Raw genomic sequence first — 72,089 nt, forward strand, 5'->3', positions numbered from 1 at the left:
GTAAATATGAGTATATAGCAAAACGAAAATACAATTTAAACAAGGTAAATGAACAAGAATAATAATGAGATAAATGAGAGAGAGAGATAAAGAGAGAGAGAGAGAGAGGGAGAGAAAGTGAAAGTGAAAAGCAATCTCAGCGTGGCAATTTCAAACAGTTAACTTTGCAAGAGACCCCAAGTCATTGAATGATTTCACAAACATGGAATAGCCTAGACAACCTTAAACAGCAATTTTAGTTGCGATATAAGAAAGTACTTGCTTTGATCTGGCTCTTGTGCGTAGCTGCGCTCAAATTGTCCGGTCTGTGCGGCCTCAGCGTGGTTCTTTCCAGAGCAGATGATGCGCGAGCTCGATGGTTAACGCGAAGGTAAACTTTGCCAAAAGATGACTAGACTTAAGTTCGTTTGGCTCGTGAAGGCAATTGAACGAAGTCAAATATCAGCAGACAATAAAGAAAAACTAGAATGAAACGAAAAGTAAAGAAGAATAACGGAGAACTTCTTGAAGTCCGGTTGCAAAGCTGGGAATCCTCTTTTCTCTCTGGCGGAATGCCCAGAATACAGGTTTCCCTGAGCTTTTAAGTAAATCTAGGTTTACACCTATTTTTTTAGTATGAGCCAATGAAGTGTAAACAAACTAAGGCGGGAAAAATCTTCTTTGTTTGCTGATCTCCGCCCACTGGTCTAATTTATGGCGATGTCAAAGTTAAACATTTTTCTTAAGCAAGATCGTTCCTCTGAAACAATGCATCTTTTTGTAATTTGCTATCAAGATTCGTTACAGTCGTGTTTTTACGATTATACAGACACTAAGAACTATGATTTTACCAGTCCCGTATCCAAAGATACAGAGTTATTCTTAACTAAATGCATATAAAGTTTGCATTAAACACACAGTAACATTCATATATTCCACTATGCCGCATTACATACATTTGGAGTCACAAAAAGGGAGACATTAAAATACATTTTAGAGGTAGTTTAAGTAAAAGAAGGTTCCATGGGCCAGCCAAAAATGCTTGTGCCTGTTTTTGATGTGTCGTGTGCGTCTCGATGAATGTGTTGGCGTCTGTTTCACTGAATGTGCGATCAAGAAGGGGGGGGTGTTTGTCTTCCCTTTTGAAGTTCGATATCGCATCTTCTGGTATAGTCTCCAAAGGTTGTTTATAACTCTCATCCCCCCCAGGACATTGCTGTCATGGCGGCCCCAGGGGTGGTGAGTTATGTTGTAAGAGGGGTTGTAAAACGAAAGTCCTTGTTTTTTTCTTTTAACTCACGTTCTGGTCTTTGAGTGTAGAAGTTCTCAAAAGGGTCAGGATTCATTAACATGGAACAGAGGGTTGAATACCATCCGCTCATTGGTGTTACATTCCCCCTTTGTAGTCGGATGATGCCCCTGTGGTCATTAGTCGGACAACACCCACCACCATGGTCGGATGGGCAGGTGATCCTGACAGTCGGATAGCAGGTGTTTGTTAGGGCTGAGGACTCAACTCGATGAGGTCCTTATCCCGTTCTCTGGTGTGGTACCTTCCCTTCGGGGGTTTCCATCGGAGACCTCCGAATCCTAGTTGTCTTGAATTAGCTGCAGAGATTCGCATCTCGTTGAGTTTCCTGTATAGGACTAAGGCCACGCCAAGGGTCAGGGTGTGGCGACGACCATGGAGATACACAGTGCTGTGTCAGCTGCAGTCCAGGCTTGGACAACAGGTGAGGTGTTCAGGATGGGCAATCGAGACAAGGCTTGGAGGGCTGCGTCGACGGGAGCAATGTCAAATGAGCTGAAGGCCCGCCTTTTTCAATCCACAGTTCCAACTCCGGACCTAGGGTGAAGTTGTAGTTCTTGAAGAAGGATGGGATTTCTAGTTCTGATTGGTACTCTTCACTCGGAGATGGTATAAGGCCAGATCGTCGAGGTGGAGGATGGCCCCTCGTGGGACTTGAATCCACATGCTCTGGTCGAGCAGATTGACACGGGTGGCTGTGTCATGCTGGTCGTAGGTCAGTGTAGCGGTACGTACTGGAGTGTTAACGAGCCATCTATCACCTACAATCTCAGCTTGCGTCTCGGTGACGTGGCTGCGAGGCTGGGCATCGGCAGGGCAACGCGTGTCGCTGATCATGGGTTGCAACCGCAGATTCCATCAGTATTGTCTCTGAGAAATGGTTTGCTGGGGCAGAGGTAGTGAATGTCTTTAGTTAGGGTGCACATGTGCAGGTTTGGGGCTAAGTACAGCTGGGTGTTGCTGTCATGGTACGCCACCACCTCAGGGGTACGTATCTTGATATGAGTGTTATCCTTCCAGAACCCCACATTAACAATGTCTTTGAGTCTGTAGATTCGGCTTGACTCTATGATGGGTAAGTTCAGGAGGAAACTCATCTCCTTCTGCTCAGGATCCACGTAAAGGGGAATAGCACTACCTAGAGAGTAGGCAAGGTGGATTTGCATAGGATCAGTGGGTGTGGTGATGGCGGAAGCCAGCACATCTTGCACCAAGCTTAGGGGTATCAGGTATGGTGGAATTCTTCCCATGGCTAGACTGTCGATGGAAGAACTCACTTCCCGTAGCATGTCAGTCATTAATGCTGTGACCAGCTGCGTTTGGGCAAAGTCATTCTGGAACACAGTGAACAGCTGTTTCATGGAGTTCATGGTCTGGTTCAAAAGCACGCTGTGGGTGTTGAGAATGACCACCGTTCCTTTCAAAGTCTTTCCAATGGTTTGCAAGGATGCACTCTGTGTAGTGAGTTGCTCTTTTAGCTGTGGAAGTTCAGTCTGAATTTCAGCCACATGCCGTCTCACAGTGGCTATATTTACTGCATTGACACTGGACATACCAATGTTGAACAGAGTTCCCACAGCAGCGGCGGCTCCGAGCAGCGCTCCCAGGAAACGTTTGGGGCGGCGGTTGTGTCCACCTAGTTCCGCCTGGGTAACAGTCATCTTCTCAAGTTGGTTGAGCATGTGCTTGACATCGGCCTCGGCGTGCTGGAGGGAATCCTCTGTCCAACGGGCACCGGCCCAGCTGTACTGGGCTACTGCGCGGGGGTAGTGTGCTCTGTAGACGTTGCGGGGGTCGAGTCGAACGTATACTTTCTGGGTGTACGTCCGACAATTCGTGATCAGGAGTCCCGGTTGCTCTCTCAATACAATGCCCGAGGCAGGACCCGGTGTGATAATGTCTGATGACGGCTGGCCTCTGGTTGACTGGAGGCACAGGATGAGAATCCACAGCAGCATCCTGTTACAGGCCAGAGAGAGAGAGAGATGGGGAGGAAAAGGGAAAAGAGAGAGAGGGAACAGGTCAGTGAGGTTTGTCCCGGGTTGGATGGGACAGTCTTTTCGCTTCGATGGCGGCGGTTGGTGTTTAGCTTGCATTGGCCCCTCCCTGTCTTTCTCTGCTAGTGGCCACATGTCTCTTAATCTGGTTACGGTGGACCCATTTGAGAACTGGTTCTCTCGATCCCCGACTTAGCTGGATTTGGTACGCAACTGGGGAGAGTTTGTTCATAATCTCATGAGGTCCCGTCCAGTGTGGCAGGAATTTCTTTGACAGCCGCTGGGGGCCTGTCTGAGTTGGCGGGGTGAAGCGGTAATACAAGACCCTGTCGCCCACATTCAGTTCCTGGTGTGACGCTTTCCGATCATAGTATGCTTTCTGGCCTTCAGCGCTTTTTTGCAGGTGTTGCTGGGCAAAAGCAAACGTTGTTTTCAAGTGTCTATGGAGCTCGTCAAGGTACTGGAATGTGGTGTAAGCAGTGACAAGGTTGGAGTCTCCTGGTTGATACAGCAAGTGTAGTGGCAGGGTCATCTGCCGCCCAGTCATGAGTTCAAAAGGGGACACCCGTGTTGATTCCTGTGGGGTGGCTCTGATGGCCATCAACACAAGGGGTAGTTTCACATCCCAGTCTTTCTGATTAGCAGACACATACTTTTTCAGCATGGCGACCACCGCTCGGTTCGATCTCTCTACCTGGCCGGATGCAATTGGATGGTGGCTGATGTGTAGTTTAGCTTGTACCCCTAGGCATTTCCAGATCTGTTGCATGATCTCGGCCGTGAAGTGGGTACCTCTGTCTGAGTTGACTCTCAGTGGCAATCCGAACCGGGAGAAGATATGGTTCATCAGGAGGTATGCAGTGGTTTGGGCAGTGTCATTGGGTGCTGGCAGACACTCTACCCACTTGGTAAACTGGCACACCACCGTGAGGAAGTACTTGTTGCCTCTTGTTGATCTGGGCAGGGGCCCTACCCAGTCGATTTGGAGGTCTGACCACGGGAACGTGATCCCTCTGCGTTGCAGTGGGGCTCTGTGGTTTGGGTTTGCTGGTGTGAACTGGCAGCACACAAGACATTCTCTGACGTACTCTGCCACATCTTGTTGCATGCCGGGCCAGAATGCCACCTGTCTCAGTGTGTCATACGTGGCTCTGGCACCGTGGTGTCCAGCACATGGTGTGTCGTGGGCGTACATTAGCATTACCCCCTTTTGGCATCGTGGCACCACGAGCCGTGGCGATGTGCTGTCATCAGGTGCAAACCACAGAATGTCGTCTTGTACACGTAGCATGTGTCTGGTGTTATACAGGTGTCGGAGGCACGAGTCATCATTGAGCTCAGCTTCAGTGATAGGGTGGTTGGAGGGGTCAGAGAGGTGGTTAAGAATTGTCTTTATGGCAGTGTCAGAGGCTTGCATATCCGCAATGTCGTTGTTGGAGATCTGCGGAGTTAGCGATAGCGACTGTGAGGCGGGCACTGCCACAGGTGAAGGTCGTTTGCTGCGGGTTAATACTGCAACATCGGGGCTGGGTGTGGGTTCTGGGGGTGACCACACCTCCCGTGTAGTGCGCCTGTTTTGGCGAGGGCGTCGGTTTTATCATTTAAGTCTTTGTCCAGCCCTGGTAGCTTAGAGTGTCCTTTTACCTTCTTCCAGTACACAGTCATATTGTGCATTTCGGTGATGTTATCACATTCTTGGAACAGGTGTTGGTGTTTGACTGGCTTGTTGTTTGCCGTTTTGAAACCATTCTGTTTCCAGCCGGTAAGGTGGCACACAAAACTGAGTCTGGCATAGTTAGAGTCTGTACAGATGAGGATTTCTCTGATGTCATGGGCTGATGCGATCTGCAGAGTTATGAGAATGGCTGCTATTTCTGCATATTGTGATGACTGGGGACCTAACTTGAAGTGTTGTGGGGAACATGGCTGGTCGTTGACCCACAGCACTCCTGCACCTGCCTTGAGGATGCCATCGTGGTTGTAGGAGCATCCATCGACGTAGGCTGTGAGCATGCCCTGACACGCATTCTCTTCAAAGTACCTGTGACAGGTCGGTTGTTGCTGTTGGGGTTCTTGCACGCCCATTTCTTCTGCAGATATGTTATCAGAACAGTTTTGGCATGCGGCCAGGCCATTGCCCAGTGCAGACTTGTGATTCTGTGCATACCGTGCCTCAACATTGCGTCCTTGGAGAGCCATTAACCATGTGGCTATGCGTGAATTGGTGACCACGCCATCTCGGATTCGCTGGCTGTTGAGGAACATTACTGGCTGGTGGCAAGTCTCTATGATAACTTTCTGTGCCCCAATGTAATTGGAGAATCGCTGAATGGCCCATACAGTGCAGAGCAGAGCTTTTTCACAGTCTGAGAACTTACACTCTGGTGGAAGCAGTGTCTTGCTGGCATAGGCAACTACTTACTTGTCTTGATCATGCCGTTGGTACAGGCCAGCACTGAGACATTGGTTGGAGAACCCAGCTTCCAGGTAGAATTCCTTTTGTGGATCGGGGTAAGCAAGACACGGAGCTGTGCATAAATGTCTTTTTAGTTCTTTCATGGCGTGTTCTTGAGCCTCTGACCAGACGAAAGGGCAGTCCTTTTTTAGCAGAGCTGTCAGAGGTCTGGCAATGTCCGAGTAGTTTTCGATGAACTGTCGAGAGTAATTGCATACCCCTAGAAAACTCCGCAGCTCAGAGACGTTGGTGGGAGGCTTGATGTTCTGAATGGCATGAATGCGGTTTGACTGAGGTTCAATGCCTTGGGATCCGATGAGCAGGCCCACGTAGTTAACCTTAGTTCGGCACCACTGTCCTTTGTGGAGGGCGATCTTGGCTCCGGCGGTGGATAGTTGGTTCAAAACATAGTCTATTTCTTTCAGGTGGTCGGCCACCGTTGTGCTCTTCATGAGAACATCGTCTACATAGATCAGGTTGCCTCTCATTCTAGCGTCTGGGCAGGCTTTGTTCAGAAAGATGTTGAATTCAGCTGGTGAGTTGGCGTAGCCGAACGGACACCTGTTGAAGGTGAACTGTCTGTTGCCAAATGTGAATGCCAACTTGTGTTGGTCTTCCGGGTGCACCGGAATGGTCCAGAATCCAGAGGCCACATCAAGTGTAGAGAAGATTGTGGCTCCTCTGATTCGGGGTAGTTCTTGTTCTAGCTGGGTCATGGGCCATCGTGACAGCGGCACCTGTTGATTCAGTTTCCTGTAGTCAATGGTGGGTCGCCATTTGCCGTTAGGTTTGAGGACGGGCCTGATGGGGGCCGAGTAGGTGCTGTTGCATGGACGGATGACCCCCTTTTCAAGCATAGATTCGATGATCTCCTGCACTGGTTCGTGTGAGGCGATGGGAATCTTGTACTGTCTGACAAAAGTGGGAGGAGCATCAGGGTGCGTAGGGATGCGCACCGTGTGGAGGTTGGTGAGACCACAGTCTAGAGAGTCTTTGGCAAAGGATTCTTTGAACTTATACAGAACTTGTCTGAGTCCTTGACGATCTGTATCGCTTTGAAGTGCATTAGCGTCTTGTAGAATTTGCTGCACTTGAGATTCAAAACCTGGGTAAGGCTCCTCCATCGGTGTGTCATCAGTCGGGTTGGCATTGAGAGGTGTAGTAGGTTCATGAGCCTCACCGACGTTCTTGTGGGAGACTGTGTATATTGTGAGGTGTTCGTCCTCGGTCAGCTCCGTTCTGCACACTTGGTCTTTAGGCACCGACATAACAGATGTGATGGCAATGAGTTTGAAGGGTGCAGTGAACAATGTACTGTCTGTACTCCCTTCGGGTATCAGTGCGGGTGGAATGGGACCAATGACAGGTAGTACAAGTTCAAAATCATGAAAGTCATGGCTTACTAGCCATCCCAGCCGGTAGGCCTTGGGAATGTTGATGTCAGTTGCCGTGCAGTTGTTGAACAGGATGTAGACTACACGAGATGACACTTCAGTGAGGGGTATGGCTTCCAGTGTGAGTCCGAGTTCCACACATTCAGGTGAGGGTTGGAAGAAACCCAGCGTGTGGTTTAAGGTTTGACCCCATCGCATGTTGAGCCGAATAGCGACCCCTTTGGTGTAAGCTGGTACCACCGTTTCCTGTTCGTTGACTAAAGTGCAGACTTCTGGGATGGTCTGCCCTGATATGAGGTTGTCATGGTTGATGGAAACGTGTGGCTGCAAAGTCAATGGGGCCCATACAACTTCATTAAAAGTGTCCACATGAGCCTTGAGGCGAATCAAGAGGTCTGCTCCAATGTAAACATCGTGTGGCAGGTCCGGAAGGACCAGGAAATAATGAGTCAGGCACCGATAATTCCATTTCACATGCAAAGCGCAGATTCCTCTAGCAGACACCATTGAGGATGGGTGTGAGTTCAAAGGGAAACGAGTGCGCTTGCTGGCATAAGGGAGGTCAGGTGTCTTCTCAGTGATTGCATTGTACAGTGACAGACTAATGGCTGAGTTGTCTGCCCATATGGCCAGAATACTGTCCGTTGTTGTTATATCATGCAGCTGCAGTTCGGTTTTGACCTTGGGGCAGTAGGTATCAGAGTCTTTAGTGGCCTTGAAGGTACAGAGGATCGAACTTGAGCCTTGGTTTGTTGTTGAGGCTGGATACCTATGGCTGGCTGCTGGGGTTCCCGTGACCTCTGTGACCCGACAGTCTGGCTCTGTGGGAATTCTCGTGACCTCTGTGACCTGACCGTCTGGCACCGGCGACCTGTGTGGTTGGAGGGGAAGAGGTTCTCGCACTTGAGCCCAGACTTTCAGCTGTTTGAAATCTAGTAAAGGCTCAAAGCGATCAAGCAGGTCTTTCCCGATGAGAAATGAATAATTGTTCATTGGTGAGACATAAATAGGATGTACTAGGCTCATAGGTCCGATCGTCAGGTGGATGGGAGCTACATTTCTGAGCTGGATGTCATTTTGGCTGTATGACTGCACATTCAGCTTGCAAGTGTGAAAATTTAGAGTTCGATTCTGTCTCTGAGCTTCAAATTTGAGCTTATCAAATAGTTGAGCCGAAATCAACGTGAGGTCTGAGCCTGTGTCCACAAGGGCTTCGAGTCTCATTTCCTTTTCTAAAGTGATGGTTAGGTAGAGTTTCCGAGCCACTCCCTTCTCGATCAGGTTCCCCAGGAGTTTTGGTGTTGGGGCTTGTGTGTTGATCGATAAGCAGTTAGGGTATGTTTTGTGTGTTTCGTTGTGGGTACAGATAACCAAAACAGCACTTTCTGGCACCTCAGTGTGTGGGATGATGCTTTCTTGGTCAGGAGGTGCAGACGTCAGCTGGACTGAGTGGGTGTTGCTATTGTTTGATGAGGCAACAGCTAGTTCAATAGTTCGTGGTTGACAAACAGTGTTCTGTGTGCTTGGTTCAGTTGTGGAGACGTTGGGAGTGGTGCTGGTTTCAGGCATAAGGTTTAGTCATGCGGTGTCTGGTTTATCCTTCTTGTCCTCCTTGTGAGGTTTCTGTTGAAGGAACTCTCTCAGTATTCTCAGAAGTTCTGCAGCTTCGGATGTGGCTGCACTTTCCTTTTTAGATGTGGACTCAGCCTTGGGTTTCCAAGCATCACGTCGAGAGTGTTCCCCCTCCCGCCTCCCTGGGCTTGGTGTTCTGGAGGCAGGAGGTTGGCTAGTTCTGGGTCGCCGGCCGGCTTCCCAGGTGGCCCCCCCCCCTTTTGGTTATGGGAGGGGCGAGGCCGGTCCCAGGATATTCCAGAGCGGTCGTTCTGGTGCTTCGGACGGGCACCACCACCGCGACCGCGCTGCCCTCTGCTGGCTTGGAACGGTCTTGACTCTCGGTTGATGGGTGTATAACTGGGGTGCTGTTGGGCGCCCTCTAGGGTCAACTCTGAATGGGACTCAGAGACAGAGCAAATAGTTGGGTGCTTTACAGTCTTTTCTGACACAGTCTTTTGTTTGGTGTAGGCCTTATGTGCTAAATCACGTAATTGTTGCGTTGACATGCTACGCGGGCACGCTAACACTCCCAAATGGTGGCTGACAGTAGGATGGAGGTTTCGCAGAAACAAAGTTCGGAAGTTGACGTCTTCCTCCATGCCTGGTTCATTCCTTGCTCCGAAGTAGGCACGTCGCAGTCGGTTGTAGAAATTAGGTGGGGTTTCAAGTCGACCTTGCTTGAGGTCCATTGCGGTTACTAGCCCTTGGTCTGATTCTGGATCAGAGAATTCACGCACCAAAGCTTTTCGCAGTTGCTGGTAGTCCATTTTGACAGTCTCTGGTTGACGGTCTAAGAAACTGCGTACCTCACGACTGGACGTAATTCTGAGCAGGTACAATTTGTCCCAAGTGGTTACGTTGGTGACAGTTTGCAAGTGAAAGTCTATATCTTGTAAATAAGCGTGAATGTCGTGGCCTCCTGCAGGATCTGGGTTGAACGTAGGGATGTTTCTAGCCAGCTTGTCCAGTTCTTTTGGAGTTATGTGTCCGTGGCTGGTGACCCGGACTTTCTGGAAGGGTTTTCCTTCCCCCACTGCTGACAGGGGTTCGTGGAGGCTGGCTGGTGACATTTTGAAAAGCAGGCTTTCACCCCCTTTTCCAGCTCGAAGTTCTTGGCTGACACGCTGGGGTTCACTGGCCAGGGGAAACTCTGTGGAGTGTGTTTCCTCTTTCTGTTCACGTTGCAGGCTATAAGAATGTTTCAGTTCTCTGTGAACCATGTCAAGTTCATCTATTAGAGAGTCTTTACGCTGTGTAAGGTCGTGGATTTCAGCTCGGGCCATTTCCAGGTGATTTTCATAGGCCTTCACTTTAGCATCTCTTTCTTTCAGTTCGATTTCAGCCCTTTCAAGGAGAGCGTCACCTTGTCGGAGCTTTGCCTCGAGTCTCTCTCGGGTTTCTCTCTCCAAATGTTCTCTTTGGTCTGTGTCCAGACGAAGGTTCTCCAGGGAATTTTGAAGTCTTTCCACTTCTTTCTGTAGTTCTGGATTTGTAGCGTTCTCTTTTTCGTGCTGGTCTTGGGTCTCGAGAAGTAGCTTATCTAGACGACTCTGGGTGTGGGCCTGATGCTGTAGGGCTTCCTCCACTCGAAGTCTCAGAGCCGCGGCTTCCTGCTCCAAGTCGTGGTTGCTCCTTTCGCTGATCCTTGCCTGGGCGATGAGGAGGTGAGCTAGGGTCCCTGTGATCCTGGCAAGTTCTTTGTGGGTGTAACTCTGCGTTGGATCGTTCGCCATCAGCTGGTCCATCTCAGTATCCAGTTGTCCCTGGCTCAAGTGCTGCAGGTCACTGGTGTCCTTTGGCAGGAAGGAGGTCGTCATCGTCTCCAGCCATGTCGCTAGCTGATCCCAAGGGACTGTGGGACTGGATGCACGCGACATCTTGGCTCACTGCGGACAAGAGAAGCACAACACACACACAAAGAGGCCAATGCAAGTTCGTTCTCTGGTTAACGAGCTATCGTACGGCTATGCCGTCTATAAGAATTTTGGCTAACTGGTGCAGACAGTTAGACAGGGAGGCGGGTCCAATTAGGGTCGGCCCAAAATAGAGACTTGACAGGGGATAGCCTCGTGGGTCACCTGGTGACACCGGCTGCTCGGTTGTCGCTCTACTACTTAGCTCTCCTTGGGGTCTCTCGGTGAACTGCAAGAAACAGAATCACAACAGCATGCAAAAAGGTGAAGATAGGAAAGAGCACCGTGAAAACAAAACACCAAATAAATTGGTCTGCAATGAAATGGAATGAATAAGAACGCTAGAAGTGTTAGGTAGAGAATAAAAAAAAAATTAAGCCTGCTGTTTTTCACAAGAGTTTCTGCTAGGGGCCTACAGCACGTGCGGCTAGGGGAGTAAGAGACCTAGGAAAAGGGTGTGGCTTACAGAGGAAAATGGACCAAACACTTAACATAAATATCAGGGGGAATATCTAATATTCTGCGCCTTATAATAAGTGGATAGGTTTTATCACTTTTGGTTCACCTGGTGGAATCCAGCGGCACGGTCAGCCTCCCTGGCGCTCCCAAACACTCAACCGCAGTGTCCCTGGCCCTCCGTTACTCTGACGTTGCGCCCTCTCAAACAGCTTGTGACTTTTAACACAACCGGCAACACCAAGATGTCAACCGCCAGACAGCACTACAAAATTGGGCTGTTCCCCAGAACCCTCTCTTTAGAAAAGAAAGTGGGCCCCGATTTAGCCCCCGGTTTAGGTACTGGTCCCAGAGATTGCGTCGTGTGTCGGCTGGACTGATTGATCACCGTTGGAGTGCCAAATTGCTGATGTCTACACTGCGTGCCGCAAACGGACAGAGATAAGAGGGACCGAGTTTCACTCACGGCCAGTGTTGTTAACGCCGGTTGGCCCCCTTGCTCACTGGAAACCTGAGATGACTGTCCAATCACCAAGGGAGTTCTACAATCAAATACACAAAGGATGAACAAAGGAACTTAAAGTGAATTAAGGTTTGGTTTGTTTAATCATCAACTGAGTAAATATATATGTAGAAATAAGAGGTAACAGCTTTACCTAATAATGATAAAACAAAAACAAAAGCTTATGATAATGATGGTAATTATCAAAATAACCTAAGCCAAAAGAGAGAAGAAAGATAAACAACAAAAAGGGCTATATAGAAAAAAAAAAAAGTTGAATAAAAACTAAAATAAAAAAAAAATAAAAATAAAAATAATAATAATAATAATAATAATAATACAAAATAATAATAAAAAAAATTAAAGAAAAAAAATAATAATAATAATAATAAAAAAAAATAATAATAATAATAACAAAATAAATAACAAAAGACAGGAATGAGCACGGGAGAAGAAGAAGCTGGTTTTCACCACAAAGGGGGCGTATTCACTCTCTGTGGCTTAACCTGGTGGGCAGAAAACTTAATTCAAATTAAAAATTCAAAACTGGTTTAAATCTAAATTTAAAATAAGCAGGTGAGAAGAATTAATTGGAAAAATCGGAAAAAAATGCCCTATAATACCCAACGATAACAGTAATGTATCATTAATAATTATGAAATTAATCAGAAAGGGTAAAAGTAGATGAAGCAATTCAAATCAGAACCGAAAAGAAAGAGATCAGAGAGATGCAAGCTGTGAACTGACTTAACAGGTTACTGCCACTAGATGGCTTACTTCCTTCTAAATGGGTTAATCAGTGGTTGGGCTTAGACACTTAATTTGCACTATTAAACAATTAAATTCTAATTCAAATCATGTTTGAACCAAATTCAAAGTAAATGTGAACAAAAACAGGCAAAAATTGTCTAATGCTGAAATAATATTCGCACGAGCAAAGCTGTTAATGCAAATAATTATTGATAATTTAGACAGCTAATTCAATAAATCACAGAGAGAAATAGAGGTTAGTAATTCGAGAGCCTTATCTGAAACGGCCACGAGATGGCACTCATGCAAGCCGGAATCAGAAGACAGGGCAACTTGAAACTTCTAAAATTCCCTCTGGTGTTTAGATAGCGGAATGACAGTCAGTTTCACTATGATCTAATCTCTGTGCGCTCATCAGCGCTGATTCTCTGCATCAAAATCGCAACTCACAAACAGACAAAGGTTTTATGACCCTTGAGGTGCTAAATTAAACAGCGCGTGAGGCCGGAGCTTTTCTCTAACCAACACACGACTTTTAATAACAGGTTTTGTCCATCTGTTGACCTCCCATAAACATTTAACAAAATAGCACTTATAATTTAAATGTTTTAGGTTTAAAATCGGGTAGCTAAGCCAATTTAGACCAGGAGTTTTTATCATTTAAATTTTGAATATCACTGTGGCTCACCACGAAATTCAATAACGATACTTAATATGCAAGGCCTTTTTAACTGAATCAGAGGAACATCGCTCAGGTTCAGATTTACATATTACAATTAATAAAAGATTTCTTCATCTTTTAATTATTCATATGAAAATGTTGGTCTTCTCTTGACAGGAGACTTTTAACATTTACTGCAGTTTACTTTTATTAAAATAACAGTGACTATAGGTATTTTTAGAAACTGTTAGGCTGCTGTGCTGAACAGTTGCCTTTGTGCCAAATGAGTTCGCTCGAAGCGCGACTTAACTCACAATTCAAAAATGCGCATACATAATATTAACATCCAAAAATGCTCGTGAAAATGAAAATGAATATTGCTCACAAAAACAAAGTTTGAACACTGCCCAAATTACACTCCACCATTATAATGTAGCAACAATCACTTTCTGGGGAATAATTAACTCAAATGAAGTGAATATTCATGAGTCTATGAATATAACGTGCTTATTGCTTACAAATATTAAATTACCCAAAGAGGGAATATTTAATCATTTAAAGGTAACCTTTACTAGAATTAATTTAAGTTACTCTAGACAATCTGTTCGTCCAGCGAACTGGAAGCTAGACTTCCTTATCAAAATTCAATAAAAATACCCTTCTTACAAACTCCAAGAAATATTAATCTTCTGATCAGGAAAAAACAATATTTTCTGTGTCTGTACTACTAAGATTACTGAAAATTAATTCATATAAAACAAAGCTCGTAGCGTAGATCACACGATTCAGGGACTTCGATCTCAATGAGCAATAAAACAATTCAATTCAAGCAAATTATAGGATTTAATAAAAACAGACTAAAGAGTACATAACTACAATTCACACGGAGTAAATATGAGTATATAGCAAAACGAAAATACAATTTAAACGAGGTAAATGAGCAAGAATAATAATGAGATAAATGAGAGAGAGAGATAAAGAGAGAGAGAGAGAGAGAGGGAGAGAAAGTGAAAGTGAAAAGCAATCTCAGCGTGGCAATTTCAAACAGTTAACTTTGCAAGAGACCCCAAGTCATTGGATGATTTCACAAACATGGAATAGCCTAGACAACCTTAAACAGCAATTTTAGTTGCGATATAAGAAAGTACTTGCTTTGATCTGGCTCTTGTGCGTAGCTGCGCTCAAATTGTCCGGTCTGTGCGGCCTCAGCGTGGTTCTTTCCAGAGCAGATGATGCGCGAGCTCGATGGTTAACGCGAAGGTAAACTTTGCCAAAAGATGACTAGACTTAAATTCGTTTGGCTCGTGAGGGCAATTGAACGAAGTCAAATATCAGCAGACAATAAAGAAAAACTAGAATGAAACGAAAAGTAAAGAAGAATAACGGAGAACTTCTTGAAGTCCGGTTGCAAAGCTGGGAATCCTCTTTTCTCTCTGGCGGAATGCCCAGAATACAGGTTTCCCTGAGCTTTTAAGTAACTCTAGGTTTACACCTATTTTTTTAGTATGAGCCAATGAAGTGTAAACAAACTAAGGCGGGAAAAATCTTCTTTGTTTGCTGATCTCCGCCCACTGGTCTAATTTATGGCGATGTCAAAGTTAAACATTTTTCTTAAGCAAGATCGTTCCTCTGAAACAATGCATCTTTTTGTAATTTGCTATCAAGATTCGTTACAGTCGTGTTTTTACGATTATACCGACACTAAGAACTATGATTTTACCAGTCCCGTATCCAAAGGTACAGAGTTATTCTTAACGAAATGCATATAAAGTTTGCATTAAACACACAGTAACATTCATATATTCCACTATGCTGCATACATACATTTGAGCACAAAAAGGGAGACATTAAAATACATTTAGAGGTAGTTTTAGTAAAAGAAGGTCCATGGGCCAGCAAAAATGCTTGTGCCTGTTTTTGAGTGTGTGTGCGTCTCATGAATGTGTGTGCGTCTGTTTCACTGGAATGTGCGATCAAGAAGGGGGGGTGTTTGTCTTCCCTTTTGAAGTTCGATATCGCATCTCTGGATAGTCTCCAAGGTGTTATAACTCTCATCCTCGCCAGGACATTGCCGTCATGGCGGCGCCCAGGGTGGTGAGTTATGTTGTAAGAGGGTTGTAAAACGAAAGTCCTTGTTTTTTCTTTAACTCACGTTCTGGTCTTTGAGTGTAGAATGTGTCAAAAGGGTCAGGATTCATTAACATGGAACAGATGGTTGAATACCATCCGCTCATTGGTGTTACAGTTTTTAGGGGGACATATTACATTGGTGGATCCACTTCGTAACAGACAGTAAAGACACAAACCTGCAGTGTTTATTGAGATACGTGAAGTGATATGAATCAAAATTTTGAGTAGTTTTCTTCTCCAAGAAATTGTATTAACAGAAAAATCTAGGTCAAGTTAAGATAGAAGTGGCTTGATTTCTAGGTCTGTTGTATCTACTAGTGATTTGTGGGTTGTTTTTAGGCGGAAATATTATGGATGTGGATCCACTTTGTGATTGTGGATTTAATGTTCTACCTTGGCATCATAGTGTTTCTTTGAGTTCCCTCTAAGGTCTCAAGTTGTTTGAATTCTAATTCTGTTGCAACTTCTGGAATTTATAAAAATGTTTTTAGGCGGAAATATTACAGATGTGGATCCACTTTGTAATTGTGTACAAAGACGCAAACGTGCTTAAATGGACAAAGTCCATCAAAGGCATTTAATGTTCTACCTTGGCATCATAGTGTTTCCTTGAGTTCCCTCTAAGGTCTCAAGTGGTTTGAATTCTAAATCTGTTGCAACTTCTGTCATTTTTTAAAAATGTTTTAGGGGGAAATATTACATTGCTGGATCCACTTTGTAACAGACAATAAAGACACAAACCTGCAGTGTTTATTGTGATACGTGAAGTGATATGAATCAAAATTTTGAGTAGTTTTCTTCTCCAAGAAATTGTATTAACAGAAAAATCTAGGTCAAGTTAAGATAGAAGTGGCTTGATTTTTAGGTCTGTTGTATCTACTAGTGATTTGTGGGTTGTTTTTAGGCGGAAATATTATGGATGTGGATCCACTTTGTGATTGTGGATTTAATGTTCTACCTTGGCATCGTAATGTTTCTTTGAGTGCCCTCTAGGTAGTCAATTGGCTTGAATTCTAAACCTGTTTTAGCTACTGGCGTTTTTATTTTTTTAGCAGTAAATATTATGGATTTGGATCCACTTTGTAATTGAGTGCAAAGATGCAAACGTGCTTAAATAGACAGTCCATCAAAGGCGTTTAAAGTTCTACCTTGGCATCATAGTGTTTCTTTGAGTTCCCTCTAAGGTCTCAAGTTGTTTGAATTCTAATTCTGTTGCAACTTCTGGAATTCATAAAAATGTTTTTAGGCGGAAATATTACAGATGTGGATCCACTTTGTAATTTTGTACAAAGACGCAAACGTGCTTAAATGGACAAAGTCCATCAAAGGCATTTAATGTTCTACCTTGGCATCATAGTGTTTCTTTGAGTTCCCTCTAAGGTCTCAAGTGGTTTGAATTCTAAAACGGTTGCAACTTCTGGCATTTTTTAAAAATGTTTTTAGGGGCAAATATTACATTGGTGGATCCACTTTGTAACAGACAGTAAAGACACAAACTTGCAGTGTTTATTGTGATGCTTGAAGTGATATGAGTCAAAATTTTGAGTAGTTTTCTTCTCCAAGAAATTGTATTAACAGAAAAATCTAGGTCAAGTTAACATAGAAGTGGCTTGATTTCTAGGTCTGTTGTATCTACTAGCGATTTGTGGGTTGTTTTTTAGGCGGAAAGTATTACAGATGTGGATCCACTTTGTAATTTTGTATAAAGACGCAAACATGCTTAAATGGACAAAGTCCATCAAAGGCATTTAATGTTCTACCTTGGCATCATAGTGTTTTTTTGAGTGCCCTTTAGGGTATCAATTGGCTTGAATTCTAAACCTGTTTTAGCTACTGCCGTTTTTATTTTTTTAGCAGTAAATATTATGGATGTGGATCCACTTTGTAATTGAGTGCAAAGACGCAAACGTGCTTAAATGGACAGTCCATCAAAGGCATTTAAAGTTCTACCTTGGCATCAAATCTGTTGCAACTTCTGGCATTTTTTAAAAATGTTTTTAGGGGGAAATATTACATTTGTGGAATCACTTTGTAACAGACAGTAAAGACACAATCTTGCAGTGTTTATTGTGATGCATGAAGTGATATGATTAAAAATTTTGAGTAGTTTTCCTCTCCAAGATATTGTATTAATATAAAAATCTAGATCAAGTTAAAATATGCTTAAATGAACAAAGTCCATCAAAGGCAGCTGCTGGCATTTTTATTTTCTTAGGGGGAAATATTACAGATGTGGATCCACTTCGTAATTGAGTGCAAATATGCAAACGTGCTTAAATGGATAGTCCATCAAAGGCATTTAAAGTTCTACCTTGGCATCATAGTGTTTCTTTGAGTTCCCTCTAGGGTCTCAATTGTCTTGAATTTTAAATCTGTTTTAGCTGCTGGCATTTTTATTTTTTTAGGGGGAAATATTACGGATGTGGATCCACTTTGTAATTGAGTGCAAAGATGCAAACGTGCTTAAATGGACAGTCCATCAAAGGCATTTAAAGTTCTACCTTGGCATCATAGTGTTTCTTTGAGTTCCCTCTAAGGTCTCAAGTGGTTTGAATTCTAAATCTGTTGCAACTTCTGGCATTTTTTAAAAATGTTTTTAGGTGGAAATATTTCATTGCTGGATCCACTTTGTAACAGACAGTAAAGACACAAACCTGCAGTGTTTATTGTGATACGTGAAGTGATATGAATCAAAATTTTGAGTAGTTTTCTTCTCCAAGAAATTGTATTAACAGAAAAATCTAGGTCAAGTTAAGATAGAAGTGGCTTGATTTCTAGGTCTGTTGTATCTGCTAGTGATTTGTGGGTTGTTTTTAGGCGGAAATATTATGGATGTGGATCCACTTTGTAATTGTGTATAAAGACGCAAACTTGCTTAAATGGACAAAGTCCATCAAAGGCATTTAAAGTTCTACCTTGGCATCATAGTGTTTCTTTGAGTGCGCTCTAGGGTCTCAAGTGGTTTGAATTCTAAATCTGTTGCAACTTCTGGCATTTTTTAATGCTTTTAGGAGGAAAAATTATAGATGTGGATCCACTTTGTAATTGAGTGCAAAGAAGCAAACGTGCTTAAATGGACAGGCCATCAAAGGCATTTAAAGTTCTACCTTGGCATCATAGTGTTTCTTTGAGTGCCTTCTAGGGTCTCAATTGTCTTGAATTTTAAATCTGATTTAGCTGCTGGCATTTTTTTTTTTTTTAGGGGGAAATATTACGGATGTGGATCCACTTTGTAATTGAGTGGAAAGATGCAAATGTGCTTAAATGGACAGTCCATCAAAGGCATTTAAAGTTCTACCTTGGCATCATAGTGTTTCCTTGAGTTCCCTCTAAGGTCTCAAGTGGTTTGAATTCTAAATCTGTTGCAACTTCTGTCATTTTTTAAAAATGTTTTAGGGGGAAATATTACATTGCTGGATCCACTTTGTAACAGACAGTAAAGACACAAACCTGCAGTGTTTATTGTGATACGTGAAGTGATATGAATCAAAATTTTGAGTAGTTTTCTTCTCCAAGAAATTGTATTAACAGAAAAATCTAGGTCAAGTTAAGATAGAAGTGGCTTGATTTCTAGGTCTGTTGTATCTACTAGTGATTTGTGGGTTGTTTTTAGGCGGAAATATTACGGATGTGGATCCACTTTGTGATTGTGGATTTAATGTTCTACCTTGGCATCGTAATGTTTCTTTGAGTGCCCTCTAGGTAGTCAATTGGCTTGAATTCTAAACCTGTTTTAGCTACTGGCGTTTTTATTTTTTTAGCAGTAAATATTATGGATTTGGATCCACTTTGTAATTGAGTGCAAAGATGCAAACGTGCTTAAATAGACAGTCCATCAAAGGCATTTAAAGTTCAACCTTGGCATCATAGTGTTTCTTTGAGTTCCCTCTAAGGTCTCAAGTTGTTTGAATTCTAATTCTGTTGCAACTTCTGGAATTCATAAAAATGTTTTTAGGCGGAAATATTACAGATGTGGATCCACTTTGTAATTTTGTACAAAGACGCAAACGTGCTTAAATGGACAAAGTCCATCAAAGGCATTTAATGTTCTACCTTGGCATCATAGTGTTTCTTTGAGTTCCCTCTAAGGTCTCAAGTGGTTTGAATTCTAAATCGGTTGCAACTTCTGGCATTTTTTAAAAATGTTTTTAGGGACAAATATTACATTGGTGGATCCACTTTGTAACAGACAGTAAAGACACAAACTTGCAGTGTTTATTGTGATGCTTGAAGTGATATGAGTCAAAATTTTGAGTAGTTTTCTTCTCCAAGAAATTGTATTAATAGAAAAATCTAGATCAAGTTAACATAGAAGTGGCTTGATTTCTAGGTCTGTTGTATCTACTAGCGATTTGTGGGTTGTTTTTAGGCGGAAAATATTGCAGATGTGGATCCACTTTGTAATTTTGTATAAAGACGCAAACATGCTTAAATGGACAAAGTCCATCAAAGGCATTTAATGTTCTACCTTGGCATCATAGTGTTTCTTTGAGTGCCCTTTAGGGTATCAATTGGCTTGAATTCTAAACCTGTTTTAGCTACTGCCGTTTTTATTTTTTTAGCAGTAAATATTATGGATGTGGATCCACTTTGTAATTGAGTGCAAAGACGCAAACGTGCTTAAATGGACAGTCCATCAAAGGCATTTAAAGTTCTACCTTGGCATCAAATCTGTTGCAACTTCTGGCATTTTTTAAAAATGTTTTTAGGGGGAAATATTACATTTGTGGAATCACTTTGTAACAGACAGTAAAGACACAATCTTGCAGTGTTTATTGTGATGCATGAAGTGATATGATTAAAAATTTTGAGTAGTTTTCCTCTCCAAGATATTGTATTAATATAAAAATCTAGATCAAGTTAAAATATGCTTAAATGAACAAAGTCCATCAAAGGCAGCTGCTGGAATTTTTATTTTCTTAGGGGGAAATATTACAGATGTGGATCCACTTCGTAATTGAGTGCAAAGATGCAAACGTGCTTAAATGGATAGTCCATCAAAGGCATTTAAAGTTCTACCTTGGCATCATAGTGTTTCTTTGAGTTCCCTCTAAGGTCTCAAGTGGTTTGAATTCTAAATCTGTTGCAACTTCTGGCATTTTTTAAAATTTGTTTAGGGGGAAATATTACATTGGTGGATCCACTTTGTAAAAGACAGGAAAGACACAAACCTGCAGTGTTTATTGTGATGCGTGAAGTTATATGAGTCAAAAATTTGAGTAGTTTTCTTCTCCAAGAAATTGTATTAATAGAAAAATCTAGATCAAGTTAACATAGAAGTGGCTTGATTTCTAGGTCTGCTGTATCTACTAGCGATTTGTGGGTTGTTTTTAGGCAGAAATATTACAGATGTGGATCCACTTTGTAATTGTGTATAAAGACGCAAACTTGCTTAAATGGACAAAGTCCATCAAAGGCATTTAAAGTTCTACCTTGCCATCATAGTGTTTCTTTGAGTGCGCTCTAGGGTCTCAAGTGGTTTGAATTCTAAATCTGTTGCAACTTCTGGTATTTTTTAATGCTTTTAGGAGGAAAAATTATAGATGTGGATCCACTTTGTAATTGAGTGCAAAGAAGCAAACGTGCTTAAATGGACAGGCCATCAAAGGCATTTAAAGTTCTACCTTGGTATCATAGTGTTTCTTTGAGTGCCTTCTAGGGTCTCAATTGTCTTGAATTTTAAATCTGTTTTAGCTGCTGGCATTTTTTTTTTTTTTAGGGGGAAATATTACGGATGTGGATCCACTTTGTAATTGAGTGGAAAGATGCAAATGTGCTTAAATGGACAGTCCATCAAAGGCATTTAAAGTTCTACCTTGGCATCATAGTGTTTCCTTGAGTTCCCTCTAAGGTCTCAAGTGGTTTGAATTCTAAATCTGTTGCAACTTCTGTCATTTTTTAAAAATGTTTTAGGGGGAAATATTACATTGCTGGATCCACTTTGTAACAGACAGTAAAGACACAAACCTGCAGTGTTTATTGTGGTGCGTGAAGTGATATAAGTCAAAATTTTGAGTAGTTTTCTTCTCCAAGAAATTGTATTAACAGAAAAATCTAGGTCAAGTTAAGATAGAAGTGGCTTGATTTCTAGGTCTGTTGTATCTACTAGTGATTTGTGGGTTGTTTTTAGGCGGAAATATTACGGATGTGGATCCACTTTGTGATTGTGGATTTAATGTTCTACCTTGGCATCGTAATGTTTCTTTGAGTGCCCTCTAGGTAGTCAATTGGCTTGAATTCTGAACCTGTTTTAGCTACTGGCGTTTTTATTTTTTTAGCAGTAAATATTATGGATTTGGATCCACTTTGTAATTGAGTGCAAAGATGCAAACATGCTTAAATAGACAGTCCATCAAAGGCATTTAAAGTTCTACCTTGGCATCATAGTGTTTCTTTGAGTTCCCTCTAAGGTCTCAAGTTGTTTGAATTCTAATTCTGTTGCAACTTCTGGAATTCATAAAAATGTTTTTAGGCGGAAATATTACAGATGTGGATCCACTTTGTAATTTTGTACAAAGACGCAAACGTGCTTAAATGGACAAAGTCCATCAAAGGCATTTAATGTTCTACCTTGGCATCATAGTGTTTCTTTGAGTTCCCTCTAAGGTCTCAAGTGGTTTGAATTCTAAATCGGTTGCAACTTCTGGCATTTTTTAAAAATGTTTTTAGGGGCAAATATTACATTGGTGGATCCACTTTGTAACAGACAGTAAAGACACAAACTTGCAGTGTTTATTGTGATGCTTGAAGTGATATGAGTCAAAATTTTGAGTAGTTTTCTTCTCCAAGAAATTGTATTAATAGAAAAATCTAGATCAAGTTAACATAGAAGTGGCTTGATTTCTAGGTCTGTTGTATCTACTAGCGATTTGTGGGTTGTTTTTAGGCGGAAAATATTGCAGATGTGGATCCACTTTGTAATTTTGTATAAAGACGCAAACATGCTTAAATGGACAAAGTCCATCAAAGGCATTTAATGTTCTACCTTGGCATCATAGTGTTTCTTTGAGTGCCCTTTAGGGTATCAATTGGCTTGAATTCTAAACCTGTTTTAGCTACTGCCGTTTTTATTTTTTTAGCAGTAAATATTATGGATGTGGATCCACTTTGTAATTGAGTGCAAAGACGCAAACGTGCTTAAATGGACAGTCCATCAAAGGCATTTAAAGTTCTACCTTGGCATCAAATCTGTTGCAACTTCTGGCATTTTTTAAAAATGTTTTTAGGGGGAAATATTACATTTGTGGAATCACTTTGTAACAGACAGTAAAGACACAATCTTGCAGTGTTTATTGTGATGCATGAAGTGATATGATTAAAAATTTTGAGTAGTTTTCCTCTCCAAGATATTGTATTAATATAAAAATCTAGATCAAGTTAAAATATGCTTAAATGAACAAAGTCCATCAAAGGCAGCTGCTGGCATTTTTATTTTCTTAGGGGGAAATATTACAGATGTGGATCCACTTCGTAATTGAGTGCAAAGATGCAAACGTGCTTAAATGGATAGTCCATCAAAGGCATTTAAAGTTCTACCTTGGCATCATAGTGTTTCTTTGAGTTCCCTCTAGGGTCTCAATTGTCTTGAATTTTAAATCTGTTTTAGCTGCTGGCATTTTTATTTTTTTAGGGGGAAATATTACGGATGTGGATCCACTTTGTAATTGAGTGCAAAGATGCAAACGTGCTTAAATGGACAGTCCATCAAAGGCATTTAAAGTTCTACCTTGGCATCATAGTGTTTCTTTGAGTTCCCTCTAAGGTCTCAAGTGGTTTGAATTCTAAATCTGTTGCAACTTCTGGCATTTTTTAAAATTTGTTTAGGGGGAAATATTACATTGGTGGATCCACTTTGTAAAAGACAGGAAAGACACAAACCTGCAGTGTTTATTGTGATGCGTGAAGTTATATGAGTCAAAAATTTGAGTAGTTTTCTTCTCCAAGAAATTGTATTAATAGAAAAATCTAGATCAAGTTAACATAGAAGTGGCTTGATTTCTAGGTCTGTTGTATCTACTAGCGATTTGTGGGTTGTTTTTAGGCAGAAATATTACAGATGTGGATCCACTTTGTAATTGTGTATAAAGACGCAAACTTGCTTAAATGGACAAAGTCCATCAAAGGCATTTAAAGTTCTACCTTGGCATCATAGTGTTTCTTTGAGTGCTCTCTAGGGTCTCAAGTGGTTTGAATTCTAAATCTGTTGCAACTTCTGGCATTTTTTAATGCTTTTAGGAGGAAAAATTATAGATGTGGATCCACTTTGTAATTGAGTGCAAAGAAGCAAACGTGCTTAAATGGACAGGCCATCAAAGGCATTTAAAGTTCTACCTTGGCATCATAGTGTTTCTTTGAGTGCCTTCTAGGGTCTCAATTGTCTTGAATTTTAAATCTGTTTTAGCTGCTGGCATTTTTTTTTTTTTTAGGGGGAAATATTACGGATGTGGATCCACTTTGTAATTGAGTGGAAAGATGCAAATGTGCTTAAATGGACAGTCCATCAAAGGCATTTAAAGTTCTACCTTGGCATCATAGTGTTTCCTTGAGTTCCCTCTAAGGTCTCAAGTGGTTTGAATTCTAAATCTGTTGCAACTTCTGTCATTTTTTAAAAATGTTTTTAGGGGGAAATATTACATTGCTGGATCCACTTTGTAACAGACAGTAAAGACACAAACCTGCAGTGTTTATTGTGATACGTGAAGTGATATGAATCAAAATTTTGAGTAGTTTTCTTCTCCAAGAAATTGTATTAACAGAAAAATCTAGGTCAAGTTAAGATAGAAGTGGCTTGATTTCTAGGTCTGTTGTATCTACTAGTGATTTGTGGGTTGTTTTTAGGCGGAAATATTACGGATGTGGATCCACTTTGTGATTGTGGATTTAATGTTCTACCTTGGCATCGTAATGTTTCTTTGAGTGCCCTCTAGGTAGTCAATTGGCTTGAATTCTAAACCTGTTTTAGCTACTGGCGTTTTTATTTTTTTAGCAGTAAATATTATGGATTTGGATCCACTTTGTAATTGAGTGCAAAGATGCAAACATGCTTAAATAGACAGTCCATCAAAGGCATTTAAAGTTCTACCTTGGCATCATAGTGTTTCTTTGAGTTCCCTCTAAGGTCTCAAGTTGTTTCAATTCTAATTCTGTTGCAACTTCTGGAATTCATAAAAATGTATTTAGGCGGAAATATTACAGATGTGGATCCACTTTGTAATTTTGTACAAAGACGCAAACGTGCTTAAATGGACAAAGTCCATCAAAGGCATTTAATGTTCTACCTTGGCATCATAGTGTTTCTTTGAGTTCCCTCTAAGGTCTCAAGTGGTTTGAATTCTAAATCGGTTGCAACTTCTGGCATTTTTTAAAAATGTTTTTAGGGGCAAATATTACATTGGTGGATCCACTTTGTAACAGACAGTAAAGACACAAACTTGCAGTGTTTATTGTGATGCTTGAAGTGATATGAGTCAAAATTTTGAGTAGTTTTCTTCTCCAAGAAATTGTATTAATAGAAAAATCTAGATCAAGTTAACATAGAAGTGGCTTGATTTCTAGGTCTGTTGTATCTACTAGCGATTTGTGGGTTGTTTTTAGGCGGAAAATATTGCAGATGTGGATCCACTTTGTAATTTTGTATAAAGACGCAAACATGCTTAAATGGACAAAGTCCATCAAAGGCATTTAATTTTCTACCTTGGCATCATAGTGTTTCTTTGAGTGCCCTTTAGGGTATCAATTGGCTTGAATTCTAAACCTGTTTTAGCTACTGCCGTTTTTATTTTTTTAGCAGTAAATACTATGGATGTGGATCCACTTTGTAATTGAGTGCAAAGACGCAAACGTGCTTAAATGGACAGTCCATCAAAGGCATTTAAAGTTCTACCTTGGCATCAAATCTGTTGCAACTTCTGGCATTTTTTAAAAATGTTTTTAGGGGGAAATATTACATTTGTGGAATCACTTTGTAACAGACAGTAAAGACACAATCTTGCAGTGTTTATTGTGATGCATGAAGTGATATGATTAAAAATTTTGAGTAGTTTTCCTCTCCAAGATATTGTATTAATATAAAAATCTAGATCAAGTTAAAATATGCTTAAATGAACAAAGTCCATCAAAGGCAGCTGCTGGCATTTTTATTTTCTTAGGGGGAAATATTACAGATGTGGATCCACTTCGTAATTGAGTGCAAAGATGCAAACGTGCTTAAATGGATAGTCCATCAAAGGCATTTAAAGTTCTACCTTGGCATCATAGTGTTTCTTTGAGTTCCCTCTAAGGTCTCAAGTGGTTTGAATTCTAAATCTGTTGCAACTTCTGGCATTTTTTAAAATTTGTTTAGGGGGAAATATTACATTGGTGGATCCACTTTGTAAAAGACAGGAAAGACACAAACCTGCAGTGTTTATTGTGATGCGTGAAGTTATATGAGTCAAAAATTTGAGTAGTTTTCTTCTCCAAGAAATTGTATTAATAGAAAAATCTAGATCAAGTTAACATAGAAGTGGCTTGATTTCTAGGTCTGTTGTATCTACTAGCGATTTGTGGGTTGTTTTTAGGCAGAAATATTACAGATGTGGATCCACTTTGTAATTGTGTATAAAGACGCAAACTTGCTTAAATGGACAAAGTCCATCAAAGGCATTTAAAGTTCTACCTTGCCATCATAGTGTTTCTTTGAGTGCGCTCTAGGGTCTCAAGTGGTTTGAATTCTAAATCTGTTGCAACTTCTGGTATTTTTTAATGCTTTTAGGAGGAAAAATTATAGATGTGGATCCACTTTGTAATTGAGTGCAAAGAAGCAAACGTGCTTAAATGGACAGGCCATCAAAGGCATTTAAAGTTCTACCTTGGCATCATAGTGTTTCTTTGAGTGCCTTCTAAGGTCTCAATTGTCTTGAATTTTAAATCTGTTTTAGCTGCTGGCATTTTTTTTTTTTTTAGGGGGAAATATTACGGATGTGGATCCACTTTGTAATTGAGTGGAAAGATGCAAATGTGCTTAAATGGACAGTCCATCAAAGGCATTTAAAGTTCTACCTTGGCATCATAGTGTTTCCTTGAGTTCCCTCTAAGGTCTCAAGTGGTTTGAATTCTAAATCTGTTGCAACTTCTGTCATTTTTTAAAAATGTTTTAGGGGGAAATATTACATTGCTGGATCCACTTTGTAACAGACAGTAAAGACACAAACCTGCAGTGTTTATTGTGGTGCGTGAAGTGATATAAGTCAAAATTTTGAGTAGTTTTCTTCTCCAAGAAATTGTATTAACAGAAAAATCTAGGTCAAGTTAAGATAGAAGTGGCTTGATTTCTAGGTCTGTTGTATCTACTAGTGATTTGTGGGTTGTTTTTAGGCGGAAATATTACGGATGTGGATCCACTTTGTGATTGTGGATTTAATGTTCTACCTTGGCATCGTAATGTTTCTTTGAGTGCCCTCTAGGTAGTCAATTGGCTTGAATTCTAAACCTGTTTTAGCTACTGGCGTTTTTATTTTTTTAGCAGTAAATATTATGGATTTGGATCCACTTTGTAATTGAGTGCAAAGGTGCAAACATGCTTAAATAGACAGTCCATCAAAGGCATTTAAAGTTCTACCTTGGCATCATAGTGTTTCTTTGAGTTCCCTCTAAGGTCTCAAGTTGTTTGAATTCTAATTCTGTTGCAACTTCTGGAATTCATAAAAATGTTTTTAGGCGGAAATATTACAGATGTGGATCCACTTTGTAATTTTGTACAAAGACGCAAACGTGCTTAAATGGACAAAGTCCATCAAAGGCATTTAATGTTCTACCTTGGCATCATAGTGTTTCTTTGAGTTCCCTCTAAGGTCTCAAGTGGTTTGAATTCTAAATCGGTTGCAACTTCTGGCATTTTTTAAAAATGTTTTTAGGGGCAAATATTACATTGGTGGATCCACTTTGTAACAGACAGTAAAAACACAAACTTGCAGTGTTTATTGTGATGCTTGAAGTGATATGAGTCAAAATTTTGAGTAATTTTCTTCTCCAAGAAATTGTATTAATAGAAAAATCTAGATCAAGTTAACATAGAAGTGGCTTGATTTCTAGGTCTGTTGTATCTACTAGCGATTTGTGGGTTGTTTTTAGGCGGAAAATATTGCAGATGTGGATCCACTTTGTAATTTTGTATAAAGACGCAAACATGCTTAAATGGACAAAGTCCATCAAAGGCATTTAATGTTCTACCTTGGCATCATAGTGTTTCTTTGAGTGCCCTTTAGGGTATCAATTGGCTTGAATTCTAAACCTGTTTTAGCTACTGGCGTTTTTATTTTTTTAGCAGTAAATATTATGGATGTGGATCCACTTTGTAATTGAGTGCAAAGACGCAAACGTGCTTAAATGGACAGTCCATCAAAGGCATTTAAAGTTCTACCTTGGCATCAAATCTGTTGCAACTTCTGGCATTTTTTAAAAATGTTTTTAGGGGGAAATATTACATTTGTGGAATCACTTTGTAACAGACAGTAAAGACACAATCTTGCAGTGTTTATTGTGATGCATGAAGTGATATGATTAAAAATTTTGAGTAGTTTTCCTCTCCAAGATATTGTATTAATATAAAAATCTAGATCAAGTTAAAATATACTTAAATGAACAAAGTCCATCAAAGGCAGCTGCTGGCATTTTTATTTTCTTAGGGGGAAATATTACAGATGTGGATCCACTTCGTAATTGAGTGCAAAGATGCAAACGTGCTTAAATGGATAGTCCATCAAAGGCATTTAAAGTTCTACCTTGGCATCATAGTGTTTCTTTGAGTTCCCTCTAGGGTCTCAATTGTCTTGAATTTTAAATCTGTTTTAGCTGCTGGCATTTTTATTTTTTTAGGGGGAAATATTACGGATGTGGATCCACTTTGTAATTGAGTGCAACGATGCAAACGTGCTTAAATGGACAGTCCATCAAAGGCATTTAAAGTTCTACCTTGGCATCATAGTGTTTCTTTGAGTTCCCTCTAAGGTCTCAAGTGGTTTGAATTCTAAATCTGTTGCAACTTCTGGCATTTTTTAAAATTTGTTTAGGGGGAAATATTACATTGGTGGATCCACTTTGTAAAAGACAGGAAAGACACAAACCTGCAGTGTTTATTGTGATGCGTGAAGTTATATGAGTCAAAAATTTGAGTAGTTTTCTTCTCCAAGAAATTGTATTAATAGAAAAATCTAGATCAAGTTAACATAGAAGTGGCTTGATTTCTAGGTCTGTTGTATCTACTAGCGATTTGTGGGTTGTTTTTAGGCAGAAATATTACAGATGTGGATCCACTTTGTAATTGTGTATAAAGACGCAAACTTGCTTAAATGGACAAAGTCCATCAAAGGCATTTAATGTTCTACCTTGGCATCATAGTGTTTCTTTGAGTGCCCTTTAGGGTGTCAATTGGCTTGAATTCTAAACCTGTTTTTGCTACTGGCGTTTTTATTTTTTTAGCAGTAAATATTATGGATGTGGATCCATTTTGTAATTGAGTGCAAAGACGCAAACGTGCTTAAATGGACAGTCCATCAAAGGCATTTAAAGTTCTACCTTGGCATCAAATCTGTTGCAACTTCTGGCATTTTTAAAAAATGTTTTTAGGGGGAAATATTACATTTGTAGATCCACTTTGTAACAGACAGTAAAGACACAATCTTGCAGTGTTTATTGTGATGCGTGAAGTGATATGATTAAACATTTCTAGTAGTTCTCCTCTCCAAGATATTGTATTAATATAAAAATCTAGATCAAGTTAACATAGCTTAAGATAACATAACATTGATTAAGATTTTTCTTTTAAAACAATTTCTTGGAGACCAAAATTACTCAAAATCTTATTTTTTATTGTTTCGCAGACCAAAAAAACTACTGCAAGTTTGGGTCTTTGGCATCATAGTGTTTCTTTGAGTTCCCTCTAAGGTCTCAAGTGGTTTGAATTCTAAATCTGTTGCAACTTCTGGTATTTTTTAAAAATGTTTTTAGGTGGAAATATTACATTGGTGGATCCACTTTGTAAAAGACAGTCAAGACACAATCTTGCAGTGTTTATTGTGATGTTTGAAGTGATATGAGTAAAAGTTTTGAGTAGCTTTCCTCTCCAAGAAATTGTATTAATATAAAAATCTAGATCAAGTTAAAACGTGCTTAAATGGACAAAGTCCATCAAAGGCATTTAAAGTTCTACCTTGGCATCATAGTGTTTCTTTGAGTGGGCTCTAGGGTCTCAAGTGGTTTGAATTCTAAATCTGTTGCAACTTCTGGCATTTTTTTATGCTTTTAGGAGGAAAAATTATAGATGTGGATCCACTTTGTAATTGAGTGCAAAGACGCAAACGTGCTTAAATGGACAGGCCATCAAAGGCATTTAAAGTTCTACCTTGGCATCATAGTGTTTCTTTGAGTGCCCTCTAGGGTCTCAATTGTCTTGAATTTTAAATCTGTTTTAACTGCTGGCATTTTTTTTTTTTTAGGAAAAATATTACGGATGTGGATCCACTTTGTAATTGAGTGGAAAGATGCAAATGTGCTTAAATGGACAGTCCATCAAAGGCATTTAAAGTTCTACCTTGGCATCATAGTGTTTCCTTGAGTTCCCTCTAAGGTCTCAAGTGGTTTGAATTCTAAATCTGTTGCAAATTCTGGCATTTTTTAAAAATGTTTTTAGGGGGAAATATTACATTTGTGGATCCACTTTGTAATTGAGTGTAAAGACACAATCTTGTAGTGTTTATTGTGATGCGTGAAGTGATTTGAGTAAAGATTTTGAGTAGTTTTCCTCTCCAAGATATTGTATTAATAGAAAAATCTAGATCAAGTTATTTTAGAAGTGGCTTGATATCTAGGTCTGTTGTATCTACCAGCGATTTGTGGGTTGTTTTTAGGGGGAAATATTACAGATGTGGATCCAATTTGTAATTGTGTACAAAGACGCAAACGTGCTTAAATGGACAAAGTCCATCAAAGGCATTTAATGTTCTAACTTGGCATCATAGTGTTTCTTTGAGTGCCCTTTAGGGTGTCAATTGGCTTGAATTCTAAACCTGTTTTAGCTACTGGCGTTTTTATTTTTTTTAGCCGTAAATATCATGGATGTGGATCCACTTTGTAATTGAGTGCAAAGACGCAAACGTGCTTAAATGGACAGTCCATCAAAGGCATTTAAAGTTCTACCTTGGCATCAAATCTGTTGCAACTTCTGGCATTTTAAAGAAATGTTTTTACGGGGAAATATTACATTGGTGGATCCACTTTATAACAGACAGTAAAGACACAAACCTGCAGTGTTTATTGTGATGCGTGAAGTGATATGAGTCAAAATTTCTAGTAGTTTTCTTCTCCAAGAAATTGTATTAATAGAAAAATCTAGATCAAGTTAACACAGAAGTGGCTTGATTTCTAGGTCTGTTGTATCTACTAGCGATTTGTGGGTTGTTTTTAGGCGGAAATATTACAGATGTGGATCCACTTTGTAATTGTGTATAAAGACGCAAACGTGCTTAAATGGACAAAGTCCATCAAAGGCATTTAATGTTCTACCTTGGCATCATAGTGTTTTTTGAGTGCCCTCTAGGGTGAATTCTAAACCTGTTTTAACTACTGGCGTTTTTAATTTTTTAGCGGTAAATATTATGGCTGTGGATCCACTTTGTAATTGAGTGCAAAGACGCAAACGTGCTTAAATGGACAGTCCATCAAAGGCATTTAAAGTTCTACCTTGGCATCAAATCTGTTGCAACTTCTGGCATTTTTTAAAAATGTTTTTAGGGGGAAATATTACATTTGTGGAATCACTTTGTAACAGACAGTAAAGACACAATCTTGCAGTGTTTATTGTGATGCATGAAGTGATATGATTAAAAATTTTGAGTAGTTTTCCTCTCCAAGATATTGTATTAATATAAAAATCTAGATCAAGTTAAAATATGCTTAAATGAACAAAGTCCATCAAAGGCAGCTGCTGGCATTTTTATTTTCTTAGGGGGAAATATTACAGATGTGGATCCACTTCGTAATTGAGTGCAAAGATGCAAACGTGCTTAAATGGATAGTCCATCAAAGGCATTTAAAGTTCTACCTTGGCATCATAGTGTTTCTTTGAGTTCCCTCTAAGGTCTCAAGTGGTTTGAATTCTAAATCTGTTGCAACTTCTGGCATTTTTTAAAATTTGTTTAGGGGGAAATATTACATTGGTGGATCCACTTTGTAAAAGACAGGAAAGACACAAACCTGCAGTGTTTATTGTGATGCGTGAAGTTATATGAGTCAAAAATTTGAGTAGTTTTCTTCTCCAAGAAATTGTATTAATAGAAAAATCTAGATCAAGTTAACATAGAAGTGGCTTGATTTCTAGGTCTGTTGTATCTACTAGCGATTTGTGGGTTGTTTTTAGGCAGAAATATTACAGATGTGGATCCACTTTGTAATTGTGTTTAAAGACGCAAACTTGCTTAAATGGACAAAGTCCATCAAAGGCATTTAAAGTTCTACCTTGCCATCATAGTGTTTCTTTGAGTGCGCTCTAGGGTCTCAAGTGGTTTGAATTCTAAATCTGTTGCAACTTCTGGTATTTTTTAATGCTTTTAGGAGGAAAAATTATAGATGTGGATCCACTTTGTAATTGAGTGCAAAGAAGCAAACGTGCTTAAATGGACAGGCCATCAAAGGCATTTAAAGTTCTACCTTGGCATCATAGTGTTTCTTTGAGTGCCTTCTAGGGTCTCAATTGTCTTGAATTTTAAATCTGTTTTAGCTGCTGGCATTTTTTTTTTTTTAGGGGGAAATATTACGGATGTGGATCCACTTTGTAATTGAGTGGAAAGATGCAAATGTGCTTAAATGGACAGTCCATCAAAGGCATTTAAAGTTCTACCTTGGCATCATAGTGTTTCCTTGAGTTCCCTCTAAGGTCTCAAGTGGTTTGAATTCTAAATCTGTTGCAACTTCTGTCATTTTTTAAAAATGTTTTAGGGGGAAATATTACATTGCTGGATCCACTTTGTAACAGACAGTAAAGACACAAACCTGCAGTGTTTATTGTGGTGCGTGAAGTGATATAAGTCAAAATTTTGAGTAGTTTTCTTCTCCAAGAAATTGTATTAACAGAAAAATCTAGGTCAAGTTAAGATAGAAGTGGCTTGATTTCTAGGTCTGTTGTATCTACTAGTGATTTGTGGGTTGTTTTTAGGCGGAAATATTACGGATGTGGATCCACTTTGTGATTGTGGATTTAATGTTCTACCTTGGCATCGTAATGTTTCTTTGAGTGCCCTCTAGGTAGTCAATTGGCTTGAATTCTAAACCTGTTTTAGCTACTGGCGTTTTTATTTTTTTAGCAGTAAATATTATGGATTTGGATCCACTTTGTAATTGAGTGCAAAGGTGCAAACATGCTTAAATAGACAGTCCATCAAAGGCATTTAAAGTTCTACCTTGGCATCATAGTGTTTCTTTGAGTTCCCTCTAAGGTCTCAAGTTGTTTGAATTCTAATTCTGTTGCAACTTCTGGAATTCATAAAAATGTTTTTAGGCGGAAATATTACAGATGTGGATCCACTTTGTAATTTTGTACAAAGACGCAAACGTGCTTAAATGGACAAAGTCCATCAAAGGCATTTAATGTTCTACCTTGGCATCATAGTGTTTCTTTGAGTTCCCTCTAAGGTCTCAAGTGGTTTGAATTCTAAATCGGTTGCAACTTCTGGCATTTTTTAAAAATGTTTTTAGGGGCAAATATTACATTGGTGGATCCACTTTGTAACAGACAGTAAAAACACAAACTTGCAGTGTTTATTGTGATGCTTGAAGTGATATGAGTCAAAATTTTGAGTAATTTTCTTCTCCAAGAAATTGTATTAATAGAAAAATCTAGATCAAGTTAACATAGAAGTGGCTTGATTTCTAGGTCTGTTGTATCTACTAGCGATTTGTGGGTTGTTTTTAGGCGGAAAATATTGCAGATGTGGATCCACTTTGTAATTTTGTATAAAGATGCAAACATGCTTAAATGGACAAAGTCCATCAAAGGCATTTAATGTTCTACCTTGGCATCATAGTGTTTCTTTGAGTGCCCTTTAGGGTATCAATTGGCTTGAATTCTAAACCTGTTTTAGCTACTGCCGTTTTTATTTTTTTAGCAGTAAATATTATGGATGTGGATCCACTTTGTAATTGAGTGCAAAGACGCAAACGTGCTTAAATGGACAGTCCATCAAAGGCATTTAAAGTTCTACCTTGGCATCAAATCTGTTGCAACTTCTGGCATTTTTTAAAAATGTTTTTAGGGGGAAATATTACATTTGTGGAATCACTTTGTAACAGACAGTAAAGACACAATCTTGCAGTGTTTATTGTGATGCATGAAGTGATATGATTAAAAATTTTGAGTAGTTTTCCTCTCCAAGATATTGTATTAATATAAAAATCTAGATCAAGTTAAAATATACTTAAATGAACAAAGTCCATCAAAGGCAGCTGCTGGCATTTTTATTTTCTTAGGGGGAAATATTACAGATGTGGATCCACTTCGTAATTGAGTGCAAAGATGCAAACGTGCTTAAATGGATAGTCCATCAAAGGCATTTAAAGTTCTACCTTGGCATCATAGTGTTTCTTTGAGTTCCCTCTAGGGTCTCAATTGTCTTGAATTTTAAATCTGTTTTAGCTGCTGGCATTTTTATTTTTTTAGGGGGAAATATTACGGATGTGGATCCACTTTGTAATTGAGTGCAACGATGCAAACGTGCTTAAATGGACAGTCCATCAAAGACATTTAAAGTTCTACCTTGGCATCATAGTGTTTCTTTGAGTTCCCTCTAAGGTCTCAAGTGGTTTGAATTCTAAATCTGTTGCAACTTCTGGCATTTTTTAAAATTTGTTTAGGGGGAAATATTACATTGGTGGATCCACTTTGTAAAAGACAGGAAAGACACAAACCTGCAGTGTTTATTGTGATGCGTGAAGTTATATGAGTCAAAAATTTGAGTAGTTTTCTTCTCCAAGAAATTGTATTAATAGAAAAATCTAGATCAAGTTAACATAGAAGTGGCTTGATTTCTAGGTCTGTTGTATCTACTAGCGATTTGTGGGTTGTTTTTAGGCAGAAATATTACAGATGTGGATCCACTTTGTAATTGTGTATAAAGACGCAAACTTGCTTAAATGGACAAAGTCCATCAAAGGCATTTAATGTTCTACCTTGGCATCATAGTGTTTCTTTGAGTGCCCTTTAGGGTGTCAATTGGCTTGAATTCTAAACCTGTTTTTGCTACTGGCGTTTTTATTTTTTTAGCAGTAAATATTATGGATGTGGATCCATTTTGTAATTGAGTGCAAAGACGCAAACGTGCTTAAATGGACAGTCCATCAAAGGCATTTAAAGTTCTACCTTGGCATCAAATCTGTTGCAACTTCTGGCATTTTTAAAAAATGTTTTTAGGGGGAAATATTACATTTGTAGATCCACTTTGTAACAGACAGTAAAGACACAATCTTGCAGTGTTTATTGTGATGCGTGAAGTGATATGATTAAACATTTCTAGTAGTTTTCCTCTCCAAGATATTGTATTAATATAAAAATCTAGATCAAGTTAACATAGCTTAAGATAACATAACATTGATTAAGATTTTTCTTTTAAAACAATTTCTTGGAGACCAAAATTACTCAAAATCTTATTTTTTATTGTTTCGCAGACCAAAAAAACTACTGCAAGTTTGGGTCTTTGGCATCATAGTGTTTCTTTGAGTTCCCTCTAAGGTCTCAAGTGGTTTGAATTCTAAATCTGTTGCAACTTCTGGTATTTTTTAAAAATGTTTTTAGGTGGAAATATTACATTGGTGGATCCACTTTGTAAAAGACAGTCAAGACACAATCTTGCAGTGTTTATTGTGATGTTTGAAGTGATATGAGTAAAAGTTTTGAGTAGCTTTCCTCTCCAAGAAATTGTATTAATATAAAAATCTAGATCAAGTTAAAACGTGCTTAAATGGACAAAGTCCATCAAAGGCATTTAAAGTTCTACCTTGGCATCATAGTGTTTCTTTGAGTGGGCTCTAGGGTCTCAAGTGGTTTGAATTCTAAATCTGTTGCAACTTCTGGCATTTTTTTATGCTTTTAGGAGGAAAAATTATAGATGTGGATCCACTTTGTAATTGAGTGCAAAGACGCAAACGTGCTTAAATGGACAGGCCATCAAAGGCATTTAAAGTTCTACCTTGGCATCATAGTGTTTCTTTGAGTGCCCTCTAGGGTCTCAATTGTCTTGAATTTTAAATCTGTTTTAACTGCTGGCATTTTTTTTTTTTTTTTAGGAAAAATATTACGGATGTGGATCCACTTTGTAATTGAGTGGAAAGATGCAAATGTGCTTAAATGGACAGTCCATCAAAGGCATTTAAAGTTCTACCTTGGCATCATAGTGTTTCCTTGAGTTCCCTCTAAGGTCTCAAGTGGTTTGAATTCTAAATCTGTTGCAAATTCTGGCATTTTTTAAAAATGTTTTTAGGGGGAAATATTACATTTGTGGATCCACTTTGTAATTGAGTGTAAAGACACAATCTTGTAGTGTTTATTGTGATGCGTGAAGTGATTTGAGTAAAGATTTTGAGTAGTTTTCCTCTCCAAGATATTGTATTAATAGAAAAATCTAGATCAAGTTATTTTAGAAGTGGCTTGATATCTAGGTCTGTTGTATCTACCAGCGATTTGTGGGTTGTTTTTAGGGGGAAATATTACAGATGTGGATCCAATTTGTAATTGTGTACAAAGACGCAAACGTGCTTAAATGGACAAAGTCCATCAAAGGCATTTAATGTTCTAACTTGGCATCATAGTGTTTCTTTGAGTGCCCTTTAGGGTGTCAAGTGGCTTGAATTCTAAACCTGTTTTAGCTACTGGCGTTTTTATTTTTTTTAGCCGTAAATATCATGGATGTGGATCCACTTTGTAATTGAGTGCAAAGACGCAAACGTGCTTAAATGGACAGTCCATCAAAGGCATTTAAAGTTCTACCTTGGCATCAAATCTGTTGCAACTTCTGGCATTTTAAAGAAATGTTTTTACGGGGAAATATTACATTGGTGGATCCACTTTATAACAGACAGTAAAGACACAAACCTGCAGTGTTTATTGTGATGCGTGAAGTGATATGAGTCAAAATTTCGAGTAGTTTTCTTCTCCAAGAAATTGTATTAATAGAAAAATCTAGATCAAGTTAACACAGAAGTGGCTTGATTTCTAGGTCTGTTGTATCTACTAGCGATTTGTGGGTTGTTTTTAGGCGGAAATATTACAGATGTGGATCCACTTTGTAATTGTGTATAAAGACGCAAACGTGCTTAAATGGACAAAGTCCATCAAAGGCATTTAATGTTCTACCTTGGCATCATAGTGTTTTTTGAGTGCCCTCTAGGGTGTCAATTGGCTTGAATTCTAAACCTGTTTTAACTACTGGCGTTTTTAATTTTTTAGCGGTAAATATTATGGCTGTGGATCCACTTTGTAATTGAGTGCAAAGACGCAAACGTGCTTAAATGGACAGTCCATCAAAGGCATTTAAAGTTCTACCTTGGCATCATAGTGTTTCTTTGAGTGCGCTCTAGGGTCTCAAGTGGTTTGAATTCTAAATCTGTTGCAACTTCTGGCATTTTTTTAATGCTTTTAGGAGGAAAAATTATAGATGTGGATCCACTTTGTAATTGAGTGCAAAGAAGCAAACGTGCTTAAATGGACAGGCCATCAAAGGCATTTAAAGTTCTACCTTGGCATCATAGTGTTTCTTTGAGTGCCCTCTAGGGTCTCAATTGTCTTGAATTTTAAATCTGTTTTAGCTGCTGGCATTTTTTTTTTTTTTTTAGGGGGAAATATTACGGATGTGGATCCACTTTGTAATTGAGTGGAAAGATGCAAATGTGCTTAAATGGACAGTCCATCAAAGGCATTTAAAGTTCTACCTTGGCATCATAGTGTTTCCTTGAGTTCCCTCTAAGGTCTCAAGTGGTTTGAATTCTAAATCTGTTGCAAATTCTGGCATTTTTTAAAAATGTTTTTAGGGGGAAATATTACATTTGTGGATCCACTTTGTAATTGAGTGTAAAGACACAATCTTGTAGTGTTTATTGTGATGCGTGAAGTGATTTGAGTAAAGATTTTGAGTAGTTTTCCTCTCCAAGATATTGTATTAATAGAAAAATCTAGATCAAGTTATTTTAGAAGTGGCTTGATATCTAGGTCTGTTGTATCTACCAGCGATTTGTGGGTTGTTTTTAGGGGGAAATATTACAGATGTGGATCCAATTTGTAATTGTGTACAAAGACGCAAACGTGCTTAAATGGACAAAGTCCATCAAAGGCATTTAATGTTCTAACTTGGCATCATAGTGTTTCTTTGAGTGCCCTTTAGGGTGTCAATTGGCTTGAATTCTAAACCTGTTTTAGCTACTGGCGTTTTTATTTTTTTTAGCCGTAAATATCATGGATGTGGATCCACTTTGTAATTGAGTGCAAAGACGCAAACGTGCTTAAATGGACAGTCCATCAAAGGCATTTAAAGTTCTACCTTGGCATCAAATCTGTTGCAACTTCTGGCATTTTTTTAAAATGTTTTTAAGGGGAAATATTACATTTGTGGAATCACTTTGTAACAGACAGTAAAGACACAATCTTGCAGTGTTTATTGTGATGCGTGAAGTGATATGATTAAACATTTCTAGTAGTTTTCCTCTCCAAGATATTGTATTAATATAAAAATCTAGATCAAGTTAACATAGCTTAAGATAATATAACATTGATTAAGATTTTTCTTTTAAAACAATTTCTTGGAGACCAAAATTACTCAAAATCTTATTTTTTATTGTTTCGCAGACCAAAAAAATTACTGCAAGTTTGGGTCTTTGGCATCATAGTGTTTCTTTGAGTTCCCTCTAAGGTCTCAAGTGGTTTGAATTCTAAATCTGTTGCAACTTCTGGCATTTTAAAGAAATGTTTTTACGGGGAAATATTACATTGGTGGATCCACTTTATAACAGACAGTAAAGACACAAACCTGCAGTGTTTATTGTGATGCGTGAAGTGATATGAGTCAAAATTTCGAGTAGTTTTCTTCTCCAAGAAATTGTATTAATAGAAAAATCTAGATCAAGTTAACACAGAAGTGGCTTGATTTCTAGGTCTGTTGTATCTACTAGCGATTTGTGGGTTGTTTTTAGGCGGAAATATTACAGATGTGGATCCACTTTGTAATTGTGTATAAAGACGCAAACGTGCTTAAATGGACAAAGTCCATCAAAGGCATTTAATGTTCTACCTTGGCATCATAGTGTTTTTTGAGTGCCCTCTAGGGTGTCAATTGGCTTGAATTCTAAACCTGTTTTAACTACTGGCGTTTTTAATTTTTTAGCGGTAAATATTATGGCTGTGGATCCACTTTGTAATTGAGTGCAAAGACGCAAACGTGCTTAAATGGACAGTCCATCAAAGGCATTTAAAGTTCTACCTTGGCATCATAGTGTTTCTTTGAGTGCGCTCTAGGGTCTCAAGTGGTTTGAATTCTAAATCTGTTGCAACTTCTGGCATTTTTTTAATGCTTTTAGGAGGAAAAATTATAGATGTGGATCCACTTTGTAATTGAGTGCAAAGAAGCAAACGTGCTTAAATGGACAGGCCATCAAAGGCATTTAAAGTTCTACCTTGGCATCATAGTGTTTCTTTGAGTGCCCTCTAGGGTCTCAATTGTCTTGAATTTTAAATCTGTTTTAGCTGCTGGCATTTTTTTTTTTTTTTTAGGGGGAAATATTACGGATGTGGATCCACTTTGTAATTGAGTGGAAAGATGCAAATGTGCTTAAATGGACAGTCCATCAAAGGCATTTAAAGTTCTACCTTGGCATCATAGTGTTTCCTTGAGTTCCCTCTAAGGTCTCAAGTGGTTTGAATTCTAAATCTGTTGCAAATTCTGGCATTTTTTAAAAATGTTTTTAGGGGGAAATATTACATTTGTGGATCCACTTTGTAATTGAGTGTAAAGACACAATCTTGTAGTGTTTATTGTGATGCGTGAAGTGATTTGAGTAAAGATTTTGAGTAGTTTTCCTCTCCAAGATATTGTATTAATAGAAAAATCTAGATCAAGTTATTTTAGAAGTGGCTTGATATCTAGGTCTGTTGTATCTACCAGCGATTTGTGGGTTGTTTTTAGGGGGAAATATTACAGATGTGGATCCAATTTGTAATTGTGTACAAAGACGCAAACGTGCTTAAATGGACAAAGTCCATCAAAGGCATTTAATGTTCTAACTTGGCATCATAGTGTTTCTTTGAGTGCCCTTTAGGGTGTCAATTGGCTTGAATTCTAAACCTGTTTTAGCTACTGGCGTTTTTATTTTTTTTAGCCGTAAATATCATGGATGTGGATCCACTTTGTAATTGAGTGCAAAGACGCAAACGTGCTTAAATGGACAGTCCATCAAAGGCATTTAAAGTTCTACCTTGGCATCAAATCTGTTGCAACTTCTGGCATTTTTTTAAAATGTTTTTAAGGGGAAATATTACATTTGTGGAATCACTTTGTAACAGACAGTAAAGACACAATCTTGCAGTGTTTATTGTGATGCGTGAAGTGATATGATTAAACATTTCTAGTAGTTTTCCTCTCCAAGATATTGTATTAATATAAAAATCTAGATCAAGTTAACATAGCTTAAGATAATATAACATTGATTAAGATTTTTCTTTTAAAACAATTTCTTGGAGACCAAAATTACTCAAAATCTTATTTTTTATTGTTTCGCAGACCAAAAAAATTACTGCAAGTTTGGGTCTTTGGCATCATAGTGTTTCTTTGAGTTCCCTCTAAGGTCTCAAGTGGTTTGAATTCTAAATCTGTTGCAACTTCTGGCATTTTAAAGAAATGTTTTTACGGGGAAATATTACATTGGTGGATCCACTTTATAACAGACAGTAAAGACACAAACCTGCAGTGTTTATTGTGATGCGTGAAGTGATATGAGTCAAAATTTCGAGTAGTTTTCTTCTCCAAGAAATTGTATTAATAGAAAAATCTAGATCAAGTTAACACAGAAGTGGCTTGATTTCTAGGTCTGTTGTATCTACTAGCGATTTGTGGGTTGTTTTTAGGCGGAAATATTACAGATGTGGATCCACTTTGTAATTGTGTATAAAGACGCAAACGTGCTTAAATGGACAAAGTCCATCAAAGGCATTTAATGTTCTACCTTGGCATCATAGTGTTTTTTGAGTGCCCTCTAGGGTGTCAATTGGCTTGAATTCTAAACCTGTTTTAACTACTGGCGTTTTTAATTTTTTAGCGGTAAATATTATGGCTGTGGATCCACTTTGTAATTGAGTGCAAAGACGCAAACGTGCTTAAATGGACAGTCCATCAAAGGCATTTAAAGTTCTACCTTGGCATCATAGTGTTTCTTTGAGTGCGCTCTAGGGTCTCAAGTGGTTTGAATTCTAAATCTGTTGCAACTTCTGGCATTTTTTTAATGCTTTTAGGAGGAAAAATTATAGATGTGGATCCACTTTGTAATTGAGTGCAAAGAAGCAAACGTGCTTAAATGGACAGGCCATCAAAGGCATTTAAAGTTCTACCTTGGCATCATAGTGTTTCTTTGAGTGCCCTCTAGGGTCTCAATTGTCTTGAATTTTAAATCTGTTTTAGCTGCTGGCATTTTTTTTTTTTTAGGGGGAAATATTACGGATGTGGATCCACTTTGTAATTGAGTGGAAAGATGCAAATGTGCTTAAATGGACAGTCCATCAAAGGCATTTAAAGTTCTACCTTGGCATCATAGTGTTTCCTTGAGTTCCCTCTAAGGTCTCAAGTGGTTTGAATTCTAAATCTGTTGCAACTTCTGTCATTTTTTTTAAATGTTTTAGGGGGAAATATTACATTGCTGGATCCACTTTGTAACAGACAGTAAAGACACAAACCTGCAGTGTTTATTGTGATACGTGAAGTGATATGAATCAAAATTTTGAGTAGTTTTCTTCTCCAAGAAATTGTATTAACAGAAAAATCTAGGTCAAGTTAAGATAGAAGTGGCTTGATTTCTAGGTCTGTTGTATCTACTAGTGATTTGTGGGTTGTTTTTAAGCGGAAATATTACGGATGTGGATCCACTTTTTGATTGTGGATTTAATGTTCTACCTTGGCATCGTAATGTTTCTTTGAGTGCCCTCTAGGTAGTCAATTGGCTTGAATTCTAAACCTGTTTTAGCTACTGGCGTTTTTATTTTTTTAGCAGTAAATATTATGGATTTGGATCCACTTTGTAATTGAGTGCAAAGACGCAAACGTGCTTAAATGGACAGTCATCAAAGGCATTTAAAGTTCTACCTTGGCATCAAATCTGTTGCAACTTCTGGAATTTATAAAAATGTTTTTAGGCGGAAATATTACAGATGTGGATCCACTTTGTAATTGTGTACAAAGACGCAAACGTGCTTAAATGGACAAAGTCCATCAAAGGCATTTAATGTTCTACCTTGGCATCATAGTGTTTCTTTGAGTGCCCTTTAGGGTATCAATTGGCTTGAATTCTAAACCTGTTTTAGCTACTGGCGTTTTTATTTTTTTAGCAGTAAATATTATGGATGTGGATCCACTTTGTAATTGAGTGCAAAGACGCAAACGTGCTTAAATGGACAGTCATCAGAGGCATTTAAAGTTCTACCTTGGCATCAAATCTGTTGCAACTTCTGGCATTTTTTAAAAATGTTTTTAGGGGGAAATATTACATTTGTGGAATCACTTTGTAACAGACAGTAAAGACACAATCTTGCAGTGTTTATTGTGATGCATGAAGTGATATGATTAAAAATTTTGAGTAGTTTTCCTCTCCAAGATATTGTATTAATATAAAAATCTAGGTCAAGTTAAAATGTGCTTAAATGAACAAAGTCCATCAAAGGCAGCTGCTGGCATTTTTATTTTCTTAGGGGGAAATATTACAGATGTGGATCCACTTCGTAATTGAGTGCAAAGATGCAAACGTGCTTAAATGGACAGTCCATCAAAGGCATTTAAAGTTCTACCTTGGCATCATAGTGTTTCTTTGAGTTCCCTCTAGGGTCTCAATTGTCTTGAATTTTAAATCTGTTTTAGCTGCTGGCATTTTTATTTTTTTAGGGGAAAATATTACGTATGTGGATCCACTTTGTAATTGAGTGCAAAGATGCAAACGTGCTTAAATGGACAGTCCATCAAAGGCATTTAAAGTTCTATCTTGGCATCATAGTGTTTCTTTGAGTTCCCTCTAAGGTCTCAAGTGGTTTGAATTCTAATTCTGTTGCAACTTCTGGCATTTAAAAAAAAAAAAATGTTTTTAGGGGGAAATATTACATTGGTGGATCCACTTTGTAACAGACATGAAAGACACAAACCTGCAGTGTTTATTGTGATGCGTGAAGTTATATGAGTCAAAATTTTGAGTAGTTTTCTTCTCCAAGAAAATGTATTAATAGAAAAATCTAGATCAAGTTAACATAGAAGTGGCTTGATTTCTAGGTCTGTTGTATCTACTAGCGATTTGTGGGTTGTTTTTAGGCGGAAATATTACAGATGTGGATCCACTTTGTAATTGTTGTGTAAAGACGCAAACGTGCTTAAATGAACAAAGTCCATCAAAGGCATTTAAAGTTCTACCTTGGCATCATAGTGTTTCTTTGAGTGCCCTCTAGGGTCTGAACTGTCTTGAATTTTAAATCTGTTTTAGCTGCTGGCATTTTTTTTTTTTTTTAGGGGGAAATATTACGGATGTGGATCCTCTTTGTAATTGAGTGCAAAGATGCAAATGTGCTTAACTGGACAGTCCATCAAAGGCATTTAAAGTTCTACCTTGGCATCATAGTGTTTCTTTGAGTTCCATCTAAGGTCTCAAGTGGTTTGAATTCTAATTCTGTTGCAACTTCTGGCATTTTTTAAAAATGTTTTTAGGCGGAAATGTTACAGATGTGGATCCACTTTGTAATTTTGTACAAAGATGCAAACGTGCTTAAATGGACAGTCCATCAAAGGCATTTTAAGTACTACCTTGGCATCATAGTGTTTCTTTGAGTTCCCTCTAAGGTCTCAAGTGGTTTGAATTAGAGGTCGACCGATATATCGCTCAGCCGATATATCGGGCCGATATTTGTCATTTTTTTATATATCGGCATCGGCTGATATCCGTGTTTAGTAGCGCCGATTTAAAGTCAGGCACGTCGGCGGGCAGCCCCGTGTTATTGGTGCGGTGGAAAGTGCTGCTGCAGCCACTGCATGTGAAGCACCCCGAGCCAAAACTTTTGGAAGATTCAACAATAGACATGCGAGATAAAGGTAGTCAGAGAATTTCACTCTGTAAATGGGGTGGAGAAGTTGGCAGCTCTTACAAACACTGCAGCGTGATTGAGGGCTCCGTTACTCCGCCCCGCTCAAAGACAGCACCGCGCTCGGAGAGACAGCTGTCCTGGAGCTGCCCAGAACGGTGAATCACATGTGTTCGGAAGCATGGTTTGATGCAGCCAATAACCAGTTTTCCATCCAACTCATTTGTATTTAGGGATGTCAATATTTGATAATTTCCATGATCGATCGTCGTTTAAATTAACGATCAAGTAATAACCTTAATGCTGCAAAATGCGTCTGCAGCGGTATTATTATTATGTGCAAAAGCCACTTGGAAAAAAAGCTTTCTCACCTGAATTAAAGGGGTTTTAGTATTAATAAAATGCTAGTAGCAGGACTGTAAAATGAATAAATGTGATTAGGATCGTTTGATAAAATGAAGAGAGCGCGCCATATGTTTGAGATAATTTTACTTTGCTGAATGTTTTCTGTCAAGGAGACCGCTGAATGCGCCTCTTTAAATGGTTTTGTGGTGCTCGTTGTTGCTATAGTAGTGGTGCAACGGATCATCATTGATCCGTGATCCGTTCAGATCAATATCTTCAGTTCGGCATACGCGTGACCCGCGGATTGATTTATGAAAAAATAAATAAATAAATTGCGCATGTTCAGTCCACACTCGCCCCGCGCATTTTGGCTTCCCTGTCAGATATAATGATGAAGGAAAGAGGTTAGAGTGAAAAGATGGTGCCAGATCTTTATGAACAGGAGAAGAAAAAAGTTGTGGATGAACTATCCCGAGCATCCTCTGTTGCGCTCACGACAGACGGGTGGACGTCCAGGGGGACGGAGAGCTCTGTGACGAAAACTGCTCACTTCTTCACAGCAGACTGGGAGATGAGAAGTCCTTATTATTATGTTAAAAAGAAGATATTATGCCATGTGCACTAAGTCCATACGAGGACGAGCGAGCGCGGGTTTGACTAGATGTATTTGGAGGTTATTGCTCATGTCTCGTTCTGCACATATCCAAATGTTTCCATATTCGCAATGTATCTGAATGTTAAACTATAATATTTTTTTTTATGTAAACTAGACGGAAAAAATCATCCTCTTCACATGAGCAAAAACGTCCTTTGCATAACAGCAGAGAGGACCGGTATAGGGTGTATTTAAACTGACCAGTGTAACTTTTTAAATGTTTGGTTGACTCTACTTTATTTTAATAATGAACAAACTGCGATGTAAGTTCGAAATTAGAATGCACTTTAGATGTTCTGTGTCATTTATACCAAACACAAATGTTGCTGGTTGCTAGTGTCTTTGCAGCACCACTGTTATTTATTTTTTATAAATTTATTTTTTTATATTTTTCAGTTTAATTGATTTTTATTTCTAAAATTGTATTTATTTAAATGTATATTTAAGTTTACATTTCCAACAAACTTGAAAAATTCTACTTGATAAATGTAAATGCTCTAAAACTTTTATGTAAATGATTGACATATATATTTATATATATATATATATATATATATATATATATATATATATATATATATATATATATATATATATATATATATATATATAACCTGTTTTATATATTTAATACTTGGTCAGTTTATTAATTTGTTTGGTTAACTTTGGATACATTTTTTTATTTATTTTAAAACAGTGCAGTGCACTAAATTAAGATGAATGAAGAGATGGTTCAAGTCAGTGATCAATAAATTATGATAGGTTTAGAAAAAATGTGTTGTGCATCCACTTATTATTAGTGTGACATTTTAGCATGCAAATCAAGAGGAAAACTCCAAGATATCGGCCCTAAAAATCGGCAGCACATATCGGCCATCGGCTGACCCTGACCTCTAAACATCGGCATCGGCTATAGAAAAACCCATATCGGTCGATCTCTAGTTTAAATATCTGTTGCAACTACTGTCATTTTTTAAAAATGTTTTTACCGGGAAATATTACATCCACTTTGTAACAGACAGTAAAGACACAAACCTGCAGTGTTTATTGTGGTGCGTGAAGTGATATAAGTCAAAATTTTGAGTAGTTTTCTTCTCCAAGATATTGTAATAATATAAAAATCTAGATCAAGTTTACAAAGCTTAAAATAACATAACATTGATTAATATTTTTCTTTTAAAACAATTTCTTAGAGACCAAAATTACTCAAAATCATATTTTTTTATTGTTACGCAGACCATAAAAACTACTGCAAGTTTGGGTCTTTGGCATCATAGTGTTTCTTTGAGTTCCCTCTAAGGTCTCAAGTGGTTTGAATTCTAAATCTGTTACAACTTCTGGCATTTTTAAAAAATGTTTTAAGGGGAAATATTACATTTGTTGAACCACTTTGTAACAGAGTAAAGACACAATCTTGCAGTGTTTATTATGATGTGTGAAGTGATAGGAGTAAAAAAAATTACTGCGGTCAAGCCAGCCGCGCTTTGAAAATACACGGTCAAGCCAGCCGCACTTTTTTTTCCTTTGCGCGTGTAATCATGCACTTACGGTACGGGTGCTGTGAGCAGTCAAAATGCATGTAAAGAAGCTGTCGTACACACGTTTCCTTTATACTTTCGCTTATTTTAACTCATTACTGTATATAAACGTTTGTGTTGTACATTAATTATTTAAAATCGTTTATTAGGGATTATAAATTACAATATTAATGATTTTCATTCGTTGTGTATATATATATATATGTGTGTGTGTATATATGTATGTGTGTGTATATATATATATATATATAATGCATTCTACCAATTGCACTGTCCCCCAGTTTCCTACACAAACTGCTCCTTTATATGTTAGCTCATTCTTTCATATCATATGTATTCAGAATGACCCTGACTATCACTGTATTCATTTTCAAAGCATTTTAATGTATAGTTGTGGAGAAAGCTAAAAGCAAAATCACCCCAAATAAAAAATGCATCCGAGAAATTGCAGTGTGTCCCATTTTTCAACATTCATAAAAAAGGTTGCTTTATAGGTTAGCTCATTCTTTCATATCATATGTATTCAGAATGACCCTGACTATCATCACTGTATTCATTTTCAAAGCATTTTAATGTATAGTTGTGGAGAAAGCTAAAAGCAAAATCACCCCAAATAAAAAATGCATCCGAGAAATTGCAGCGTGTCCCATTTTTCAACATTCATAAAAAAGGTTGCTTTATAGGTTAGCTCATTCTTTCAAGTCATATGTATTCAGAGTGACCCTGACTATCACTGTATTAATATTCAAGGCATTTTACTGTATAGTTTTGGAGAAAACTAAAAGCAAATTCACCCAAAACATCAAACTCCATTGTTGCACTTACATTTTTTCCAATTTTCAAAAATTCATATAAAGTGTTCCTTTATAGGTTAGCTCATTCTTTTAAAGCATATGTATTCAGAGTGACCCCTACTTTCACTGTATTAATTTTCAAGGCATTTTACTGTGTAGTTTTGGAGAAAACTTAAAGCAAATTCCAGCAAAACATCAAACTCCATTGTTGCACTTAAACTTTTTCCCATTTTCCAAAATTCATATAAAGTGTTCCTTTATAGGTTAGCTCATTCGTTCAAGTCATATGTGTTCAGAGTGACCCCTGCTATCACTGTATTAATATTCAAAGCATTTTACTGTATAGTTTTTGAGAAAACGAAAAGCAAATTCCCGCAAAACATCAAACTCCTATTGTTGCACTTAAACTTTTTCCCATTTTCCAACATTCATAAAAAGGGTTGCTTTTATAGGTTAGCTCAATATTTCAAGTCATATGTATTTAAAGTGACCCTGACTACCACTGGATTAATATTCAAGGGATTTTACTGTATAGTTTTTTAGAAAACTAAAAGCAAATTTACCCTAAACAACAAAATGCATCCTAGCAATTGCAGTTTATCCCATTTTCCAAAATTCATATAAAGTTTTCCTTTATAGGTTAGCTCATTCTTTTAATGTATATGTACTCAGAGTGACCCAGACTACCACTGTATTAATTATCAAGGCATTTTACTGTATAGTTTTGGAGAAAACTAAAAGCAAATTCACCCAAAACATCAAACTTCATTGTTGCACTTAAACTTTTTCCCATTTTCCAAAATTCATATAAAGTGTTCCTTTATAGGTTAGCTCATTCTTTCAAGTCATATGTATTCAGAGTGACCCCTACTTTCACTGCATTAATATTCAAGGCATTTTACTGTATAGTTGTGGAGAAAACTAAAAGCAAATTCCTGCAAATCATCAAACTCCATTGTTGCACTTGCACTTTTTCCCATTTTCAAAAATTCATATAAAGTGTTCCTTTATAGGTTAGCTCATTCTTTTAATGCATATGTATTCAGAGTGACCCCTACTTTCACTGTATTAACATTCAAGGCATTTTACTGTATAGTTTTGGAGAAAACTAAAAGCAAATTTCCGCAAAACATCAAACTTCATTGTTGCACTTAAACTTTTTCCCATATTCCAAAATTCATATAAAGTGTTCCTTTATAGGTTAGCTCATTCTTTTAATGTATATGTATTCAGAGTGACCCAGACTACCACTGTATTAATTATCAAGGCATTTTACTGTATAGTTTTGGAGAAAACTAAAAGCAATTTCACCCAAAACATCAAACTCCATTGTTGCACTTCAACTTTTTCCCATTTTCCAAAATTCATATAAAGTGTTCCTTTATAGGTTAGCTCATTCTTTCAAGTCATATGTATTCAGAGTGACCCCTACTATCACTGTATTAATATTCAAGGCATTTTACTGTATAGTTTTGGAGAAAACTAAAAGCAAATTCACCCAAAACATCAAACTCCATTGTTGCACTTAAACTTTTTCCCATTTTCCAAAATTCATAAAAAGGGTTGCTTTTTATAGGTTAGCTCATTCTTTCAAGTCACATATATACAGAGTGACCCCAACTATCAGTGGATTCATTTTCAAAGCATTTTACTGTATAGTTTTGGAGAAAACTAAAAGCATATTCACCCAAAACAAAATGAATCCTAGCAATTGCAGTGTGTCCCATATTCCAACATCCATAAAAAGGGTTGCTTTATAGGTTAGCTCAATATTTCAAGTTATACAGTATTGTTCAAAATAATAGCAGTACAATGTGACTAACCAGAATAATCAAGGTTTTTAGTATATTTTTTATTGCTACGTGGCAAACAAGTTACCAGTAGGTTCAGTAGATTGTCAGAAAACAAACAAGACCCAGCATTCATGATATGCACGCTCTTAAGGCTGTGCAATTGGGCAATTAGTTGAAAGGGGTGTGTTCAAAAAAATAGCAGTGTCTACCTTTGACTGTACAAACTCAAAACTATTTTGTACAAACATATTTTTTTTCTGTGATTTAGCAATCCTGTGAATCACTAAACTAATATTTAGTTGAATGACCACAGTTTTTTAAAACTGCTTGACATCTGTGTGGCATGGAGTCAACCAACTTGTGGCACCTCTCAGCTGTTATTCCACTCCATGATTCTTTAACAACATTCCACAATTCATTCACATTTCTTGGTTTTGCTTCAGAAACAGCATTTTTGATATCACCCCACAAGTTCTCAATTGGATTAAGGTCTGGAGATTGGGCTGGCCACTCCATAACATTAATTTTGTTGGTTTGGAACCAAGACTTTGCCCGTTTACTAGTGTGTTTTGGGTCATTGTCTTGTTGAAACAACCATTTCAAGGGCATGTCCTCTTCAGCATAGGGCAACATGACCTCTTCAAGTATTTTAACATATGCAAACTGATCCATGATCCCTGGTATGCGATAAATAGGCCCAACACCATAGTAGGAGAAACATGCCCATATCATGATGCTTGCACCTCCATGCTTCACTGTCTTCACTGTGTACTGTGGCTTGAATTCAGAGTTTGGGGGTCGTCTCACAAACTGCCTGTGGCCCTTGGACCCAAAAAGAACAATTTTACTCTCATCAGTCCACAAAATGTTCCTCCATTTCTCTTTAGGCCAGTTGATGTGTTCTTTGGCAAATTGTAACCTCTTCTGCACATGCCTTTTTTTTAACAGAGGGACTTTGCGGGGGATTCTTGAAAATAGATTAGCTTCACACAGACGTCTTCTAACTGTCACAGTACTTACAGGTAACTCCAGACTGTCTTTGATCATCCTGGAGGTGATCATTGGCTGAGCCTTTGCCATTCTGGTTATTCTTCTATCCATTTTGATGGTTGTCTTCCGTTTTCTTCCACGTCTCTCTGGTTTTGCTCTCCATTTTAAGGCATTGGAGATCATATTAGCTGAACAGCCTATCATTTTTTGCACCTCTTTATAGGTTTTCCCCTCTCTAATCAACTTTTTAATCAAAGTACGCTGTTCTTCTGAACAATGTCTTGAACGACCCATTTTCCTCAGCTTTCAAATGCATGTTCAACAAGTGTTGGCTTCATCCTTAAATAGGGGCCACCTGATTCACACCTGTTTCTTCACAAAATTGATGACCTCAGTGATTGAATGCCACACTGCTATTTTTTTGAACACACCCCTTTCAACTAATTCAACTAATTGCCCAATTGCACAGCCTTAAGAGCGTGCATATCATGAATGCTGGGTCTCATTTGTTTTCTGAGAATCTACTGAACCTACTGGTAACTTGTTTGCCACGTAGCAATAAAAAATATACGAAAAACCTTGATTATTCTGGTTAGTCACATTGTACTGCTATTATTTTGAACAATACTGTATGTATTCAGAGTGACCCCTATTATCACTGTATTAATTATCAAGGCATTTTACTGTATAGTTTTGGAGAAAACTAAAAGCAAATTCACCCAAAACATCAAACTTCATTGTTGCACTTAAACTTTTTCCCATTTTCCAAAATTCATATAAAGTGTTCCTTTATAGGTTAGCTCATTCTTTTAATGTATATGTACTCAGAGTGACCCAGACTACCACTGTATTAATTATCAAGGCATTTTACTGTATAGTTGTGGAGAAAACTAAAAGCAAATTCACCCAAAACATCAAACTTCATTGTTGCACTTAAACATTTTCCCATTTTCCAAAATTCATATAAAGTGTTCCTTTATAGGTTAGCTCATTCTTTCAAGTCATATGTATTCAGAGTGACCCCTACTTTCACTGCATTAATATTCAAGGCATTTTACTGTATAGTTGTGGAGAAAACTAAAAGCAAATTCCTGCAAATCATCAAACTCCATTGTTGCACTTGCACTTTTTCCCATTTTCAAAAATTCATATAAAGTGTTACTTTATAGGTTAGCTCATTCTTTTAATGCATATGTATTCAGAGTGACCCCTACTTTCACTGTATTAACATTCAAGGCATTTTACTGTATAGTTTTGGAGAAAACTAAAAGCAAATTTCCGCAAAACATCAAACTTCATTGTTGCACTTAAACTTTTTCCCATTTTCCAAAATTCATATAAAGTGTTCCTTTATAGGTTAGCTCATTCTTTTAATGTATATGTATTCAGAGTGACCCAGACTACCACTGTATTAACTATCAAGGCATTTTACTGTATAGTTTTGGAGAAAACTAAAAGCAATTTCACCCAAAACATCAAACTCCATTGTTGCACTTCAACTTTTTCCCATTTTCCAAAATTCATATAAAGTGTTCCTTTATAGGTTAGCTCATTCTTTCAAGTCATATGTATTCAGAGTGACCCCTACTATCACTGTATTAATATTCAAGGCATTTTACTGTATAGTTTTGGAGAAAACTAAAAGCAAATTCACCCAAAACATCAAACTCCATTGTTGCACTTAAACTTTTTCCCATTTTCCAAAATTCATAAAAAGGGTTGCTTTATAGGTTAGCTCATTCTTTCTAGTCACATATATACAGAGTGACCCCGACTATCAGTGGATTCATTTTCTAAGCATTTTACTGTATAGTTTTGGAGAAAACTAAAAGCATATTCACCCAAAACAACAAAATGAATCCTAGCAATTGCAGTGTGTCCCATATTCCAACATCCATAAAAAGGGTTGCTTTATAGGTTAGCTCAATATTTCAAGTTATATGTATTCAGAGTGACCTAGACTATCACTGTATTAATTTCCGAGGCATTTTACTGTATAGTTTTGGAGAAAACTAAAATCAAATTTACCCAAAACATCAAACTCCGTTGTTGCACTTGCACTTTTTCCCAATTTCAAAAATTCATATAAAGTGTTCCTTTATAGGTTAGCTCATTCCTTTAATGTATATGTATTCAGAGTGACCTAGACTATCACTGGATTCATTTTCAAAGCATTTTACTGTATAGTTTTGGAGAAAACTAAAAGCAAATTCACCCAAAACATCAAACTTCATTGTTGCACTTAAACTTTTTCCCATTTTCCAAAATTCATATAAAGTGTTCCTTTATAGGTTAGCTCATTCTTTCAAGTCATATGTATTAAGAGTGACCCCTACTATCACTGTATTAATATTCAAGGCATTTTACAGTATAGTTTTGGAGAAAACTAAAAGCAAATTCACCCAAAACATCAAACTCCCTTGTTGCACTTAAACTTTTCCCCATATTCCAACATTAATAAAAATGGTTGCTTTATAGGTTAGCTCAATATTTCAAGTCACATGTATTCAGAGTGACCCCTACTATCACTGTATTAATATTCAAGGCATTTTACTGTATAGTTTTGGAGAAAACTAAAAGCAAATTCACCCAAAACATCAAACTTCATTGTTGCACTTAAACTTTTTCCCATTTTCCAAAATTCATATAAAGTGTTCCTTTATAGGTTAGCTCATTCTTTCAAGTCATATGTATTAAGAGTGACCCCTACTATCACTGTATTAATATTCAAGGCATTTTACAGTATAGTTTTGGAGAAAACTAAAAGCAAATTCACCCAAAACATCAAACTCCCTTGTTGCACTTAAACTTTTCCCCATATTCCAACATTAATAAAAATGGTTGCTTTATAGGTTAGCTCAATATTTCAAGTCACATGTATTCAGAGTGACCCCTACTATCACTGTATTAATATTCAAGGCATTTTACTGTACAGTTTTGGAGAAAACTAAAAGCAAATTCACCCAAAACATCAAACTTCATTGTTGCACTTAAACTTTTTCCCATTTTCCAAAATTCATATAAAGTGTTCCTTTATAGGTTAGCTCATTCTTTCAAGTCATATGTATTAAGAGTGACCCATATTATCACTGTATTAATTATCAAGGCATTTTACTGTATAGTTTTGGAGAAAACTAAAAGCAAATTCACCCAAAACATCAAACTTCATTGTTGCACTTAAACTTTTTCCCATTTTCCAAAATTCATATAAAGTGTTCCTTTATAGGTTAGCTCATTCTTTCAAGTCATATGTATTAAGAGTGACCCATATTATCACTGTATTAATTATCAAGGCATTTTACTGTATAGTTTTGGAGAAAACTAAAAGCAAATTCACCCAAAACATCAAACTCCATTTGCACTTAAACTTTTCCCCATATTCCAACATTAATAAAAAGGGTTGCTTTATAGGTTAGCTCAATATTTCAAGTCACATGTATACAGAGTGAGCCCGACTATCACTGGATTCATTTTCAAAGCATTTTACTGTATAGTTTTGGAGAAAACTAAAAGCATATTCACCCAAAACAACAAAATGAATCTTAGCAATTGCAGTGTGTCCCATTTTCCAACATCCATAAAAAGGGTTGCTTTATAGGTTACCTCAATATTTCAAGTTATATGTATTCAGAGTGACCTAGACTATCACTGTATTAATTTCCGAGGCATTTTACTGTATAGTTTTGGAGAAAACTAAAATCAAATTTACCCAAAACATCAAACTCCGTTGTTGCACTTGCACTTTTTCCCAATTTCAAAAATTCATATAAAGTGTTCCTTTATAGGTTAGCTCATTCCTTTAATGTATATGTATTCAGAGTGACCTAGACTATCACTGGATTCATTTTCAAAGCATTTTACTGTATAGTTTTGGAGAAAACTAAAAGCAAATTCACCCAAAACATCAAACTCCATTGTTGCACTTAAACTTTTTCCCATTTTCCAACATTCATAAAAAGGGTTGCTTTATAGGTTAGCTCAATATTTCAAGTCATGTGTATTCAGAGTGATCCCTTCTATCACTGGATTCATTTTCATGGCATTTTACTGTATAGTTTTGGAGAATACTAAAAGCAAATTCACGCAAAACATCAAACTCCATTGTTGCACTTGCATTTTTTCCCAATTTTCAACATTCATAAAAATGTCAGGGATCTGCAAGAAATGGGACCCAAATGCAGAATGAGCAGACAAGGGTATTTTATTAGGAAGACTTAGACTGGAACAGCTGGGGGAATTTGCAATGTAACAATTCAAACAGATGGGCAGGGCAGACAACAATACGGGCAGGAGGGATGACCACTGAGACAGTCCAAGATGACCACAGGCCCAAGCACAGAGTAGGCAGCTCCAGAGGAAGGGCCAGGCAGACACAGGAAACCCGTAGCTTCAAGTGAAACTCCAACGTCACCAGAGTAGTCGCCAGGTAGCAGGTAGAGACTCACAAGACCAGAGACTTGACGTGAGAGAGGAGAGCTGCTTCCAAGCAGTGGGATTCAGTGGCCAGGAAATCTGAGTGGGGCAAGACAGGACAATACACAAACAAGACTAGACTCAAAATGAAAAACACAATTGAAAATAAAGAGTAAACAAAAAGCCAAGATCCAAAAAGGAACTGCACTCTCAAACGGAGTAAATGAAACCCTAAATCAAAGGGTAAAAACAAAAACTAGATTAGGATGTGGACAATCAAAAAACAAGAACTAGATAGAACTAAAGGCCAAAAAGTAACCAAGGATATTGATTAATCAATCAATCACCTTTATTTATATAGTGCTTTAAACAAAATGCATTGCGTCAAAGCACTGAACAACATTCATTTGGAAAACAGTGTCTCAATAATGCAAAATGATAGTTAAAGGCAGTTCATCATTGAATTCAGTTATGTCATCTCTGTTCAGTTGAAATAGTGTCTGTTTTTATTTGCAATCAAGTCAATGATATCGCTGTAGATGAAGTGACCCCAACTAAGCAAGCCAGAGGCGACAGCGGCAAGGAACCGCTGTCTTTCAGGGCAGTAGAGGTCCTTTCTAGGTGCTGATCCACCATCTGGTCTGGATACGTACTGGATCCAGGTGACTGCAGTGACCCTCTGATCTGGACACAGACTGGATCTCATGGCCACGGTGACCTCGGAACAAGAGAGAAACAGACAAATATTAGCGTAGATGCCATTCTTCTAATGATGTAGAAAGTACGGTGTTATGTGAAGTGTTTCCGGTTTACCTAATTAATGCAGCCTAAAAATCCTTTAACGGATTTGGATATTAAAAGCATATTAGTATGTTATGTGTATGCCAGGTTAAAGAGATGGGTATTTAATCTAGATTTAAACTGCAAGAGTGTGTCTGCCTCCCGAACAATGTTAGGTAGGTTATTCCAGAGTTTAGGCGCCAAATAGGAAAAGGATCTGCCGCCCGCAGTTGATTTTGATATTCTAGGTATTATCAAATTGCCTGAGTTTTGAGAACGTAGCAGACGTAGAGGAGTATAATGTAAAAGGAGCTCATTCAAATACTGAGGTGCTAAACCATTCAGGGCTTTATAAGTAATAAGCAATATTTTAAAATCTATACGATGTTTGATAGGGAGCCAGTGCAGTGTGGACAGGACCGGGCTAATATGGTCATACTTCCTGGTTCTAGTAAGAACTCTTGCTGCTGCATTTTGGACTAGCTGTAGTTTGTTTACCAAGCGTGCAGAACAACCACCCAATAAAGCATTACAATAGTCTAACCTTGAAGTCATAAATGCATGGATTAACATTTCTGCATTTGACATTGTAAGCATAGGCCGTAATTTAGATATATTTTTGAGATGGAAAAATGCAGTTTTACAAATGCTAGAAACGTGGCTTTCTAAGGAAAGATTGCGATCAAGTAGCACACCTAGGTTCCTAACTGATGACGAAGAATTGACAGAGCAACCATCAAGTCTTAGACAGTGTTCTAGTTTATTATAAGCAGAGTTTTTAGGCCCTATGATTAACACCTCTGTTTTTTTCTGAATTTAGCAGTAAGAAATTACTCGTCATCCAATTTTTTATATCGACTATGCATTCCATTAGTTTTTCAAATTGGTGTGTTTCACCAGGCTGCGAGGAAATATAGAGCTGCGTATCATCAGCATAACAGTGAAAACGAACACCATGTTTCCTGATGATATCTCCCAAGGGTAACATATAAAGCATGAAGAGTAGCGGCCCTAGTACTGAGCCTTGAGGTACTCCATACTGCACTTGTGATCGATATGATACATCTTCATTCACTGCTACGAACTGATGGCGGTCATATAAGTACGATTTAAACCATGCTAATGCACTTCCACTGATGCCAACAAAGTGTTCAAGTCTATGCAAAAGAATGTTGTGGTCAATTGTGTCAAACGCAGCACTAAGATCCAATAAAACTAATAGAGAGATACACCCACGATCAGATGATAAGAGCAGATCATTTGTAACTCTAAGGAGAGCAGTCTCAGTACTATGATACAGTCTAAATCCTGACTGGAAATCCTCACATATACCATTATTCTCTAAGAAGGAATATAATTGTGAGGATACCACCTTTTCTAGTATCTTGGACAGAAAAGGGAGATTCGAGATTGGTCTATAATTAACAAGTTCTCTGGGGTCAAGTTGTGGCTTTTTTATGAGAGGCTTAATAACAGCCAGTTTGAAGGTTTTGGGGACATATCCTAATGACAATGAGGAATTAATAATAGTCAGAAGAGGACCTATGACTTCTGGAAGCACCTCTTTTAGGAGCTTAGATGGTATAGGGTCTAACATACATGTTGTTGGTTTAGATGATTTAACAAGTTTATACAATTCTTCCTCTCCTATAGTAGAGAATGAGTAGAACTGTTCCTCAGGGGGTCTATAGTGCACTGTCTGATATGATACGGTAGCTGACGGCTGAATGGTTGCAATTTTATCTCTAATAGTATCGATTTTAGAAGTAAAGTAGTTCATAAAGTCATTACTGTTGTGGTGTTGGGAAATGTCAACACTTGTTGAGGCTTTATTTTTCGTTAATTTAGCCACTGTATTGAATAAATACCTGGGGTTATGTTTGTTTTCTTCTAAAAGAGAAAAAAAGTAATCAGATCTAGCAGTTTTTAATGCTTTTCTATAGGATATGCTACTTTCCCGCCAAGCAATACGAAATACCTCTAGTTTTGTTTTCCTCCAGCTGCGCTCCATTTTTCGGGCTGCTCTCTTTAGGGTGCGAGTATGCTCATTATACCATGGTGTCAAACTGTTTTCCTTAACCTTCCTTAAGCGTAAAGGAGCAACTGTATTTAAAGTGCTAGAAAAGAGAGAGTCCATAGTTTCTGTTACATCATCAAGTTGTTCTGAGGTTTTGGATATGCTAAGGAATTCGGATACATCAGGAAGATAACTTAAAAAGCAGTCTTTTGTGGTAGAAGTGATGGTTCTTCGATACTTGTAACAAGTAGTAGAATTTACAATTTTGGCTATATGAAGTTTACACAGAACTAAATAATGATCTGAGATATCATCACATGGCTGAATAATTTCAACACTATCAACATCAATTCCATGTGACAGTATTAAATCTAGAGTATGATTTCGACAAGGAGTAGGTCCTGAAACATGTTGTCTAACACCAATAGAGTTCAGAATGTCTATAAATGCTGATCCCAATGCATCTTTTTCATTATCGACATGGATATTAAAATCACCAACTATTAAGACTTTATCTGCAGCCAGAACTAACTCGGATGTAAAAATCACCAAACTCTTTAATAAAGTCTGTATGGTGCCCTGGTGGCCTGTATACAGTAGCCAGTACATTTTTTCTTTATCTTTAACATTGGTTTCTCTGGATAATGTTATATGAAGCACCATTACTTCAAACGAGTTATACTTGAAGCCTGCCCTCTGAGAAATTCTATAAACGTTGTTATAAATTGAAGCAACTCCTCCCCCTTTGCCTTTTAGACGCGGCTCTTGTTTATAACAATAATCTTGGGGGGTGGACTCATTTAAAATAATGTAATAATCAGGTTTTAGCCAAGTTTCTGTCAAACAGAGCACATCTATATTATGATCAGTTATCATATTATTTACAAAAAGTGTTTTCGTAGAAATGGATCTGATATTCAATAAGCCAATCTTTATCATTTGTTTATCCATATTGCATTTGTTTTTTATTTGTTGAACCTCAATTAAATTGTTAACCTTAACTTGGTTTGGACGTTTTTTGTATTTTCTAGTTCGGGAAACAGACACAGTCTCTATAGTGTGATATCTAGGTGAAAGAGTCTCTATGTGCTGAGAATTAACTGACCTCTGTGACGGGAGGCAGCTAGCAGACGGTCGGTTTAGCCAGTCTGTCTGCTTCCTGACCTGGGCCCCAGTTAGTCAAGTATAAACACTAAGACTATGTGCCATATTTTTAGACAGAAGAGCAGCACCACCCCAGGAGGGATGAAGAACATCTCTTTTAAACCGGTCAGGTCTGCCCCAAAAGCTCGTCCAATTGTCTATGAAACCTATGTTATTCTGTGGGCACCACTTAGACATCCAGCCATTGAGTGATGACAATCTGCTATGCATCTCGTCACCACGATAAGCAGGGAGGGGACCAGAGCATATTACAGTGTCTGACATCGTGCTTGCAAGTTCACACACCTCTTTAAAGTTATTTTTAGTGATCTCCGACTGGCGATGTCGAACATCATTAACGCCGGCATGAATAACAATCTTACTGTATTTACGCTTAGCATTAGCAGGCACTTTTAAATTTGCCAAGATGTCAGGCGCTCTGGCTCCCGGTAAACATTTGACTATGGTGGCTGGTGTCTCTATATTCACGTTCCATACAATAGAATCACCAATAACTAGAGCACTTTCATCAGGTTTCTCAGTGGGTGCATCACTGAGTGGGGAGAACCTGTTTAATGTTTTGATCGGAACAGAAGAGCGGTGTTTTGACCCACGACTACGCTGCCTCACCGTCACCCAGTTGCCCTGCTGCAGGGGCTCTGCTGGAACCCTAACATTCTTACTGTCCTCAATTAAAGTTTGGATGCGTGTCTCTAATTCTGAAATCTTCTCTGTCAGCCTAACTATTTCCCTGCATTTATCACATGTGAATCCCTCATCAGCGACAGAGATAGATAAACTGTACATGTGGCAAGAGGTGCAAATAACAATTGTAGGAGAAGCCATTACTCACCGTGCTTGATGAAATATTCTTACTGCGGTTGTTTGATAAACTTGTGGAAAACTGCAGCGTGAGAGAGGAGAGGAGAAAAGAAAACGCTAATGACAAGCTAACGAGTGCTAACGCTTTGCAGGTGTACTGCAGTCACTGAAGAGTGAACGATCAAAGTTAATCTGATAAGATTGATCGATAATATCAGAAATATGGTGTGAATTAAGTTATATTTTACAATATAAAAAACAAACAAACAGACAGTGATAGTAAGAAAGATTATAGAGAAAAAAATATAAAATAAAAACAGCTACACAGAGCTATGATTAGCTACAGAAGGCCAACAGGAAGTAGAGAAAACACTGTCCAACAGCGACACCAACAGGATAGCTTCAACAGGATAGCTTCAAGAGATCAAAAACAACTTGAGCAAGATCAAAAGGTTCAATTCTGGCCCAAGAAACCAGTAAACACCAAAAACGAACCAGCAGAGACACAAGGAAAGAAACCCCAATATATAGGACAGTACACATGATGATCAGGTGAAAACAATCAAGCAGACAAGGGCTAAACAAGGGGGCGTGACCAGGGGTAACAAGGAGGTGGGAGAAGTGGAGCACGTGGCAGACACGAACAAAGACAGAACCATGTGCTTGGACACAAAACAAACAAAGAAACATGGAACAGAGACAAGATGGACAGGGCTGTCAGGGCAGGATCCTGACAAAAAAAGGTTGCTTTACAGGTTAGCTCATTCTTTCAAATCATATGTATTCAGAGTGACCCTGACTACCACTGTATTAATATTCAAGGCATTTTACTGTATAGTTTTGGAGAAAACTAAAAGCAAATTCACCCAAAACATCAAACTCCATTGTTGCACTTACACTTTTTCCCCTTTTCCAACATTCATAAAAAGGGTTGCTTTATAGGTTAGCTCATTCTTTTAGGGTTGCTTTATTCTTTCAAATCATATGTATTCAGAGTGACCCATACTATCACTGGATTCATTTTCAAAGCAGAAGCAGAGTCCCGGAGAAGACCTAGGACACGCTGGAGGGACTATGTCTCCCGGCTGACCTGGAAGAAGTGGCTTGGGAGAGGGAAGTCTGGGCGTCTCTGCTTAGACTGTTGCCCCCGCGACCCGGCCCCGGATAAGTGGAAGATGATGGATGGATGGATGGATTTACATTTAGTCATTTTGTAGACGCTTTTATCCAAAGCGACTCACAATTTCGGGATACATAAAGTGATTCTTCTTAGAGGCAAACAGACACAGGAAGTGCTTGTAATACCAAGTTTTAGACATTGTTCAAATAAGTAAGGAAAAAGAAGGAATAAATAGAGTTGTTGTTTTTTTTTCGATGAAGCCAAGTAGTTTTAAAAGAGATGAGCTTTCAGCTGTCGCTTGAAAATTGTCAGGGATTCAGCATTCCTGATAGGGGTGGGATGATCATATTTTTTTTATTTTGACTGTATGGTTTTGAATAAGATTAATGGCAAAATCACTTAAAAAAAAGTTCATTCTACCAGTTGCACCATTACCCATTTTCAAACACCCATAAAAATATTTTCTTTGTAACTTCGCTCGTTCTTTTCAATTATTGTTCATGGTGATCCTGACTATTACTGTATTCATTTTCATGTAATTTTACTTTACAGTTTTGAGAAAACACAATCTCACTTCAAAAATGTTTTTATAGAGTGTATTGTTGCACTCATATCCCATTTTCCAACATATAAAGTTTCAGATTTTGAAGGAATTATTATGCAATTGTACCATGCTTATTACCACATTAAACTGACTCTTATTTCATAAATAGTATTGGTCAAAATTGCTAGGAAATACCCTCCTGATACACTCAACCTCTTCTTACATTTTAATTATTAGTGTCACATTTAATTAAGTTCAAATCTTAATTTTAACCATAGAAAATGATTAGGTTAATTACCTCTGAGAAGTCCTTATTTGTGTCCATGGTTTATAATTTTTAGTTAAATTTATTATGTCTTTGCTTTTATAGCCCTGAGGTTGTTGTATTGTTAATGGTGATTATGCTTGAAAAGCAATTATTTGTTTTGCTTTGTTTGTTTCCCATAATCATAAGTCTGTTGAATAGGTTTGCTTAGCTGCAATTTCTTGTTTCTCCTTACATGTAACTGATCGATTATAATTGTATTAAAACTGATTTTAGAATGATCAATCTCAATTAAAATCCATTGATACAACAAGATACAACAAGATTACACATGGTAAGCTAGGTGACAACACAATTTTTTTTTTAATTTTACTAATCTTTATTTTATCATATTCTTTGTACTTTTATAAACATTATGCATTTTATATAAATACATGATATTTATATATATTATACATTTATTTGTGGTTTTTTTCTTCTTTTTTTGCCTTTCTTGTTTTAGAAAACAACTTTGTGCATCTTAAGGAATAATAGCACTTTGGGCATACTGTTGTATATCCCATCAGACTGCACAACAGTGCCTACTGTGGCTTCAACACCTGTGAACAATTATTGACTGTCTTCTGCACACTGATGCGTACACCTAAAATCATCTTCTCATATTAGGTTTTTGTTTCACTGCATAAAAAAAATACATATTTGCATTTGTATCTGTGAAATGTCATAATATAGGTTAAATAATCCCTATCACATCTTATTTCTGTTTTTCAGTCTTGATGAAACTCTTGTTTAAGTTCCATTAGGTTGAATTGCAGCCGTCCACAGGCGGCTGTCGCGCTGTTTTGTGTTAATTTTATTATTAAAGCTTATTTTGAATGTCCGCTCGTTCCCACCTCCTTCCCGAGATTCTGAAGCTTTTATTGTGTTACACTGGTGCCGAAACCTGGGAGGAAGGAGGGAAGCGCTGCTGAAGATCCCTTGTCGCTGTGGTGAGTCTGCGGTGCCATCGAGCAGGGCGAGGGAGTGTGCCGCCGTGGACGCTTGAGGGAGCGGAGGAGATGGCACCGTTCGCCAGGGGCCTGAGCCTGCTGCCATCCCCCGGAAAGGGGAGGAGCAGAGAACGGGGACTCCTCCCGCCTGCCCAAAACTGGGAGAGCCGTCGCCATCCACTGGGCAGCGGAGGAGTGTCTTGTATTTTGTTGTTTTCAATGATTTTGCTTTTAGTTTTCTCAAGAACTATACAGTAAAATGCCTTATAAATGAATACAGCGATAGTTATGGTCACTCTGAATACATATGCATTAAAAGAATGAGCTAACCTATAAAGGAACACTTTATATGAATTTTGGAAAATGGGAAAATGTTTAAGTGCAACAATAGGAGTTTGATGTTTTGCTGGAATTAGCTTTTAGTTTTCTCCAAAACTACACAGTAAAATGCCTTGAATATTAATCAGGTAGAGACTCACAAGACCAGAGACTTGACGTGAGAGAGGAGAGCTGCTTCCAAGCAGTGGGATTCAGTGGCCAGGAAATCTGAGTGGGGCAAGACAGGACAATACAAAAACAAGACTAGACTCAAAATGAAAAAACACAATTGAAAATAAAGAGTAAACAAAAAGCCAAGATCCAAAAAGGAACTGCACTCTCAAACGGAGTAAATGAAACCCTAAATCAAAGGGTAAAAACAAAAACTAGATTAGGATGTGGACAATCAAAAAACAAGAACTAGATAGAACTAAAGGCCAAAAAGTAACCAAGGATATTGATTAACTAGACAAGAGATCAAAAACAACTTGAGCAAGATCAAAAGGTTCAATTCTGGCCCAAGAAACCAGTAAACACCAAAAACGAACCAGCAGAGACACAAGGAAAGAAACCCCAATATATAGGACAGTACACATGATGATCAGGTGAAAACAATCAAGCAGACAAGGGCTAAACAAGGGGGCGTGACCAGGGGTAACAAGGAGGTGGGAGAAGTGGAGCACGTGGCAGACACGAACAAAGACAGAACCATGTGCTTGGACACAAAACAAACAAAGAAACATGGAACAGAGACAAGATGGACAGGGCTGTCAGGGCAGGATCCTGACAAAAAAAAGGTTGCTTTACAGGTTAGCTCATTCTTTCAAATCATATGTATTCAGAGTGACCCTGACTATCACTGTATTAATATTCAAGGCATTTTACTGTATAGTTTTGGAGAAAACTAAAAGCAAATTCACCCAAAACATCAAACTCCATTGTTGCACTTACACTTTTTCCCCTTTTCCAACATTCATAAAAAGGGTTGCTTTATAGGTTAGCTCATTCTTTTAGGGTTGCTTTATTCTTTCAAATCATATGTATTCAGAGTGACCCATACTATCACTGGATTCATTTTCAAAGCAGAAGCAGAGTCCCGGAGAAGACCTAGGACACGCTGGAGGGACTATGTCTCCCGGCTGACCTGGAAGAAGTGGCTTGGGAGAGGGAAGTCTGGGTGTCTCTGCTTAGACTGTTGCCCCCGCGACCCGGCCCCGGATAAGTGGAAGATGATGGATGGATGGATGGATGGATTTACATTTAGTCATTTTGTAGACGCTTTTATCCAAAGCGACACAGAATTTCGGGATACATAAAGTGATTCTTCTTAGAGGCAAACAGACACAGGAAGTGCTTGTAATACCAAGTTTTAGACATTGTTCAAATAAGTAAAGAAAAAAAAGGAATAAATAGAGTTGTTGTTTTTTTTCGATGAAGCCAAGTAGTTTTAAAAGAGATGAGCTTTCAGCTGTCGCTTGAAAATTGTCAGGGATTCAGCATTCCTGATAGGGGTGGGATGATCATATTTTTTTATTTTGACTGTATGGTTTTGAATAAGATTAATGGCAAAATCACTTAAAAAAAGTTCATTCTACCAGTTGCACCATTACCCATTTTCAAACACCCATAAAAATATTTTCTTTGTAACTTCGCTCGTTCTTTCAATTGATTATTGTTTTGGATTAAGTTTATTAAGTTTTGGAGAAAATTTATGCCAAATTCAACCCAAGTATCTATGTGCACCTTTGCACTATTACATCACGTCTCATTTTAAACACTCATAAAATTCTTTCCTTTATAGGTTTGCTCATTCTTTCATTAATTCATGTTTACAATGACCCTGACTATTACTGTATTCATTTTCATGTCATTTTACTTTACAGTTTTGAGAAAACACAATCTCACTTCAAAAATGTTTTTATAGAGTGTATTGTTGCACTCATATCCCATTTTCCAACATATAAAGTTTCAGATTTTGAAGGAATTATTATGCAATTGTACCATGCTTATTACCACATTAAACTGACTCTTATTTCATAAATAGTATTGGTCAAAATTGCTAGGAAATACCCTCCTGATACACTCAACCTCTTCTTACATTTTAATTATTAGTGTCACATTTAATTAAGTTCAAATCTTAATTTTAACCATAGAAAATGATTAGGTTAATTACCTCTGAGAAGTCCTTATTTGTGTCCATGGTTTATAATTTTTAGTTAAATTTATTATGTCTTTGCTTTTATAGCCCTGAGGTTGTTGTATTGTTAATGGTGATTATGCTTGAAAAGCAATTATTTGTTTTGCTTTGTTTGTTTCCCATAATCATAAGTCTGTTGAATAGGTTTGCTTAGCTGCAATTTCTTGTTTCTCCTTACATGTAACTGATCGATTATAATTGTATTAAAACGGATTTTAGAATGATCAATCTCAATTAAAATCCATTGATACAACAAGATACAACAAGATTACACATGGTAAACTAGGTGACAACACAATTTTTTTTTTTAATTTTTAATTTTACTAATCTTTATTTTATCATATTCTTTGTACTTTTATAAACATTATGCATTTTATATAAATACATGATATTTATATATATTATACATTTATTTGTGGTTTTTTTCTTCTTCTTTTTTTGCCTTTCTTGTTTTAGAAAACAACTTTGTGCATCTTAAGGAATAATAGCACTTTGGGCATACTGTTGTATATCCCATCAGACTGCACAACAGTGCCTACTGTGGCTTCAACACCTGTGAACAATTATTGACTGTCTTCTGCACACTGATGCGTACACCTAAAATCATCTTCTCATATTAGGTTTTTGTTTCACTGCATAAAAAAATACATATTTGCATTTGTATCTGTGAAATGTCATAATATAGGTTAAATAATCCCTATCACATCTTATTTCTGTTTTTCAGTCTTGATGAAACTCTTGTTTAAATTCCATTAGGTTGAATTGCAGCCGTCCGCACGCGGCTGTCGCGCTGTTTTGTGTTAATTTTATTATTAAAGCTTATTTTGAATGTCCGCTCGTTCCCGCCTCCTTCCCGAGATTCTGAAGCTTTTATAGTGTTACACTGGTGCTGAAACCTGGGAGGAAGGAGGGAAGCGCTGCTGAAGATCCCTTGTCGCTGTGATGAGTCTGCGGTGCCATCGAGCAGGGCGAGGGAGTGTGCCGCCGTGGACGCTTGAGGGAGCGGAGGAGATGGCACCGTTCGCCAGGGGCCCGAGCCTGCTGCCATCCCCCAGAAAGGGGAGGAGCAGAGAACGGGGACTCCTCCCGCCTGCCCAAAACTGGGAGAGCCGTCGCCATCCACTGGGCAGCGGAGGAGTGTCGTGCATTTTGTTGTTTTCGATGATTTTGCTTTTAGTTTTCTCAAGAACTATACAGTAAAATGCCTTATAAATGAATACAGCGATAGTTATGGTCACTCTGAATATATATGCATTAAAAGAATGAGCTAACCTATAAAGGAACACTTTATATGAATTTTGGAAAATGGGAAAAAGTTTAAGTGCAACAATGGAGTTTGATGTTTTGGGTGAATTTGCTTTTAGTTTTCTCCAAAACTACACAGTAAAATACCTTAAATATTAATACAGTGAAAGTAGGGGTCACTCTGAATACATATGACTTGAAAGAATTAGCTAACCTATAAAGGAACACTTTATATGAATTTGGAAAATGGGAAAAGGTTTAAGTGCAACAATGGAGTTTGATGTTTTGCGGGAATTTGCTTTTAGTTTTCTCCAAAACTATACAGTAAAATGCCTTGAATATTAATACAGTGAGAGTAGGGGTCACTCTGAATACATATGCATCAAAAGAATGAGCTAACCTATAAAGGAACACTTTATATGAATTTGGAAAATGGGAAAAGGTTTAAGTGCAACAATGGAGTTTGATGTTTTGCGGGAATTTGCTTTTAGTTTTCTCCAAAACTATACAGTAAAATGCCTTGAATATTAATACAGTGAGAGTAGGGGTCACTCTGAATACATATGCATCAAAAGAATGAGCTAACCTATAAAGGAACACTTTATATGAATTTTTGAAAATGGGAAAAAGTTTAAGTGCAACAATGGAGTTTGATGTTTTGGGTGAATTTGCTTTTAGTTTTCTCCAAAACTATACAGTAAAATGCCTTGATAATTAATACAGTGGTAGTCTGGGTCACTCTGAATACATATACATTAAAAGAATGAGCTAACCTATAAAGGAACATTTTATATGAATTTTGGAAAATGGGAAAAAGTTTAAGTGCAACAATGAAGTTTGATGTTTTGTGGGAATTTGCTTTTAGTTTTCTCCAAAACTATACAGTAAAATGCCTTGAATGTTAATACAGTGAAAGTAGGGGTTACTCTGAATACATATGACTTGAAAGAATGAGCTAACCTATAAAGGAACACCTTATATGAATTTTGGAAAATGGGAAAAAGTTGAAGTGCAACAATAGGAGTTTGATGTTTTGGGTGAATTTGCTTTTATTTTCCTCCAAAACTATACAGTAAAATGCCTTGAATATTAATACAGTGATAGGCAGGGTCACTCTGAATACATATTGTTTGAAAGAATGAGCTAACCTATAAAGCAACCTTTTTTATGAATGTTGAAAAATGGGACACACTGCAATTTCTCGGATGCATTTTTTATTTGGGGTGATTTTGCTTTTAGCTTTCTCCACAACTATACATTAAAATGCTTTGAAAATGAATACAGTGATAGTCAGGGTCATTCTGAATACATATGATATGAAAGAATGAGCTAACATATAAAGGAACACTTTGTGTAGGAAACTGGGACAGTGCAATTGGTAGAATGCATTATCTATATATATATATATATATATATATATATATATATATATATATATATACATATATACACACACACATATATATATATATATATATATATATATATACACATATACACACACATATATATATATATACACAAAGAATATACACATATACATATACACACATATATATATATATATATATATAAACAAAGAATCAAAATCATTAATATTGTAATTTATAATCTCTAATAAACGATTTAAAATAATTAATGTACAACACAAACGTTTATATACAATAATGAGTTAAAATAAGCAAAAGTATAAAAGAAACGTGTGTACGACAGCTTCTTTACATGCATTTTGACTGCTCTCAGCACCCGTACCGTAAGTGCATGATTACACGCGCAAAGGAAAAAAAAGTGCGGCTGGCTTGACCGTGTATTTTCAAAGCGCGGCTGGCTTGACCGCAGTAAAAATTTTAGTACTTTTCCTCTCCAAGAAATTGTATTAATAGAAAAATCTAGATCAAGTTATTTTAGAAGTGGCTTGATATCTAGGTCTGTTGTATCTACCAGCGATTTGTGGGTTGTTTTTAGGGGGAAATATTACAGATGTGGATCCAATTTGTAATTGTTTACAATGACGCAAACGTGCTTAAATGGACAAAGTCCTTCAAAAGCATTTAATGTTCTACCTTGGCATCATAGTGTTTCTTTGAGTGCCCTCTAGGGTGCCAATTGGCTAGAATTCTTAACCTGTTTTAGCTGCTGGCATTTTTATTTTCTTAGAGGGAAATATTACAGATGTGGATCCACTTTGTGATTGAGTGCAAAGATGCAAACGTGCTTAAATGGACAGTCCATCAAAGGCATTTAAAGTTCTACCTTGGCATCATAGTGTTTCTTTGAGTTCCCTCTAAGGTCTCAAGTAGTTTGAATTCTAAATCTGTCGCAACTTCTGGCATTTTTTAAAAAATGTTTTTAGGGGGAAATATTACATTGGTGGATCCACATTGTAACAGACATGAAAGACACAAACCTGCAGTGTTTATTGTGATGCGTGAAGTTATATGAGTCAAAATTTTGAGTAGTTTTCTTCTCCAAGAAATTGTATTAATAGAAAAATCTAGATCAAGTTAACGTAGAAGTGGCTTGATTTCTAGGTCTGTTGTACCTACTAGTGATTTGTGGGTTGTTTTTAGGCGGAAGTATTACAGATGTGGATCCACTTTGTAATTGTTGTGTAAAGACGCAAACGTGCTTAAATGGACAGTCCATCAAAGGCATTTAAAGTTCTACCTTGGCATCATAGTGTTTCTTTGAGTTCCCTCTAGGGTCTCAATTGTCTTGAATTTTAAATCTGTTTTAGCTGCTGGCATTTTTATTTTTTTAGGGGGAAATATTACGGATGTGGATCCACTTTGTAATTTTGTACAAAGATGCAAACGTGCTTAAATGGAAAGTCCATCAAAGGCATTTTAAGTTCTACCTTGGCATCATCGTGTTTCTTTGAGTTCCCTCTAAGGTCTCAAGTGGTTTGAATATCTGTTGCAACTTCTGGCATTTTTTAAAAATGTTTTTAGGGGGAAATATTACATTGGTGGATCCACTTTGTAACAGACAGTAAAGACACAATCTTGCAGTGTTTATTGTGATGCGTGAAGTGATATGAGTAAAATTTTTTAGTAGTTTTCCTCTCCAAGATATTGTATTAATATAAAAATCTAGATCAAGTTAAAATGTGCTTAAATGAACAAAGTCCATCAAAGGCATTTAAAGTTCTACCTTGGCATCATAGTGTTTCTTTGAGTGCCCTCTAGGGTCTCAACTGTCTTGAATTTTAAATCTGTTTTAGCTGCTGGCATTTTATTTTTTTTAGGGGGAAATATTACGGATGTGGATCCACTTTGTAATTGAGTGCAAAGATGCAAATGTGCTTAAATGGACAGTCCATCAAAGGCATGTAAAGTTCTACCTTGGCATCATAGTGTTTCTTTGAGTTCCATCTAAGGTCTCAAGTGGTTTGAATTCTAATTCTGTTGCAACTTCTGGCATTTTTTTTAAATGTTTTTAGGCGGAAATGTTACAGATGTGGATCCACTTTGTAATTTTGTACAAAGACGCAAACGTGCTTAAATGGACAAAGTCCATCAAAGGCATTTAATGTTCTACCTTGGCATCATAGTGTTTCTTTGAGTTCCCTCTAGGGTCTCAATTGTCTTGAATTTTAAATCTGTTTTAGCTGCTGGCATTTTTATTTTTTTAGGGGGAAATATTACGGATGTGGATCCACTTTGTAATTTTGTACAAAGATGCAAACGTGCTTAAATGGACAGTCCATCAAAGGCATTTAAAGTTCTACTTTGGCATCAAATCTGTTGCAACTTCTGGCATTTTTTAAAAATGTTTTTAGGGGGAAATTTTACATTTGTGGAATCACTTTGTAACAGAAAGTAAAGACACAATCTTGCAGTGTTTATTGTGATGCGTGAAGTGATATGAATAAAAATTTTGAGTAGTTTTCCTCTCCAAGAAATTGTATTAATATAAAAATCTAGATCAAGTTAAATCGTGCTTAAATGAACAAAGTCCATCAAAGGCATTTAAAGTTCTACCTTGGTATCATAGTGTTTCTTTGAGTGCCCTCTAGGGTCTCAACTGTCTTGAATTTTAAATCTGTTGCAACTTCTGGCATTTTTTAATGCTTTTAGGAGGAAAAATTATAGATGTGGATCTACTTTGTAATTGAGTGCAAAGACGCAAACGTGCTTAAATGGGCAGGCCATCAAAGGCATTTAAAGTTCTACCTTGGCATCATAGTGTTTCTTTGAGTGCCCTCTAGGGTCTCAATTGTCTTGAATTTTAAATCTGTTTTAGCTGCTGGCATTTTTTTTTTTTTTAGGAGAAATATTACGGATGTGGATCCACTTTGTAATTGAGTGGAAAGATGCAAATGTGCTTAAATGGACAGTCCATCAAAGGCATTTAAAGTTCTACCTTGGCATCATAGTGTTTCTTTGAGTTCCCTCTAAGGTCTCAAGTGGTTTGAATTCTAAATCTGTTGCAACTTCTGGCATTTTTTAAAAATGTTTTTAGGGGGAAATATTACATTGGTGGATCCACTTTGTAACAGACAGTAAAGACACAAACCTGCAGTGTTTATTGTGATGAGTGAAGTGATATGACTAAAAATTTTGAGTAGTTTTCTTCTCCAAGAAATTTTATTAATAGAAAAATCTAGATCAAGTTAACATAGAAGTGGCTTGATTTCTAGGTCTGTTGTATCTACTAGTGATTTGTGGGTTGTTTTTAGGCGGAAATATCACAGATGTGGATCCACTTTGTAATTGTGTATAAAGACGCAAACGTGCTTAAATGGACAAAGTCCATCAAAGGCATTTAATGTTCTACCTTGGCATCATAGTGTTTCTTTGAGTGCCCTTTAGGGTGTCAATTAGCTTGAATTCTAAACCTGTTTTAGCTACTGGCGTTTTTATTTTTTTAGCAGTAAATATTATGGATGTGGATCCACTTTGTAATTGAGTGCAAAGACGCAAACGTGCTTAAATGGACAAAGTCCATCAAAGGCATTTAATGTTCTACCTTGGCATCATAGTGTTTCTTTGAGTTCCCTCTAAGGTCTCAGGTGGTTTGAATACTAATTCTGTTGCAACTTCTGACATAAGTTTATGTGCATAGGAATTCTAACACATTAAAAACTGTCTCTCTGCATTGCAAAGAACATTTCAATTCATAAGACAGAGGAATCATTCATTTTGGCAAGATTTGTATTTAACATGGAATTAAGCAACATTCTCTAACTGAGAAAGATGGTTTTTAGCATATTTGGGCTTGTTTCCACTTCATTTCAACAGAAACACTATTTCAGCAGTAGTGTTCTCAGAATGCTGTGAACTGACAAACCTGTGCATGGAGGCTCTAACATAAGTTTATGTGCATAGGAATTCTAACACATTAAAAACTGTCTTTCTGTCTTGCAAAAAGCATTTCTATTCACAAGACAGAGGCATCATTCATTTTGGCAAGATTTGTATTTAACATGGAATGAAGCAACATTCTCAAACTGAGAAAGATGTTTTTTAGCATATTTGGGATTTTTTCCAATTGATTTCAACAGAAACAATATTTCAGGATTAGTGATCTCAGAATGCTGTGAACTGACAAACCTCAGCATTGAGGCTCTAACATAAGTTTATGTGCATAGGAATTCTAAAACATTAAAAACTGTCTTTCTGCATTGCAAAGAACATTTCAATTCATAAGACAGAGGCATCATTCATTTTGGCAAGATTTGTATTTAACATGGAATGAAGCAACATACTCTAACTGAGAAAGATGGTTTTTAGCATATTTGGGCTTGTTTCCACTTCATTTCAACAGAAACACTATTTCAGCAGTAGTGTTCTCAGAATGCTGTGAACTGACAAACCTGAGCAATGAGGCTCTAACATAAGTTTATGTGCATAGGAATTCTAACACATTCAAAACTGTCTTTCTGTCTTGCAAAAAGCATTTCTATTCATAAGACTGAGGCATCATTCATTTTGGCAAGGTTTGTATTTAACATGGAATGAAGCAACATTCTCTAACTGAGAAAGATGGTTTTAGCACATTTGGGCTTGTTTCTACTTCATTTCAACAGAAACACTATTTCAGCAGTAGTGTTCTCAGAATGCTGTGAACTGACAAACCTGAGCAATGAGGATCTAACATAAGTTTATGTGCATAAGAATTCTAACACATTCAAAACTGTATTTCTGTCTTGCAAAAAGCATTTCTATTCATAAGACTGAGGCATCATTCATTTTGGCAATATTTGTATTTAACATGGAATGAAGCAACATTCTCTAACTGAGAAAGATGGTTTTTAGCATATTTGGGCTTGTTTCCACTTCATTTCAACAGAAACACTATTTCAGCATTAGTGATCTCAGAATGCTGTGAACTGACAAACGTGAGCATTGAGACTCTAACATAAGTTTATGTGCATAGGAATTCTAACACATTACAAACTGTCTTTCTGTCTTGCAAAAAGCATTTCTATTCACAAGACAGAGGCATCTTTCATTTTGGCAAGATTTGTATTTAACATGGAATGAAGCAACATTCTCTAACTGAGAAAGATGTTTTTTAGCATATTTGGGCTTGTTTCCAATTCATTTCAACAGAAACAATATTTCAGGATTAGTGATCTCAGAATGCTGTGAACTGACAAACCTGAGCATTGAGGTTCTAACAAGTT

At 37.6% G+C, this 72,089-nt stretch overlaps 1 protein-coding gene across 1 annotated transcript; it reads right to left on the bottom strand.

The window, feature by feature from the left end:
* Positions 1-1,794: 1,794 nt before the first annotated feature.
* On the bottom strand, positions 1,795-14,241 carry LOC113098735 (uncharacterized). Its single transcript, XM_026263762.1, has 2 exons — positions 14,183-14,241; positions 1,795-3,247 (listed from the first exon to the last, which is right to left on the bottom strand). Exon 2 carries the CDS (start codon positions 3,244-3,246, stop codon positions 2,122-2,124), a length of 1,125 nt encoding a protein of 374 aa, XP_026119547.1. The 5' UTR covers position 3,247; positions 14,183-14,241; the 3' UTR covers positions 1,795-2,121.
* Between the last annotated feature and the right edge of the window lie 57,848 nt (positions 14,242-72,089).

The sequence above is a fragment of the Carassius auratus genome, unplaced genomic scaffold (assembly GCF_003368295.1).
Source record: "Carassius auratus strain Wakin unplaced genomic scaffold, ASM336829v1 scaf_tig00216631, whole genome shotgun sequence".
NCBI lineage: Eukaryota > Metazoa > Chordata > Actinopteri > Cypriniformes > Cyprinidae > Carassius > Carassius auratus.

Excerpts from the sequence above, each read along its gene's own strand:
- LOC113098735 (XM_026263762.1), bottom strand. The coding sequence starts at position 3,246 with ATGCTGCTGTGGATTCTCATCCTGTGCCTCCAGTCAACCAGAGGCCAG.